The following is a 72,089-nucleotide window of genomic DNA, read 5'->3' as shown; positions in this document are numbered from 1 at the left end:
ATTATTAGGAACATCATGAAGTAGAATAATCCTGAACATGAAGTAGAATAATGAACATGAACCTTAATAATACATGAACATAAAGCTTAATAATACATAAACATAAAGCTTAATAATACATGAACAGCAATTTTCTACTCTAAATGTCAAAGTGAAGAGGTTCGTCCAAGCGCGGGTAAACGGAGGGAGTAACTATGACTCTCTTAACAGCGATATATTTTTTGGAAAAGTGATTTAATTAATTATATATCTCAATGAAATAAAAAGATGATTTTTATGATTTTATTAACACAATACATTACAATACATTTTATTGATTATGAGTAGTTTTCTCAGTGTACCCAAAGCTATGAGTAACCCACTTTCCATCCTCCTGCTACTTCATCATAATCTTATCAGTGTAAGCACACAGAGCACGTTTCTTTATAGTTACAGTATACATTCTATGTGATTCACAAGCTATTTTTGGGATAGTCAAACGTTCGCATGTGTTGGGTGATTGTAGTGTTTGAAGGTAATTCTCATGTTTGAGTTGTTTTTCTTTCACACATCTAGAGAATTCCCTTTGCAGTACATTTGTTGAGGGTGTCCTGAACATTTATCAATGAGTACACCTTGGAACGTAGAAAGACACCATCACTGAAGGGTGAACCTGCCCCCTCATCCTTGAACTTACCAGGGATCAGATGATTATTCTTTGAGTAGTTTGGGTGATTAGGGGGGTAGTTTGAAAAATTAAACCACATTTCTTCAGGATCTAATTCTTTGAACCTCTTGTAGATGTTGGTAGGAGATGGAAGTTGATAAAGAAATGAATCTGTGTCAGTAAACCCCAACTTGGCACCTAAAATAAATAAAAAATTAATGCACCTAAGTCCATAAAATGAAGGTTTCCTTTAAAACTAACCTGGAAAGTTGGGTAGGATGAATGAATAATGGAAGTTATACATAACTTCCTGGCTAATGCTGAGAATGGCTAATCCAACAAATCTTGGTTTGTTCAATGTAACTTTTTTCCTCATCATCATAACAGCAGCTGATGTTGAACTGTACAACTTTACATGATCAAATAATGGAGAATTGACCATTTTCTGCATCTTCTTCACACTATCTTCTCCCATGAGGAACTTCACAGTCTTGTATTTGCGTACATCCTCGCATGATTTCCCGAAAAAGGAATTGTTCATCAATTTAGGCAACTCCTACAAAAATTAATAATAAATTAAGAGATATGTAGCATGAAAAAAAAATTTCCTACCTCATCACCTTTACATGTAGCTTGCTGTCTAAGGCTAATGTTGAGGTCAATGTACTCCTTCACCCATGGTGACTGATGAAACTGTAACACTCTGTGAACCTTTTTCAGTACCATTCTGAGGTTGAGGTACTGACGAAGGTTACGGTAATGACATTTATACTTGATCTTTGTCAACAATGTTAAACAAAGTTTCTTCTTTCCTCCTTCAATTTTAAGATCAAGCTTCTGTAGTCTCAGCTTTACATTTTAATTTCTTAACAAGGCCAGCTAATGAACCAACTAAGAAATTCAAGCTATCTTTGAAATCAAGTTTGAAATTAGACTCAAAAATTTTAACTTAAAAGTTAACAAACTTTTCCAGAGTTTTAGCAGTTACTTCAATATCTTCTGTCTCAGGAATGTTATGTAGCTCTTGCATAATGAAGTGAGCATCATAGTTTGAGAGATTGTGAAAAAACACAGGGATTGATTTTCTTACACTTAGTTGAAGATTACATGTAGAATGAGCAGGTCCTCTTTATTCTCCAGTCCAATGACAATGGTCATAAACTTTGGGTCCCTTCAGCTGTAATTCCTCCTCTTTAGATCGTGCTGTCTTGGTATCCCCCTCTATAACATAATCATCTTCTACATCTTCTTCAGGTCTACCCCTAGTCAAGAATTCCTTCAGACTCATTGTGTTGGTTATTTCCTCTTCACATATGTGACAGTGTGTAGCACACTTGTATTGGTTATACTCCATAGACTTCTTATCCAGCATTTGTTTCTTCATTCCCTCTTCCTGATAAAGAATATCCATTTGTTCAACTATTGTAATAAGCGCTGAAAAAATTTGTTCACTGCGTCTGGACCAGTGTAGTGGATTTCCTTTGAAATGATTGAACCAGTCTTTGTTTTTTTCCAGTCCATATTTGAGAATTGGGTGTATGCAATACCCCGACACAATATGTTCAGACATATGAGTTATGTTTCCTTCAGTTTTGTTTTCTGGTTTCAAATAGCTCTCAAAGTCGCAATATAGAGCTGTTGCATTCTCCATTAATGCACTAATTTTCGTAAATTTTATATTTTGTTTGTTGATGGTAGGGTCCGCGATTTTGGTTGGTTTATTTTTACTACAATGTTGGATATGTTCCTTCATACGTTCATCCCCATTATGATCAACCCTGAATCCAGTTAAACATCTTGGACTTTAAGTGTGTGTGTGTCCAGGTTGGTTGAGGAGTCTTGACATGGATGTGATACAAGTATAGTGGGTGTTGTCTGTTTCCCCATCATAAATCAACAACAAGTTGATTGGTTGTGTCTGGTCCCGTTGGCTTATGTAGAGGGGACGAATTGTAGATTCATTTACACCCATTGTGTAGACATTAATACACAAGGAATTTAAAACTTCAAATTTTGGTACTTGCTTGATAGGAACAGGATATGTGAGTCCTTCACATTTTAGAGTTGATATGATTGCATCATACTGCTTTGGTCCTTCCTTATGATCATTCCCATTTTTCCGTGCATCAGTTGTTCTTGTTGTATTGTATAGCATGTGTGATGCTATTGCGTGCAGGAAGCATCGGTGATCAGAGTTTTTCACTATGATAACGGCTTTCTTACCAACTATACCTTTAGGAGTAGGTAAATAACTAGCACCTGAAATTGATACATGAACTTTTAAGAGTAAGGCATTTATATAGTATATTTGGATTGATACATGAAATTTTAAGAGTAAGGCATTTATATTTGAAAATATTAAAAAATTTTATTATGAAAATCTGGATTGATACATGAACTTTTAAGAGTAAGGCATTTTTATTTTCTAATTTCTTGAAACTAAGAATTATATTTAGTACCTGTTGGATTGTAGTTACTTAATAGTACTCCACATTCTCCAATATGAGACAGAAAATTTCCTGATCCTCTCTCATTGAAGTCTTCTACTCTTTTACAAAGAGTGGCTTGTAATTCTTGAAACTGTGTATCAAAGTCTTCAATCATAAGTAGAGTTTGATTTGGAAGTTTGAATTGGGTATAAATTGATGACTTGTCAGTACGGGTAAAACCAACTTATACATTGACACCGTATTTACAACTATTATGCATCCTCATGTATTGCTTAATAGTCTCAAATAAGATTGGTTTAAACCCTGACATGAAGTTGAGAATATCTTCAACCCCATTGTATTTCCAGCAACAGATCTAAAAAATGTGTAATATATTTAAACATGTATGATTTTACACACACACACACACACTCACACACACACCCCCACACACACACACACACACGAGTGAACTTTTAAGAGTAGGGGATTGTATGATTTCACACAGTTTAAGATTTATACCTTATTACTCCATCAAATGCATTACATATTTCCACCCTTTCAAAATCACTAGTTTCAACTGAGCCACGGCCACTTTGATTTCTTAAATCACTTGAACTAGTTTCTTCTGAGCCAAGACCACTTTGATTTCTTAAATCACTTGAACTAGTTTCAACAGAGTCGGCACCACTTTGACTTAAATCACTAGAACTAGTTTCAACTAAGCCGCCACCACTTTGACTTAAATCATTTGAACTAGTTTCAACTAAGCCGCCACCACTTTGACTTAAATCATTTGAACTAGTTTCAACTGAGCAGCCACCACTTTGATTTCTTAAATCATTGTCAGACCTCACAATAACATCAGGTCTAAAAAGCAATTAAATATATTGTACACACCCAGACCTTTTAGCATAAATAAACTTAAATATTATTATTTTTTATACCTTTGTAAACAAGATCTCTTATTACTCTTCACAATAACAGAGACCCGTTTCCTTTTTTGAGGTGTAGAATCCATTATTTATAAAAACGACATCTGTAAGGGTCAAGTATTTCTAAGTAATTGAATCTTAAGGGCAAAAACCACAAATATATATTATAGAAGATTGGGAGGGGGGATGTTGCCTTCCTTGTTCTATACATTAACCTACGTCGCTTATCCAATAAAAAATTTTTTTGCGGAATATGTCTTGTATTCTAAAAAAAAAATTTGTTTTTTGATGAATTCTCGAAAAAAATTTGCAAATGTTTTTAAAAATTTCGTATTTTTTTGCTAAATTTTTGCATTATTTGTACATACAATTTTCGCATTTTTTCATGAAAAATGCAAAGTTTTCGCGAAACAATTTTTACTCTTTTGCTGGAAACCCTAGTATGCATCCTTAAATTTCCACAACCCCTTGCTTTATTCACAATTGTTATACAAATTTTGTAGTTTCATTGGTGATGATGGAAAAATTTTTAATATTTATCAATATGCATATTTATTTTGACAGGGTTGCAACGCTTAATAATTATATCGAAATGCTTATCAACATTTTCTTATTGGTAAATTGACAATTTTTACACAGTTTGGAGTGAAAATTACATAAATTTCATCATATTATCAGATTACTACTTTTAAAATCTTTTTTTTAATATCTAAATATTTATTTTAGTAAAGCNAGGGGGGGGGGGGGTCCAAAAATCGTATACTAGGACAGACCCTGAAAATTTTGAAAAAAACACAAATTTTTTCTTTATAATCCCCAAAATTTTTGTTTGCTTTTTACAATGTCACAAAGAGAACATGTTCACAAAGTATGGTACTGAAAGATCATTCAGAAAAGACCAGGCCCTTAACCAGGATTTTTCCAGGGGGGGTGCAAAGTAGCGCGCAGAAGGGGAACATTTTTTTTTGTTTTTATTTAAAAGCAATGCTTGGTTTGTTTTTATGGTTTTATGGTTTTCTTAAATTGTCAATGTACGCTATAAAGACTAACCTTTTATTTAAGCTTTTAAGGGTTACATTTTAGTGTCTGAAGTTTCAGTTTACATATACAATATCCATAAAAAATAAATGAATGGTACTTTAGCTTAAGGAAAAAATTCAGTATTTAAAATAAAAGCTTCTTGTCCCTCGGCCTCATCATGATATTATGAAGATGAATAAAAAATAAAATTTCTAATATTTTGTTTAAAAGAGTTTATTTATTGACATTGAGACATTGAGACATTCTTAGTGAATTTTTGAGTACTCAAAAAAACCCTTCTACTTTGACTAAAAATGAAAAATATCCTCGCTTAAAATAATGTTTTTGAAACTCCCAAAAATGACTATTATATTCCAAAATAAATGGATGAATTTTTTCCTTTTAACCAACTGTTCAAGTTTAAAGGATGTTTTATTTTGTATAAGTTCTTGATTTCAGAGATGTCAAGTTTGACATCTCTAGATTTTAGAAAATTATGAGAAACAATTTCTTTTATATGGGACTAGGGGGGGGGTGCAAATTCGTCATTGCACCCCCCTTTCAGAAGAAAGGGGGGTGCACTTGCACCCTTGCACCCCCTCCCCTGGTTACGGGCCTGGAAAAGACATTTGTTCATTAAAATTGTTTGTTCAGTAAAATCATTCTTTCAGCAAAAAAAAATATAGTTTTATCAAAAATTCGTTCAAAATAATTGTTCTTTAGTGAAAAACTCTAGTTTTTTTAAAAAGTTTGTTTAAAAATATTGTTTGGTTTATCTTTTGAAAAATTTGTTCACTCAGTAAAAACAGTATAGTTTTATTCAAGTTCTTTAAAACAATTTCAAATTGCTCATTTCCATTCATTAAAATAAAACAATTATTATTTCATTTCTTTTAACAATCAATTTTATTTGTTTTTATGAAAAATTTCATTCGTCCTCAAAAATTTATTTTGTTCAAAAACATAAGGCCCATCTCTATCGTTAAGCTGGAATTTTTCCATAATAGGTTGGATATGATTATGGTGACCTTGGGGTTTGCAGCATTTCCATCACACAACAAAGGTAAACTTATTAACTGCAACTGCAAGGTACCAAGCTGTAAGCTGGTGATGGTTTCTAAAAATCTTCTGTTGTAAAATTTGAATTTGAACAATTTCATGGCTTTTATGTTAATAATTTGAAAAGATTGTGGCTTTCTAAATAAATGCCAATTCCAGTCCAGATTAAAACAGTTAAGTATAAAGTGAGAAAATTTAAAGAAACTGCAAATCAGGTTTGCACAAAAAGGAGTAACATAAACTCTATTTTGTAGAGCAAACTTCCTTTCTTTTACCCAACCAGTTTGGAGAATAGGTGGTGAGGGTTGGATTACCAAGGTAAACACATTTTGAACTGCAAAACAATGCTATCACCTTCCAGTTACAATTACAGTTAGGTATAGTGCAAGCTCAATGCGATATAAATATAGCTGCTGTAGATATATTGTAAAACGTGTTACATTGAAAGAAACAACATTCATTATGCAGCTGTCATTTAACCCTACAGTGTGTCTGCTATTTCTAGCTGTATTTTTTCCGTTGAATGTTCAAGGGGACACCTAGGCCCCTGTTGCCTTGAAAAAATCCTCCAAATTCGCAAAAAAAACATATAGAATTTCAGTAACATGAAAAAATAACATTAAAATATTTATGAATTCTGCATGGCTTCCGGCCCCCTGTACCTTCTACAGCCTGTTTCCCATGGCTACTTGATGGAAGGCTTCCTCAAGCCTATCCTTAGTTTTACCATGCCATGTTAGGGAGCAATGAGTGTGATGTTTCTTATCAGTTTGGCACCCCGGCCTCATTCTTGTATATCAGAAGAATTCCTGCACTCTATTATTCTCAGGCCTAAGAAGCTCTTAGGTAGCTGGAATGTTGTCAACCCTCTTCTCAGTATGAATGAAGCGTGGATGGATGAATGTCCTGCCAGATTACAACCCCTGTTAGATTAATATAAACCCGGACAACACCAAACTTTCGCATTAGAAAAAATTTTGAGATTTGATCTTAACAACCGCCCGATTATGTCCTGGAGACAAAAAAATCTCTTATGTAATTTTTTTTTTTAAATTTCAAGACTTCCAGCATCTAAAAATTACTTTATTGAGGGTTAACTTGACATGCCTTTGCATTACCATAAAATGCTAATGTTAAGTGTATGTTCCTCTGTAATGTTAATGAGAGGGCCCAGAACCTATAAAAGCCTAAAACTCAACTGAAATCTGTAAATTTTACTGGTCCAGGGGGTACTTCCACAACTACATCTCCTGGATACATCTCTTGTGCCGCCAGATATTAATCTGACAACCTGGCATGTCTTTAATGTAATTTACTGCACTAAATTTTTCAATTGAAACATTCTGAGATTTAATCTACGCAACAGTCACCTAAATTATGCCCTGGGTTCAACTAGTATATTTTAAAAAAGTTCTTCTCAAATACATTTTTTTAGTTTCCAGGAAAAGACCTTCAATAGATAAAATTCTGCAGGTACCATAATCAGCAGAGCTTAACCATATCTAAAAATTAAAATGTGACATTTTGTATTTTGATACTACATGATGTCCTCCCCTAACCAAGATCAAGTCAAAGTGATGGAAAATATAATTTTTCTTAATTCTTCAGTAACTTCTTTTTGTTGTGTGAAATATGTTTGCTATATATTTTTTTTTTGCCAGTCGGCAGTAATTCAATCTGATCACGAAAAAGGAATAGGGAACATTGCATTTCATGAATCACAATCACAGGTATTTACAAATAAATCTTGATTTTAACCATTTTGCACTTCTAGTTACATTCTTTAAACAAACAGCAGTTTTTAGAATCCATTCAAACATTTTGTAAATAACTGATGAAAAAAACATTCATATCTATTATCTAAATTGCTAACTGGAAAACAAACCAAAAGAGCCAAAAAACAATAATTTTCTTCCATTTGAGAAGCTTTTAGCTTTCTAGAGCCCATTCATCATAAGAAAACGAATTTAAAAGTAAAAGTATGCAGAAAGTTTCATTAATGTCCTTATCTTTCAGGAGCTCTCAACATGACTAAAAGTATCAAACAAACTAACCATACTGATACTGTTATTAGAAAAATGATATTTTACTTTATAAAATGAATTAAGGGGATTTATATATATATATATATATATATATATCTTTGGACCGTGCATATGCATGAAAGATCTTAATATTTTTGAAGCAACCTGTATTGCATTCTTGGTTAGGCTAAACAAGGTTTTCAGATATATACCTGCCAGGCAAGGGTAAAAATTCTTCCCAAGTACAGTAGAATGTATCCATGGTACAAGAAGAATTATGTTTATGTAGAGATTTTTTTTCCTACGCATATAGCATTCCTTTTAAAGTAAAGATTTATTTCAGTTGCTTTTTAAGCTTTAGTCCTGGCAGAACTCGCTTTGTAGTAACTCGTATAATCTGAATTATTAGGTCTAAGAGTTGATAAACTATTGATTATAATATAAAAAAATAACTATTGAGTTTATTGACGTTAACAACAAATGGTTATTTAGTATTTACTGTATTTATCAACTTGTTTTTATATAGTACGTTCCGAAGCTGAATATGTGGATAGAGAGAGTGTACATAAATCCAACAACTCTATATCATTCATTTACATACAGTGAGCTTTTTAGAGTGTTGCTGACTCTAACAATATATATATATATTATATATTCAAAGAACTAACTAAATGGAAATATTTAGTTCTGCTAGAAGAAATTCCCTTGCATTCAAATTGAGCTTCGGTTTGACTAAACCAAATATCTGCATCTTCTGGCCAAAATGTTGGTATCTTGAGTGAGATTGCTCCTAGGTTAGAGACACCTGAGTCTGAAGGAGGAATATCTCCGGTATTCATTGTTTAAACTTGAAAAATATCACTGAGATGAGACGGCTGTGTGTTTATTTTTCACCACAGTTGTTTCTTGAATTTATAGGATAAATTCTCTCGTCGGGGTCACCAGTATAGAAGTCTCAATAACTCAGAATGATAACATATTTTCACAAGTTTATTTATTCATATGTTACTCGTTTAACATACTAAGAATGACTATTGTAAAATCCGAGATTGAACAAGTTTTCGAAATATCAATGAAACTGTTTGCGCATTTATGCAAACTCAATTCTAATTTTAACATTTAGGACAAAATCATATTTTCTAATAACTAAAAGTCAGGCTTCTACAATATCAGAGTTTTTCAATAATTTATAAGTACTGTAGTGATAATTTTTGTAGCAAGTACATAATTTGGCTTTATGACTCCCTAATTACACAAAACTAGACTTTATTTTGCATAATGCTTATGCATCAGATAAAGAATTTGATAGGCCTACTTAAGTGTTATTTCAAGTTACAAAGTTTCAACTGAAACCATCTATCTCCATATTTCAACAAATACTATTTTTTATATTTTTATGCATGTACATTGTACAGAGTAAAAAGCTGTAAAAAACTGTTTAGGCATTAAAAAGAATTTATATTTGTTTATAAACATTATTCGTTTTAAGGACTTGTTTAAACATCTTTCAACAGAATCTTCAAACATTGCTTTTTATCGCAGTAAGGTATGCTGACTATAAGAGAAGTGCCATTTAAATAATTTTTCAGTTATTATTGTTAAATAGTAAAATTTTAAAGGCCTTTTAAAAATATTAATCTTTTGAACTTTTTGCACTTACAGAATTAATTATATTTTATTTAGGAAAAAACAGACTCTTATTATAATTTTTGGATTCTTCAAAAAAAATTCTTTATGGAGAGAAACTATAGATTATCATATATTATTATGTTTGCAGGTTATGCCATAAATCAAAGAAATTTAAAATAATTTTCATATCTTGATCACATATGAATTTCAGGCTGGGTTTAGGGAATTTATTGATAGGATGGTTATTGATGATAAAACATTAAATGGAGATTTAAAGTTGGTATGAATATATCTATTATAATTGATAACTAGGATGTCACGTTTGTGACATTTACACTGATTTTGAAAAAGACCATATTTTTTCAAATAATAGTATTAAATGTAAATATCAATTTTGTTCAAACAATTTAAATATAAATTTAACAAAAAATAAAAAAGCTGCAATACATGAAAATTTTATTCATTGAAGTTGAAAAGGAGGGGGGAACTTTTATCAAAAAATCACTTTATTCTTAGGAAAAATTGAATTTTGAACATGTTCCTGCTGCTTTCATTTTACTGGGTATTGGAGTTGGAATTGCTCTTTTAGGAATAATGATTATATTTTCCTCTAAATTCAGAAATTTTAATATCTGATAAACATACTTTAAAAAAACATAAATCATTATTTATTTTTAGTTTTTTGCATGGAATATTTGTCCAATAGGCAGATATAGATAATGTATGAATCTTATTATGTAAAATAAATGATTCATTAAACTATGTTGATGCTGTTTTTAAATTTATACCTATTAGAATTCATTAACTATCAATTTGAAATTACAATTTCGTTCCATGCAACACATTTTTTTTTTTTTGATTTTTCCTTTCATTTCATATTTCAAAGATAAACTGTTAATATTTCTTTTTATCAATTATCAGAGAAATTTAGCTAATTATCTTCTGGGTAATGTAATTAAAATATATTCAGTCTGTTTCATTGATTTACCTGAACCCATTCTTTGTACCTATAACACTTAGGGTTGTTAATTTTTTTGTTAAACGCTTGTTTTTTTTTGTTTCATTTTAAATCGTTTTCAAAAACGATTTTTTTGTTTTCGGGAAAAAACTATCCTTTTTTAAATCAACCCACTCATTTTGAACTTTTAGAAAACAAATAATGATTGTTTTTTAAAAAAACAATCATTTTTGAAATCACTATTGACAATTATGTTAACGTTCGTTAACAAAGGGTCATCATTAAACAATTATTTTTCAAAATAAATACATGCATCTCAATTAAATGTTGCCTTACATGAAGTTAAACAGTTGTAGGGGAGCTAAAACTTCTTGATAATTTCTTAAAAACTACTTAATGATAAGTAAAGATGCCCTTCAGGTCCGTTTCCTCTCTTCCTTAAGGATTGTTAACAAAGGTTTGTCATTAAACATGGTTAACAAAGGGTCGTTGTTAACAATTGTTAACAAAAGATCTTTGTTAATGATCGTTAACGAAATGACAAGTTTTATAAAAATGATCATTTTCAAAAACGAATATTTCAAAAAACAACCATTTTTCAAAAACCAATTTTTTAAAAAAACGATCATTTCGTTTTTGATTTTTCAATGTCATTTTCATAACGAAACAATTGTTTAAATAAAAAAATGAAAAGGTTAACATCCCTGATTACAGTTTTATAAATTAATAACCAACATGAAAATTACCCATCACCTAATATAAGCTTTGAAGAAAAAAATTGAGACAAAATGTCTGTCACTTAGTTACATTCATCATTTAAAAAAAATACCAGATATTTTTAAATAGTTTTGTTTAACCACATTTAACAATTAAGACCATATGATTCAAATCAAAGAATCATAAAGAAAATAAAATTGCAAAAAGGATAGCAGTAGCTAGCTCTGGATAACATAAAAAAATATCAAGTTGAGAAAAAAGCAGGAATATGTATGAAAATGCATTCTATTCCCTTGTCTATAAGGAGTTAGAATTTAAAGATCTTCAAGAGAGGCACAGTAAACAAATGTATTATCAGCTAATAAAGATTAAAAAACATTTAATTTTAAGTTCACATTTCAGAAAATTCTAAGAAAAATTTATAAAACACAAGATTAATTGAAAATCAAATGTTATGAAGAAAAGGATTTAATAAATGTTTTTTTTAAAATGTAAAATATTAAGCAGAGAAAAAAGCAGGAACATGTATTAAATGCATTTTTCCTTGTCTACAAGGAATTAGAATGTATAGGTCTGCAAGAGAAGAACAGAAAACAGATATATTATCAGCCTTTAAGTTATTAACAAAAATAGGTCAGATCAAAGACAAATACTGCTGTACAAAACAAACAATAATTTTCAGAAAAATTGTGCAAACCTTAATCAATTTGCTGATATCCATTATAATAGAGAAATTGGAAGTTTTTATTTATATAATATCAATTTTGGCAGATAACATTAAACAAAGTGCAGAAATCATTTAATTTAAATTTCATGTATAAGGAAAATCTAAGCATAATTTATAAAACACAAAATTAATTGAAAACCATTTCCAAATACAATTCCACATCAAATGTTAACAAAGAAAAGGATTTTCAAATGTAAAAAATAAAAATGATGCATTTAAATATCATGAAAAACATTTTCATCCGCAGAACATTTATAAAGCATATTATATTTTGTTTAAAGGGACAATTATTGGTTGGTAATTTTATCATACAAATTATGAATAATATACATATTAAGGTGAGACGAGAGTCAAACAATCTAACTATTTTATTCAAGTAAATATATGTTTATAAGGTTCCAACTAGAAACAGGATCACATAAAATATATTATCTGGCTACGTGGAAGAAGCTGTGTTTAACATTAACATTAACATTGACTTTAAACAATTCAATAAAGTATATAAAGTTAACATTAACATTAACATTAGCAGTGACGAGACAAATAATTCTCTCTGATCTTGCTAATTAACTCATTATTATACCGTCCATAGAGTAGATCTAAAGTTTCAATTTTTTTCAATGAAGGGTTGTGGAGATACAAAACCCGGCCAATTTTGTCCGTCTCGGCATTGGTCAATTTTGTCCGTCTCGGCTCAGACAAAATTGACCGGGCGGTCAATTTTGACCAATGCCCAGCCGGACAAAGTTGACCGGGTCCTTATCTCTACTACCCTTCATTGAGTTTTGATAAAGTTCGTCGTTTCGTTAACGATCGTTAACGACAACCCTTCGTTAACGATCGTTAACGATCGTTAACGACGACCTTTCGTTAACGATCTTTAACAACGACCCTGCGTTAACGATCGTTAACGACGACCCTTCGTTAACGATCGTTAACATAATTTTCAATAAAATTTATTTTCAAAAACGATCGTTTTTTCAAAAACGATCGTTTTTTTAAAAAACAATTGTATAAAAAACGGTCGCAAATCATTTTAATAAAAACGATCGTTTACAAAAACGATCGCTATTCGTTTTCTAAAAGTTCAAAACGAGTGGATCGTTTTTAAAAACGATCGTTTTTTTCCGAAAACGAAACGATCGTTTTTGAAAACGAAACAAAAAAACGATCGTTTAACGATCGTTTTCAAAAACGATTAACATCCCTATATGTACTATACAAAGGGGGTGTATATATGCTACACAGGGGGGGGTGTATATACTTTAGAGGGAGGGGGGGGTATACTGTATATATACTATACAGGGGGGGGTGAATTTGATATGATACAAAGTGGGTGTATATATATACCATACAGGGGGTGGGGTGTATATATATACTTTACAGGAGGGTGTGCGTATAAATATACTATATTGGGGGGCTGTATACTGCACAGTGTGTGCCTAAAAACTGGCATTTCGACCAGGTGGTCAAAATTGATCGTATTGGTGTAAAATGACCCAAAATCAAAATTTGGGTTAAATGTCAATATTTCCGTGCGCCTGTGCGTTTTCATTCCAATCTTTCAACTTTGTTGAAAACTTTGATTTTATTTCATAAATATGATTTTATTTAGCAAAATCATGTTCCATTATCTTCCAACAGGTCGTTTCTAAAAGTGAACAAAATTTTACATCAATGTTAAGATTTTATTCTGTTAGTAATGTTGTGAATTAATGTTGGAATGTAAATAGTTTAGGGACCATGTACCCATGCTATGCGGAGTCATGGGTACACGGTCCTTTAATCAGAAAGACAGACAGAGAGATTAGAGGAATGAAGCCAAAGCTACAAGATGCCAAGTTGATATGACGATTTCCTGCTCCAGCAGCATGATGTCATGATGTATGATGAGTCTTCATCAAACAGGAGGTGGAGGAGGTTTCATGCACAGTACATTTGCTGTTGGAGGTGGATGTAAGATTGACATGTTTTAATGGCTGTAAGTTTGCCATAAGTATCCTTTTTGTTATGTTTAAACTGTAAATATATTGTGTGTGCAATAATGTGTTACAGTCATGTTTTTATTTAAAGTCTTTACTAACCTAGTTGTACTTAGCATTTACTATTTTAATTAAAACTTAAGCAATAAAAGACTAAATGTTTCCTAAAACATTCTTAGAAAAAGGGAAGGGTTGTACTGGACAAACTGTTTGATCTTTTGAAATCAAAAATACTTAAGTAAAAATGATGATATTGAAAAATAATAGTTTTTCCAAATGGTTTCTTAAGTAAATTTGAACTTAATAAGATTTAATCTCAAATGTGATCTTACGTATGGTTTGAACATTTAAAGAAGAACATCATCAATCCCAGGGACGTCCTTACATTTACTAGCCTCATTTTTTTCATTAACCTAAATATAAAATTTTTTTCTTTTGTTTAATTGATTAAAAAATTTGGAAGAAAATAATTTTTAAGACAAACAAAATTTGTGACAACTTTATATTCATAACTACATTAATAACTGTGATTGACTCTATGTTTTTAGAGTTGCATGTCCAATTTACAATAGAATCTTTTCTTTTATTTGTGAGAATCGTGAATCAAAATAAAATCACACTTGATAAAAATTTCAGGACTGCAGGACAAAAATGAAATTATTTAGCAAAATCATGTGTTTCTGTGCCGCACAAAAAAGCATGAAAATCACACTTGATTTCATTCCAATCTTTCAACTTTGTTAAAAACTTTGAATTCATTTTATAAATATGATTTTATTTAGCAAAATAATGCATTTCTGCACCCTGCAAAAAAGCATGAAAATCACACTTGATAAAAAATTCAGGACTGCATGTCTTTTCCTTCCGCTTGTGCATTTTCATTCCAATCTTTCAACTTTGCTAAAAACTTTGATTTCATTTCATAAATATGATTTTATTTACAAAAATCATGCATTTCTGCACCAATCAAAAAAGCAGGAAAATCACACTTGATAAAAAGTCAGGACTGCATGTCTTTCCGTGCGCCTGTGCGTTTTCATTCAAATCTTTCAACTTTGTTAAACTTTGATTTTTTTTCATAAATATGATATTACTTAGCAAAATCATGCGTTTCTGTGCTGTACAAAATAGCATGAAAATCACACTTGATAAAAAATTCAGGACTGAAAGCAAAAAGTTGCTAAAAAATCAGAAAACCAGAAGTTGAAAGCAAAAAAGTTGTTGAAAATCTGAAAACCAGCAGATGAAAGCAAAAAAGTGACTGAAAGATTTGAAAACAGTTGAAAGCAAAAAAGTTGTTAAAAATCTGTAAACCAGCAGTTAAAAGCAAAAACAGTTGCTTAAAAATCTGAAAACAGTTGAAAGCAAAAAAATTGTTGAAAAATCTGAAAACCAGCGGTTGAAAATAAAAAAGTTGCTGAAAAATCCTAAAACCATCGTGGAGTTTAAAGTAAAAAAGTTGCTGAAAAAAGGTGCATTTCTTATTTTTTCTAGGCTAAATCTCAACCGCTCGTTCAACCACTCCCGCTGAGTTTTTTTCTCCAAAGTATATATCATTCCTAATTTTCGGAAAAATGCATGGAAATAAATCTTAAGAACAATGCTATGGAACTGTCAGGTTTAGGTACTTATCAGAGCCTTTGCCACAAGCTTAAATTTTCTAATCTTTATAGCTTTACAACCTGAGTCTATAACTAAAGAATGCGCAAAAGTTCCGAATAAAAATGAGTTGAGACTTAAATTTAAACATCACATCACATTTCACAATTTCAATTTGATCATGTAACTGTACCACTAACAAAGTTCAAAATATATTTCGGATTACATGCTGAAGTTAGTTAGTTCAGATAACCGAGGAAAACATTTTAAAACTTTGGACGTCAGATTAAATCATTTTCATAAATGGAAATGTTGCATATTGCATGATTTCCAGGTTTAAATTTTTACTTGACAAAATCGATGGGTTAAATATTCAACCTCAGACTCTGATGGTGTGAACATCTGATATTTAAAATTTTATTTATTTGATTTTACAGAAATATAAAAGGTCTAAGACTTTTGGTTAAAATATAGAGATTAGATAATTAGAATTTGTGGCAAAGACTCAATTCCTTTGCAAAATTTTTGGTTCTATAACTATAAAATGGCATTATGCAAAAAATGATGATTTTTATTTCATGTAAATTTTTGAATAAACTGCATGAATTACATAAATTTTGCAATGTGTACCAAAATTGTAATGCAGTTACTAACAATTTGCTCCAAAAGTTTGGTTTTTCTCCTTAGTTATAAATATAAATTCTAGGTAACCTTTCCTCAAAGAAATTCAAAGATGAAAATAATAAGTATTAAGCACCCAACACCAGTTACAGAAACAATATACTGTAAAGGTGACCTGGATAGAGGTTTCATTTTCTGAAAATAAAAAACGAACTACATTAGAAATATATAAAATTATTTAACACAATTTTACTTTTATCCAATTTGCCATAAAATAATTTGATAAACCTTCAAACCTTTGATAAAGATTTCAGATCCTGTTTTTGGCCTAATAATTAATAGATTACAAAATTCATTGCATTATCATGTTTTTTGAAATTATTTCATGCTTTTAATAAGAAGAAAAAAAATAGTCTTAAATTAAATAAAAATCCTTTATCAGTATTTAAAGCCTGAAAGATAATTAATTTAGTTTTGTAAAAAAAATCTGAGCTTTGAACCTGTCCAAAAATGCAAGATCTCAGATAAAAGATTTTAAAATGTTTTTGAATAGATTCATTTAATAAAATTTTTATATAAATAAACTTGCCTGGTTGAGAGCTGATATACTTCTGACTATATTTGGAAAAATTGATAGATAGATGATAATGATTATTTGCCTGGCCCTGTCTAAAACCATCTGTAAAATTTGAGTTAAGATCCATTTAAAAGTATCTTATTATCTTAATTATGTTTGTTTAACAATTCTTTAAAAACTAAAAACACTTGTTATCTACAAACAATTCCATGTGTGTGGATTTAATTAAAAATAATTTAGCAGACCACCGAAACTAACTATTTTTTTTCTTGATTTCATCAACAGAAAAGTTTAAATCATAACAATTTTATCTTTGAACTTGCTTTTTTATTCATCTAATAAAAAATATTTTGATGGGAGGGGGGGGTTTGGTGTAAATTGGTGCATTTTAAAAGTAAGAAATGACAACATTTCTTTTCATCAATAATAAGTAAAAACTAGGACAGACAACAAAAAATATTTAGATATATTAGATATATTAAAAATATATGTAATATGTTATACCACCCACGCTTTTGGGGCGTTTTGTGCCAATCTTCTATTTCAACTTAGAACATGTTTTCTTTGTGTATAGATAAAAAAATATAAAATAAAAAAGTTTGCGGATTTTCAATTTAAAAAATTGCATATTTTCAAAATTTTAAAAAAATTTCAAAAATAAAAACTTTTATACACAATTTGTAATTTTTTTTTATTCATAAACCTTCCCTTGGATCACCTGTGGTTCCACAAAAAAATTGGGCCCTATTGCTTTTGCCGTTTGGACATTTATTGGATACAAACTGACAGACAGACAGACAAACACACAAGCAAAGAATATCTATATAGAATTTAAATATTTTAGTTAATAATATGTTTAATAATGTTTCAAACTAATTTACATGTTAAATGTTGACAGTTTATGCTCCAGAGAACAAAACGTTTCGTGATAAAATGCGAAAATTTTCAGTTGCATTTAGCAAACTTTTTCGGAATTTTCTTATTTTTTCACGAAAAGAAATGAAGCAAAAAGAAAGTGAAATTTTGCGAGAAAAATGCGAAATGGGATATTTCATGAATTGCAAATTATTTTTTGGTAAAGTGCAAAGATTTTGTGAAAACCATGAGTTTTATAGTTGTAATAATTAATTGCTCAAAAGAACTTGTGCTCTGCTGATAGCTCAATATTAAAGGTTTTATAATGTCATATAAATAGTTTGCTTCCTTTACTTTAATATAAAATTCAACCATTAATTTTACCCAAAATTTTTCTTATCTACGAATATGTATCCCTGGATTCCTCAGTCTCATCAAGAACTTTGTATCCTTTAGTTTCTGGCACTGGACCCACTGCTCTCGTACTAGCCAATCCAAACTACCCCTAAGGATACAGAGGATAACTAGGAGATCCAAGATACATTCAATCTCATCAAGAGATTTGTATCCATTAGTTTCTGGGACCGAACCAACAGCTTTTGTACCAGCCCGTCTAATCTACCCCTATTGATACAGGGGAGAACTAGGAGATCCAAGTTCTGGGACTAGACTAATTGCTCTCGTAACAACCCATCTAAAATAAAGAGAATTAGGAGATCCAAGATATGCACAGTCTCATATCAAGAGATTCATCTAGTTTAGTTTTAGTTTCCTACCAGCCCATCTAAATTACCCACTAGGATATCCTAGATAAAGAGAGGATCTAGGATATTCAAGATATAAGATGCTGCCTCATCGTTTTATTGTAGATGCTGCAGACAACACTTTATATATCTGGAGAAGATAGAAGATTTGGTCAAGACCTAGGACTCCAAGAGTAGAATTTAACCTAATATTGGAGACATTGCTCTTTAAAGACAGATAAAGATATTCTGGATACAATGCTGCTCATTACAGACAGCTCTTCATGAATCTGTTGTCAATCTAGGAGAAGAAACAGCTGATAGGAAGAACAGCTAACATAACAGATACTCTAGGAGCAGCTCTGACAGTAGAGGAAGCAGCAGGGAATGTAGTTGAAGCATTTCAGATTTTAGGAGCAGCTGAAGTAGTGGAGACTCTAAAAGCAGCTAAAGTAGCAGCTAAGATTGCAATAGAAAGATGCTAAACTGGAGCAGCTAAACAGGATAACAAGTTGAAGAAACGCCTACATAAATACTGAACTGGAGCACCTAAACAAGATATCAAGTTGAGGAAGCTGCCTAGATTGAAATGGAACTGGAGTAGCGAAACAAGATATTGAGGTTGAGGAATTTTTGCATACAGACACTGAACTGAAACAGCTCAACTACCGTTTCTCAGATACCATAGAGAGCCAATTCCTCAAGAATAACCTTAAACAGGATGGGCGGATTATTGGTAACTGATAATTTGGTAACTAACATTTTGGTAACTAACAATTTGGTAACTAATAATTTGGTAACTTGACAATTTGGTAACTAACGATTTGGTAACCTAACAATTTGGTAACTTGACAATTTGGTACCTGACAATTTGGTATACTATACAATTCTAAAATGAAATAAGCAGGACTTTTTAAAGATTTATGATTCACCAGGTTTATTAAACTTTCATATATCATTTACCTAAATTAGCGCATTAACTGAATCCAGGTACTCCTCTACAGTTGATTCATCCCATTTGGAGCAAATGTAATGGATCAGGGTTTGCAGCCGCATTTTTGAGAACATCTTTGATCATGGTTTTAGTGATGTCTGCTACATTATTATGATTATGAATACCAGTTTGTTCAAAGGAACAAGGAACCATTAAGTGATGAACTATAGGAGGACATCCTTCGTCCTCCTTTTCATATCTCTTACAAACAAAAAGACTATAGTCCAGTGTATTTATTTTTTATGTAATACTAAAATTGTTTAGAATCCTGCATCATTACACCTCCCCTTGATGTTCTCAGAAACTCATACCCTGCCATTTTTAGATGAGAGATTGTGAAGATTTCAAACAGTTTTAGCGGATTTGTCATACTAAACTTTTAAGAAATCCTGTATCTTGTTTTTTCTCTCTATGTATTCAACAAATAAATATGCAAACAATGATTATAAAACATTAGTTTCAATTATACAAATTGTTAGTTAAGAAATTGACAAGTTAAGAAATTGTCAAGTTACCAAATTGTCAGGTTACCAAATTGTCAAGTTACCAAATTGTCAGGTTACCAAATTGTTGGTTACCAAATTGTTGGTTACCAAATTGTCCAGTTACCAAATTGTTAGTTTACCAAATTTTTAGTTACTAAAATATTAGTTACCAAATTGTTAGTTACCAAACTGTTAGTTACCAAATTATTAGTTACCAATAATAATGTATTTAGACAAATAAACTGAAATGCTGATGAATTCATTTATACTCTAAGAGATATAAATAGAGAAAACATTAACCATAGTCAATGCAAACAACTTATTATTTTTGTTCAAAATATGTCTTAATGTTTATGAAAAGATCAGTCTTTGAACACAGAATTCAGAAACACTTAAATGTTAAAAAGTGTTTAACATAAAGAGCCAAATGGTACTCATCAATATTTAAAATTGGAGTTAAATGTAAATTTGAAATAAAAATAGACAAAGTATGAAATGATTATTGATAATGATATGTTACAAACACATATTATATTAGTAATGATTACCTTTCTTTTTTATTGACTCAATTTTTTTGTGGATTTTAAAAACTCAAAATTTTTTAAAGATTTTTTTCTGAATCTTGCATGAGGTCAAATTTTCAATAATTGAACATTTTTGTAGCTCTGGATACCACATTTTCATGATATTTGTTTGCATTATTGTGTAAAACTTTAGTTAAGAGTTTAATGAATAGTCAAAATTATTCTTCTATACTTAAACATCACAAGTCTTTAGCATCTGTTCTTCTAATAATAATTGCAAATTAAGAATGTTTTAATGACTTAGAGTCAGAAGCCTGAATGATATCAGTCTAGAAGGTTTCAAGCTAGAATATTAAAGCTAAAGCTCGGGACAACTTTTATCTAAGAAACCTTTTTGATGCGTACAAAAATAGTAGTGTTATAAATTAATAATCTAGCATCACCAATACTAAAAAGTACACTTGTACAAAGTTTTGACTGAAAATTACAGAGTGGCATATAGGGATGGGCATGTCCTGACTTTTTGTCCAAGACAAAAGTATTTCAATAATATTAAAAAGATTTATAAATATATTGTAGAAAACAATTTCTTACAACCTAAATCTCACCTCCCTCAGGGGAGAGGGAGGCCTGGAAATGGGGGGCAGGTTTAGAGTAAAGGGGGGGGAGGTCAGGTGAGTAATTGAAAAAAATCTTTTGATTATTTCTAGATGATTTAGAACTCATTCCTGATTTAAAATGCATTCCTGACTTAGAACTCCTGAATTTAATCGTTCGTTCAAGCAATTTTTGTTCCATTCATTTACTAACCTTTCCAATATTTTTAAGAATGCTTCTATGTGTTTCGTTCTTTTTACCGAACAATGAGATTGTTCTTGATAGTTCTGTTTGGCATATACAACCTACACTCCTGTACTTTTAATCTTGGTAGGATCATGAATGAATAAGATATCCTTTGCATAAACAGCTATTACTGTAGGTTAACAATTTCAAAGTTAATGGATTTTAATGATTCTTTTCTTCCCTCAACTTTGGTATAAATTTCAGAAAATGATGCGTTTAACAAGAGCACCTGCTAGATTAATAGCTTATGGACTTGTTGTTTTAAGTTTGTTACTTCTAGCTTATTCACAGAAGTTTGTTGAGGAAGGGTTACCTACCTGTATTTTATTTATTTAGGGCAAAACTTAAAATTTGATTCATATTTCATGAGCAACTGTAATCATACAGTAACCCAAAACTTTCCTGTAATTAAGTTTTAATTCAATAATCTTTACAATTGAGTTAAAAACAAAAACACTCAAGCTGCCATAAGCAACAATATCATTAAATTTGAAAATTAGGAAATTATTGGAAAATATTTTCATATTAATGTTTGCAAGCTTAAAGGAAAAAAATCAATCTAGTAGCCTTTGAAGATACCTATGTCAAGAATTGATTACTTTTTCCTCAATGAGGTAATTCTTATTTATCTTCCACTTTTTTATAACTGTGATACAAATCTATAACATTTTATACATTTTTGTAAATCCCTTTCTCTAATTATTTGCACAAAAATATCAAAATTCTATATATTTGATGCGAAAATACAGTCAATTAGCAAAAATGTAAGGAAATAAAATATGCTTGAATATAAAACTCCAAATACATTTTTTTAAACAATTGACCAAGTTAATTTAAATTTTGCAAAAAATGTTAATACCAAAGGATATATTTTCAAAAAACCAAAATGCAAATACCTTTACAAGCATCCGTGCAAAAGAATGTGCCAAATTTCTTTGAAAACTTGTGAAATTTTTTTTTCAAAGACTTATTAAAGAGTTAAACATTTTTGAAATCCAATGACTGAAATTGGGTCTAGAAATAGATTTTTTCATTTATAGGTAAAACAAGAGATTAAAGCATTATAACCTCAGGACTAAAGTTAGTTAAAACGTTAAAAGAATTGAGCAGTCTGAGACCAGATAAAAGCAGATTGCACAAGATTTTCAAATATATTTGCACTTTTTTAAAACTAAATAACTTTTTATGTCTTAAAACTGGATGTTATAACCAAAAATATCTTTAATTTTTAATGTCTAGGGTTGGGTGACTTCTCAATACATTTATTAACATATTTATATATTTTAACAAAGATAACGTTTTATAAGGTTAAACCTGAGTCCTCAAGAACTGAAGAGCTGAATTTGATCTGTATTCTTTGCCAAAGTTCAAAGTAATGTTCTCAAACATTGTAAACCTAATTTTGGATTTTTTACTTAGAAAGAAGAGCCATAAACTCCTAACAGGCATAGATCTATCACAGTAATAAACAACATGGTTAAAACCAGACAGATAAGGGTTTTTGAGCCTTTTTGTTTATGTTTAGAAGGTCAAAATTTTAGCTATAGCAAACAATATTATTTTTCACATTTAATATATATTTATTTTACTAGAGAATATTCATAAATGTTAAACTACAATATTGATATATTTAGCATTGAGTTAGGCAGTGATCTTACAAGGCAGATACGACAAGCCTCTGTAATGCTAAAATCAGCTGTAATGTTTTCTCAGGAACAAAAAATCTTATATTTTTTAATTTATTTTTAAAATTTTGTTCTATCTAAAATTGTAAATTGTTTTGAAATTGTTTTTTAATTGATAGCGATTTTGAAAAGCCTGACAGCTTTAGATTTACTTTTTAATGTACATCTGTCATGCAAACAATTTTTTGTTTAAAGTTTAAATGTTTTATTTTGTCTAGAAACTGTTACATTTTCATATTCTTGCTGATAACAGTAACCTATACTCTAGGCAATACACTTAATATTTTATCCAGATTAGATTTGTAAGCAAACCAAGCAATTCAAATTTACTNGTAAACAAACCTAACAATTTAAAAATAAATCATATATTAGTAAACAAACTAAACAATTTAAAAATACTTTATATCCTAGTAAACAAACCAAACAACTTAAAAGCACTGCATATATTAGTAAACAAACCAAACATTAAATGTAAGTGTCCTGCAGATTGGTAAATATGACACTTGGATGGCCGGAGATCTACAAAAGAAAACTAAGGTTTTCAATGCATCCAGTTTGGTATCCTGAGGTAAGCTTTTAACACACTTTGATTGCAATTTAACCCTTTACAGGTTGGAGGGCCTGAATCTTAGTATAGCCTCCCATGGCTTTCCCTAGAAAACGGCCTTGGTGAATAGGTACAGGGTTGAAATGCATGTACTTCACACAATTTTTCTATGACAGCTTGTTGAAAAAAAGTTAGACCAATAACTTTAATAGTCTGGGGGAGGGTTGAAAAAAATGACAAAACAGGGTCAGAGAAATGATAAAAAAATTTAGTTTTAAATAACTCAAAGTTTGACACATGTTTTTAAATCTATGTTTTAAGGGCTTTTCAAAAATATAGTATAGGTGTATAGCTTTATTGACACAGAAGTAATGGGCTATTTTAGAATTTTCGAAAAAATTCATTAAATTTCTAGCCATTAAAAGTCACACAATTTCATGATGAAAGTGTCAAAAATGACAGTGTTGAATTGCACAGATAAAAATAATGGACTGTTAAAAAAGATGATTGACATCTCATGGAGTCCTGATCAGTCAAAGCTATGAAGACAGTTGTTAATCAGATTTGTAACTCTAAAAATGTAGTCTTTGGTCCCTTTCAATTGAATACGTAGTATAATTAGCTTAAATCATGGGATATGTAATGACGTATATCTTAATATTGTCGATTTCAACTCTGCTGTAACATGTAACATAATAACAATGCAGGAATTGTAATTACGTCTTTAACTTTACGTCTAATAAAATATAAACTGAAAATACACAAGTTGATATAGTATCTTTGTACTGCTTACTGCGAGAGAGTAATCTTTCCCTTTTCTAACAAATAGGTTGGGAATCGTCTCTTTAAATTTGGGATCTATTAATAGCTTGTTTGATAGCTACGCTTATGTCCCTGTGTAACATTTAAAGCTCAATTAATAGTTTGTTTGATAGCTACGCTTATGTCCCTGTGTAACATTTAAAGCTCTATTAATAGTTTGTTTGATAGCTACGCTTATGTCCCTGTTTGGCATTAGAGCTCTATTAATGGCTTGTTTTATAGCTATGCTACAGTTTCCTAGGGCCTAATATAAAGAATTTGAGTCGTGCCTTAATTTTGAGAGGTGGCTTAAACATGTTTGGTTCCACTTAAAATTGCTTTAAAATTTAAGCCGGCACTCAATTATAACCAGTTTTTGGTGGATTTGAAACGTAGATAAAATTCATTAAATTTGGACCCTGATCTATGCTGACCTCATGGAAGTAATTTTACCATTCTCAGTGCACAGTGTTTTAAAAATGTTCACCCAAAATGGGTTAGAAAAGAATTGTAAAATTTTTTCTAATTAATCACTTATCTTATTGTTCAATATTCATTTCTATACAAATTAGGGGAGAGATGATATGAGAGTTCTGTTCCGTGAGTGTGCTACTGAACGCCTTTTTGTTCCAGATATATTTCCAAACATTGAAAAGGAGATTAAGGATACTTTTTAGTAAAGTTTTCAGAGAATTGTTATACTTTACTTCAAATTTAATATCTGTTTATATCTAAAAATATCCCCAAATTTTTTTTAAGGCAATTTATCTTGATACAGATTTGATATTTTTGCGACCCGTTGAACATCTTTGGGATGAGTTCAACAACTTTAATCAAAACCAGGTTTGAAGAAATATTAGATGATTTTCAATTTACAACTTTTTTCTATATTTAACGCAAGAATTTGTGATGGGCAATTTTTAAATTGTTTTAAATTATTAAAACAATTAAGATTAAAAGAACACTCCACTGAGGCTAAAAACTCAAAGTCCTTCAATCCTTGATCCAATTGTTTGATGTTTGCATTTGTCATGGCTTGATTATCTTTTTTTGGTTTGACACATTATCATTAAAAAAAATTTAGTTTATTTTTATTAGATTTCTGCCATGTCCCCATGTTTGTATCATTATGGTTCAGAGAGAAATAAAATTCCATTTTTTGGTGAAACAGGTCTGAATGCAGGCATTATGCACATGCATTTGAAAAGGTTACTATTTTTTATAATACATTTTTTTTATTGTAAGAAAGGAGTAAATCTTTGATAAGTCAAACTTTGTTTACATAATGTAGGAAAATTTGCTCAGAAATGAAACACCAAAAGGAAGGGAATGGGGAAGATTTTGATATCTTGAACCATTGACCCACCCAACTCCTGTTTTAACTACCTATATTTTGTTTATACCTATTTCAATTTGAAAGTAATAATTGTTAGTGTAATTTAAATATGTTTCAACTGGTTAACAATGAATTATTGGAATTAATAGATGTTTGGCAGGAAATCAATATGTTATTGTAATTTATAGAGGTGTAACCAATGCCTAACTCCTACAATGTCTTTATCAGCATATTTACTGTAATATCAATCTAAATCTGTCCTTTCTGCCTATCCAGGTATACACGATCCATAAAAGACAAGAGTCTGTGTTGAACTGAATATATTTGGGTCTAATTACAGCATATAAAATAAGTTGACCAGCATTAGAGTCAGTCAGAGCAAAATCAACAGATATTTACAGAATACAAGGATATTGTTATATTATTCATTTATTACAAATAGAGAGGAAGTGTTGCAACATAGAGCTGAGTATCTCTATTATAAACATTATTACACGTCCTCATTAGACAGCAGTAAACTCAACCTCATGGCTTCAACTGATCGTGGCTTCTTGTGATTCTTCATTCTGCTCCAATCCAGGGTCATTCTGTTGATAAGGGCTGCATGCAATGAAAGGTGCGATGCTGTAGAAGATGATTGCTATGGCGCAAAAAATTAGCAGGGAAACATTTTCTATCATAAAACAAGTCATGCGGCAACTCCTTGCAACTGATGAACTCCAAAGGGTTAAACTAAATATAAAGGATATCATTACCACATGATTCTACTTCTTTGCCAATCTGATTCACGTCAAATACACAGCCAAACAAAGTGTGTGAACCCAGAGCACAGCTCTCAATAACACAAAATGAGTTCAGCACTTTCTGTAATTTGAGGTATGATGGAAAACTGGAGAAGTTCTTCCAGCTTCGAATTTGCCTGGCGTATATGAATTTGTCATGGTATCAGAGAGAACCTCAGTAACTTTCTCATGGATTTGAACTGGAGTCTCAAATTGGCAATCAGTGGGCAAACTAACACAATCATTCTTGCAGAGATAGCACCAGATATCCAAAATATAGAAGTGCACAGACAGACACTGATCTGGAATAGCTGCACCAAGGTTTCTTGGATACCATAGAGAGCTGATTCAACAAGACTAACCTTAAGCAGATGTATTAAGAGAAAAAAACTGAAAAGTTGATAAATATATACTCTGAGATATATACAGGCAGAGAACATTAAGGGGATTTATAAGAATAAAGTATGGTGGCTCAGAGAAAGACATTTGTACATGCCCTAAACCAATGGAGAAAATGGTTTATCTTGAAATCCCTCCGATTTATATCCGTAATTGTAATTGATAGAACCCTTTAATCATTACACTATTAAAACAATTTAACTGGTAAACAATATTTAAGTATTATTTATTCAGGTATTTACTGGTGAACAATATGTTAGTGTAATTTATAGAGGTTTTTAGTGGTAAACAATATGTTAGTATAATTTATTGATGTTTTAAATTGTAAACAATACATTAGTGTAATTTAAAGATGTTCAACTGGTAAACAATATTTTAGTGTAATTTATTATGTTTCAACTGGTAAACAATATTTTAGTGTAATTTATTCAGGTTTTAACTTGTAAAAAATATGTTAGTGCAATGCAAAGATGTTCAAATGGTAAAAAGTATGTTGGTGTAATTCATAAATGTTCAACTGGTTAACAAAATTTGGGCGCCATGACAAACTCCTGAAAGACAAACTCCTGAAAGACAAACTCCTGAAAAGACAAACTCCTGAAAGACAAACTCCTGACGATGTTTCACAATTTATATTTAATCTAGCCGCAGCGCTCAGCCCAGAAAGTGTCATAACTTAACCTAACCCATGGCCACGGCGCTCGGTCCCCTAGCCTGTCCTAGCCACAGCGCTTGGCCCAGAAAGTGTCTAACTAACCTAACCCATGGCCGCAGTGCTCGGCCCCCTAGCATGTCCTAGCCACAGCGCTTGGCCCCCTAGCCTGTCCTAGCTGCAGCGTTCGGCCCAGAAAGTGTCTTAACCTAACCTAACCCAAATTAATAAAAAATAAATAATAATAAATTTTCTGGTTATTCTGATCATTGTAATACTTCGCTGGTTGAAGCATATTCAAATTACTAAAGATTGAGAATTTTTTCTAGGATATTTGCAGATTTTTTCTCCTAAAGTTTATGAATTTTATGATATTTCATTCAGAGAAAAATTTCATAATTTCAGGAGTTTGTCTTTCAGGAGTTTGTCATGGCACCAAAATTTGTTAGACTTGTAAAATGGTGGTCTTTTAACAATAGATAAAATATCGGAAAATTAAAATTTGTGTCAAAAATCAGTTCCTTTGATAGCTAATATTGTAAAGACATTAGATTTGTTTTTAATGTGATTATATATTTATTAAAGAATGAGAAATATGGACGGTGGTTGGACAAATGCTAATCTAGCCATGTTTGAAAAATACAAGGTTTAATATTATTTTAATAATATTCAGCTATTTTAAAATCTATTTTTAAGCTTTAGGTCTTTTTCAATTTAACAATAATATATTATTAAGCTTGATAAAATATCTTTGTGAGGGAAGCAGAGGCATGAAAATCACTTTATAGCAGACTTTACTCTGTTGCTGCTTTTAGATATTGTAAATATGCATCAATCACTTTAATTTAAATGAACTAAGTTTTGTGTAGGATCAAATTAGTCTGGCAGATCAAGATATTTTAAATATTCTTTTTCACTTTCATCCAGAGAAAATTTATGAACTACCCTGCCATTGGAACTACAGAGTGTGGCAGTGCAGTCAGGTAATTCAAGATCGCCTGAAATGACCACTGTAAAATTCCATTGATAATCTACATGAATTAAAAAAAGATTTTGGTATTTCCATTCACTAATGAATGTAAATAACTATACATTTTTAAAAGAGCATTTTTTTGGTATGCGTCAATTTTCAATGCATCCCACTTTTTAAGTAGGTCCATGCTGAAATCAGCTCTTTACTCTCAGAGGAATTAATAAAAAAACTAATGCTTCATTTCTGGCTTTTAATGTTTTTTTTTGTTTTTTTTTGCAAAATTTTTCATTTTTTTGAAATGATGCAAAATTTGGAAAAATAAATTTGTATAAAAAGGCTTGTGGATTTTTTTTGCTCTAAGAGCTCAGCATTAGAAATTTTACTATTTCAAAATTCATAAATTCTCTTCCTTTACATTAATAAATGTTGGATCAAGAGAATTTGATATTTATAGCAATACAACATGACTCTCAAGTCTCAATATAAAGCACCACATGTTTAGTTCACAATGCTTCCCTTTCAACCTCTGAAAATGGCATTTTTTTTTGCGAAACAAATTAAAGCAAAAATTTGTGAAAAGAGCAAAATATTTTGCTGAAAACCCTTATTCTAACTGAAGTTTCTTTAATTTAAGAAAATTTAAGAAACCAGAAAACTGTGATTTGGTGAGGTTGAGTCTAAAACCTTCTGCAATGGTTCAGGAGGTTTTCTTGACATGACTCCATCCTCAACAGCAGGGTGTATTCAGAGGGGGCACTATTGGGGCTGAGCACCTTCCCCTGGACCACTTAAATCTATTGATTTAAGTTGGTTTTCTGACCCCAATGGGTGCTGAGCCCCCAACTGGAAGGATAAAAAATGTTAGGCCCCCCCTGGACAAATTCCTGACTACACCCCTGCCCAACAGGGTTTGATCCATTAAGTCAATCCACTAAGTCAACCATAAATTCTCCAGGGTGAGAACAAATGTACTTCAGCAACTGATCAGGGGGTTTCTATTCTTCATGGTAATGCTCTCACATTTGTCAAGGTATATTGTTGATTTCAGAAAACAATGCTTATTTTCAAAGCTTTGTTTTAAAATTTTTTTGAAGGTATTTTCCATTGTTTGAGGAGATACATTATTAATGTTGAATTCTTAAAAATGACGTTTCCTTCATGAGATTAAATTCAGAAAAAACAATTTTGATATGTCATTTTGAAATTTTAATTCTGTGAATATTTAAGATTTATTCTTAGACAAATAATATTTAATAGTTTAATAATAATAAATAATATTAAATTTATTTCAAACTAGATTGATTGTTACATTACATTTTATGGTCAATGTATATATATAAATTGTCAAAAAGTTGAAATCTGTTACATTATTTATGTACATAAATAGTCTTTCTCTAGTTTGAGGACTAAGAGAGTCTAGAGACTGTTTGAGTTAGCCCATTGATAAAGTATTTTTTTTGGGCTGATCCTTTCATGAAGCGATGAGAGCAAGATAGTTTTGAAGAATGGTTAGCGAATCCTTGAGTGCAGGATATAAAAATATTTATTAAATCACAGAATGAGTCTGAAGCAGCAGTCACAGTACAACAATTTACCCATTTTGGCAATCAGGACATATAATATTGTTACAAGAAATATTTTTATATGAATTCTAATATTCTGCATTTAGATGATTTTTCAGAGAATTTCTATTTTTTAAAGCTTTCAGATCTTGAGTTAATGAATTCCATTTACTAGGTAAAATGAAGGATGGAAGATTGCGCAGGGACGTTTTTTAGCAAATCTGTAAAGCAATGTTATCCGTTCTCAGAGAATTGGAATATTTAAACATGCTTTCAAAACAGGAGGGAAGTTTATTGTAAACAAAAGAATGCATAAACAACTTGCAATTATAGTCAATTTTTGCATTTGTTGATATTTCGTATACATTTTTTTGGCAATTAATTAACCCTTTAAGTTTTGATGGTTTAACACCTCCCCAGGCTCATAAACCAAACTCAATATGAGGTCTAAACCCATTATAAAGGTTTACCAAGGTTTTAGTTGGAAAAATGTTCTTTAATCTGTATATATGCAATGAGGCAAGACTGATTTTACTCTTAGCTTTGTTTTTATGGGTATTCCAAGAAAGATTTTCGTCAATATTCACCCCTACTTTCCTATTCTTTCTATTATTTCCCCACCTATTGATAGCAACAAATTATTATGGTTAATCTTTTTGTTATTTGGACCAAATACTATAAATTTAGATTTAGAAACATTAAGTATCAGTTTATTACAGTTAAACCAATCAGAGGCTTGTTCTAATTCATAATTTACTTTGTCAAAAAACTCTCTAATATTATTTCCACTAAGCTGAAATGTCAAATCATCTTCAAAGAGAAGGGTTAAGAATGAAACAGCATTTGGAAGACAGTTAATAAACATCAAAAAAGTATAGGACCAAGCACAGACCCTTGAGGGACTCCTATAGTTATTGCACATTTTTCTGCTTTCTGTTCACAGGGTTAACTCATTATACTGTCCATAGATTTGATCTAAAGTTTCAATTTTTTTCAATGAAGGGTTGTGGAGATACAAAACATGGCACATTTTGTCCGTCTCGGCATCAGTCAAAATTTACCCACCCGGTCAATTTTGACCATCTGCAGCAGGAAATGGTCAATTTTGGCCGGCTCAGCTCAAACAAAATTGACCGGGTGGTCAATTTTGACTGATGCCGAGACTGACAAAATTATACAGGAGGGTGTGTGTGTAAATATACTATATTGGGGTAGGGTGTATACTGCACAGTGTGTGCCTAAAAACCGGCATTTCGACCAGGCGGTCAAAATTGACCTGGTCTGAGACAGGCAATTTTGACCGGGCTCAAAAAAAAGGCTAAAAAGAGCAGTAAACATAAACTTTTTACACTGAACATAACATTAGCATAGAACTAACATCAAATGCAAACTTTTCATAGCAATAAAAAAATTTTAAAAACAATTTTTCACAGATTTATATCTGTTGGAGTTGGAGTTTCCTGAATTTGAATCTCTCGCAAACCTGTAACATGCCTGCAACCTATAGGCGATACTTGGCATATCTAAAGGAAGGGCGGGAATGAAACAGGACGACATTTGGTTTAAAAATGAAGGCGCTAAAAAATAAAAACCTTAACCAGTCTAAATTGACCGTCTCGTCACTAATGGATTAAATAATTTGCAAACTAAAGATTGGTAGTCCTCCTAAATCCATTAAATCCATAGTGTTTTAATTTATCAGTAAGAATTGTGTGACTAGTTGTATCAAAAGCCTTTTGCAATTGTGTATTCTGGGTTATCTTTGTTTAATGCATTGTAGATCTAGTCTAGAAAATGAATCAATGGTTGAGTCATATTATGGTCCTTTTTAAATCCAAACTGTAAATCGTACTTTATCTTATTTTTTTCAATAAACCCACACATTTGCTTTGCTACTATTTTCTCTAAAAGTTTACTTAAAGCTGGAAGAAGACTTATGGGCCTGTAATTGTTGAAAGAAAATTCAGAGTCAGATTTATAAATAGGGATAACATGAGCTGTTTTAAACTCATTTGAAATATAACCTGTTTGAATGAAGAGGTTGAACCCATGCAAAATTGGTTCAGCTAATAATGGCAAAACATCCTTGAGCTGTTTACTAGATAAACAATCTAATCCAACACTGTTCTTAGGCTTGAGGTATAATATTTCCATTATCAGAGAAATAGATAGGAATATCAGATTTATCTTTCACCGTGCCCAAAACCTCTCTTACAACCTCTCACAGAATCTTTACTGAGTTTTATGATTTTTGAAGAGCAATATTATCCTTTAGCTGCTCTACAGAGTGATTTAAAAGAGTTGGAATAGTTTTAAATTGCTGGATATTGTTTAAAGTTGGACGAATAAGTTTACGCATACAAGAATTCTTTTCTTTTCCGAGAGTTTAACAGTGCACTGCTAATCCACCGGTATATAGAAGAATTTTTAATTGTCTTAATTTTCTAGGTAAAAGAAAAAGATTCCTCATAGCACAGTGAAATTTTCTAAAAGAAATAGCAAAATGATTTTTCCGGTCAATTTTCATTTAAAATACCTGACCAGTTATTAGTAGCTAAAAGACTATTAAACTTTTCCTTTCTTTTTTTGTTTATGATTCTAGTTCGAACTTTCTTGGCTTTGTAATTATTAAATGCACTATTACCAAGTAAGGAGTAAATAGAACAATGATCAGATAAAGAATAAAGAAAAATTCCAGATTTTGAATTTGAGTTTAGATCTTGAACAAGAATTAGATCAATCAATGTGGATCTAGAATGAGAAATTCGAGTTGGTTTAGATATAACAGGGAAAAGACTATTTTCAAGTAATAGATCAAAGTATTTTGAAGTGTCAGCATGTGTTGACACTTTTAAATCAATATTAAAATCACCATAAATAATACATTGGCAGGCTTTAAGTGAAGGATCTGTGCTAATTTGATCAAGAATAGAGTTTAAATTCTAATTAAAACTTAAAATATTTGTCTGGGGAGATTTATAGATATTTCCAAAGCAGTATACTGTTATATTGTTCATTTCAATTTTAACAAATAATGATTCAAAAATTCTAGGAATGAAAAGGGAAACACTATCAATAATCTTGGATTTGTATTTATTATCTACAAATATACCAACTCCACCCCCTACACCTCCTCCACTCCCCCCCTAATCTCACCCTCTCTCATGTGCAATTTACTGTACAGGCGGGAATACCCTTTCAATGTAAAATTAAAGGCGGGGTTTAGTGACCAAATTTCTTGTAAGCATAATGCTGAAAATTTAAAATCAGAGAAATCATTAACCATTTGTAAAAAATCATCCCATTTGTTAGACAAAGATCTGTCATTGTGGGAAAATACTGAAAATCTTTGTTCAATTTATTATGAGCTATAAAATCTGTAGGAGATATATAAATACAACTTTTTAGAATATCAATGTTTAAAGAAGTATCAAAAAGAGAATCATAAAGATTGCCAAACGGGGAAAATTCGTTCTGTACTTGCTGACCTTCATCATATGAATTCATAAAGACTTGAATAACCATAAATCCCCCTGCAACAAGGCCTAGGTCCTCCACAACACAACATCATCGCTCCCAAAGCTACAAAAAAGAATAAATCACAACTGCAAAACATTGACAAATAAACAATAGATATTAAAAAAGAATAGCTAAACTGAAGATATAAAAATTAAAGTATTACAAATATACCTTTTTACTAATCTACATATCAAAAATTTTGAAAAGTATTACAAAAATGCAAAATAATGAATTTTAACAATTAAAATTTAATATTTACTATGTGCAAGATAATGATTAAACCTATTTAGTAAGGCTTTGAACAAGATTGATAAGCTCCTCTTTATGGAGTGTTACTGTTACTCTCTAGTCCCAAGAGTGGGTTATACTATGCTTTTCCTTGTCATTGGCTCTTAATATGTCCGTTTTTGTCAGTAAAAAATGTTTATTCTCATTCTTTAATTTTCGAACTTCAAATAACAAATTGAACCTATGTTTGGTGAGCTGGATGTTAAAGAAAACATTTACATCTGGTCAGACTCCCTCCTTCAATCTCTGGATAATCGACTCCCACGTGGATACCTTCTTTCTGTTATGGATTCTTAGCACAACTCCTCCCTTTGGTAGATGGTGACATGCAGTATTGTCTTCTGCAGGGAGTACTGCTCTGAACTTATCCTTCACCAGTGAGATGATATGACAAGTTCTCCTCCTTCAACTGTGCAGGAGTCTTGCTGAGAAAGAACCTACCCTTGTTCTTGTTGGGCAAACTAGTCACAATAAGATTACCATTCATACCTCACCGGGATATCTCATCCATCTGGTACTACTGGGATCTGAATCTATTCTCCAGCATCTCCATCTTATTCTGCAATCCACTCAGGTTGTCGGTGAGATTTTGGACTGCAGAAATCAAGTTTTTAATGACTCCATTGACGTCCTTAGATGAACTGGAGTCAAAACTTATAGATATATTTTCTAGGGTACTCCTTAGCTGTTCTACAACATCTGCTCTATTTCCATTTGCTCTATGGTCATTTGCTCTAGTTCCATTTGCTCTATAGCTCATAGATCACAATGTTTGCTCTATATGTCATCTGCTCTATACGTCAATTGATCTATGACATAACACGTCATTTACTCTATAACCATTTTTATGACTGTGATGGTCCAATTGCTCTACTCAACATTTGCTCTATGAGTAAACACGTCATTTGCTCTATAAACATATTATATAAATATCTAATCATATTAAAACAATATTTTTACAATTTTACATTTTACATTTCTTCCTACAGTTTCATTATTCCGCCAACTTCCTGGAGATAGTTTAGTTTGTCTGCTATTTGTGCATATTGTGAGACCAAGTTAAATATTAACATTTCCTTGTTCTTTGAGTATTGTTTCCTAGCAGAACCAGTCTCGGTGTCATGATGGACTTTGAAGAACTGATGAAAACTGCTATTTGCGAATTTTCCAAAAAAAATTCCCGCATTTCATAGTCAAGTTACTCTCAGGAATTCCAATAAAAGCTATTTTATAGTGTATTTTTATGTTATAGAGCAAATGACATGTTCACTCAAGGAGTAGATTGAATATTGAGCAAATGACGTATAGATCAAATGACGTATAGAGTACAGAGCAAATGACTTGATAGAGCAAATGGAACTAGAGCAAATGACCATAGAGTAAATGGAAATAGAGCAAATGTTGTAGCGCCTGCTGTAATTTAGGAGAGCAATATCTACTCTAGAGTTAACTTGATTAGAGGAAGGTTCAGGTTCAACCTTTGACGAGTTTTTGGTATATCTGGGCGCCATTTTATACCAGCAAATTGTATTGGTATTTCACAGCAAGAGATACAAGTCCAGACAAATAAGAAATAGCTCTATATGTCTTTTTACAATAAAAAGTCTATGTCATTGTAGGGTTTGAAAAAATAAGATATTGTTTAATTTTCATCATATAATTATGATGCTTTTAGGTTAAACACTCATTGATATAGCAACCAATTTTATTTTAAGGGACATGAGATGAAAATCCAGAAGATATTTGAATCCTTCGAAAGGTTTGATTTAAAAAAAGATGAACTGGGACATCTTTATTCCCAGATCAAGTCTGGGCTAGCACAGGTTCTGTAAAAAATATATAAAACAAATTTTAATATTTTTTATTACTGAAATCCATGGGATTTTCAAGAAAAACAAAAATACTGTAAAGAAAAGAAACCTTGGGATTTTAACCTTGCACATGTATGAATGTCAAGAAATTAAAATTGAACAAAGTAAAAATAATGATAAAATGGAAGAATTAAGAAAACCAACTTGTTTTCAATTTTCTCCCTTATTTAAACTTTTTACAATTCCAATTTCAAATTGAATATATATAGGTTGATGATAAGGCTATGAAGAGTAAATGCAAAAAAGTTCCTGGAATAGATGCTATATTACTCAGACAACTAGAGAACTACATTGTTGGAGCTAAGCTCTAGATATAGTTGGAATGAAAAAAGGGCCACTAAAAGTAATTCTGGAGATTTCTATTAAAATATAAAAATGAATAACTTATCCTCTCAATTATAAAATCTTATTAACTTAGTTAATATGTGTCACTTCTGTAACAAACACTTTCCATGTCATTGCCCCAAACAAAATAACATAAATTTTCCATGATGTTGCCTTAAACATTCTATGATTACAAAAATTATCAAAAAATGAAAATAGATTAAAGAATCATGTTCAAATGCATATTAATCATTCTATTAACCAAAAAAAAATTGTAACAAATTTTGAGTGCATTATGTAAATATGCTTTTGTGCTGATTTTACACCATTTTTTTCAGATGAAATTAGGTTTTAAGCTTCTGATTGCATCATGTGTATTATCACTTTTCATTATTCTCACAACTTTTGAAACCGGTAAATTTTTTAGCATTTATTATTAAATTTTTACAAAAAATTTTAAAAAAGAGCATTTATTCTATAGCTGTTGTATCTTCTTTTTCGCTGATCATACAACTGTTTTTAGTTCATCTCTTTGTAGATTTTGGAAAATGAAATTTAACATGATCAGAAACTGGTAAATAATTTAGTTAAAATAGTGCTCTCTAACTCATAGGTATACTTTCTAGCAGCTACAGCAAATAGAATAAAAGCAAATAAAAATAGTAAAGAGCCAAACAAATTTTTTTCCATTTCTATCATGGAAAAGGTTCCGTTAATTCCTCATTCCCATTCAATTCAGGACTGACTTTATCTATCCATAAATTGGAAATTACTGGAAAAACTTGAAAAAATAAACACTAAATACTTAATTATAAAATTTGTGCCTGATTTAGCTGTAGTTAGAGTTGCTTCTGAGAAATATCATGAATTGTAAACTCTGGCTCTTCCAGTGTTAATTTTATTCATGTCTCAAAAAATTTCAAAAACAGAAAACTTTGGAAATGACTAGCAATCCTTAAATCTATTTGATATTGTTAAAAATCAAAAAGTTTAAATGATAACCAATAAAATTACTTATTAAATAAAATTGGTCTGTTTACAGTATGCATACCAAAATTGCCATGTCTCATGTTCAATAAACTATTTAGAGCCATAACTTTAGTCAGCCTCCTATTCCCGAGTTTTCTGGTTTCACTAAATTTACATACTTTGCTCAGCTGTTTTTTTTGTCTATGTATCCAATGAACATCAAAATTGCATAAACAGTTGAGCCCAACATTTGTGAGGCAACTCACATGACTCAAGGGAAGGTTTAGAACCAGTCGGAATTTAAAAATTTGTGCAGAAAAAATGTCCACATTTTTTTTCTTAAATTCACCAAGTCAAGCCAAGTTGTTATAAATTCTAATTTATTACAGTTTCCATTTAACTGCAATTTTCCTGGAATTCCACGTTAACAAAACAAATTTCCAGATCATTCCATTTCCAAAATGGAATTTTTTTCCCTAGAGTTATTAATAATTATTGATATTTGTTTTAAAGGAATGATGCAAACCCAAAACCACAATCTTAAGTTTCTGGCAGACTTAAATTCTCGTGTTTTTAATTTTCAAAGTTCTCGACATAATGGTAAGAAAAAATATTCTATATCATATGATTTATTTGAAAAACACAGTTGAAAACTGTAAAGTTATATAAGTAATATTAAAGTTATAGTTATTGAATGACCAAAAAATTTACATTTGATTGCAGATGAAATATCTACAAATGCAGAAGAATCTTCTCTACCAGTAGCTTTGAATAGTGAACATGTTAATGAAACCTCTACTCTACCAGCAGCTTTGAATACTAAACATGTTCATGAAACCTCTACTCTACCAGCAGCTTTAAATAGTGAACATGTTCATGAGAACCTACATCCTGATAACCTTACCCTAATAAATATCAACAATTTTAAAATCAATATCAACTATGATATTTGTAATGTTTCAGAAATAGGTAATTAAATACTTTTCTGCAAACTTTAGTTGAGCCCTAAAGGTTACTAAACTACTTCTTAACTACTGGATCAAATCTTTAATCATAAATTCAATGTTTGATTGAAAGTCAGCTGGTGCACATATATTTCCCGACTATTCCAAACAAATCAGAGGGCTGTCAATATTGGGTTTATTATTCTTTTGACTGAAAAAAACCTCACCTTTTGTTCACTAGAAGTTTAACAACTGCCTTTAAAGATACTGTCTCTGAACTGTCTCTATGTTCTACATTGCACAGTAAACACAGACTCAAGATAAAGTGGAGTTTAACACTACTTTTGCCATCCTTATGTTGAGGTTTTGTCTAGTTTCATTGTGAAAATGCAATAATGGTGTCATATTTGGGTTCCATCAACAACTGTTGAACCACTTTTGGAGTCCACTTACCAAACTGGGTGATATTTGAGGAAACTTAACTTAAACTCTACTTTTAGAATCTGAGTTTGTACTTTATTTTACAAAATAGCAATAGCAATACTGGTCTAAATCTTATGGCAAAACTTGAAAACAATATTTCAATCCCTGATTGCAACTTGGTTCAAAAAACGGTAATGGAACAACTATTTTACAATGTAGTTCCTCTTGAGAACCATATGTTCCATTCAGTCTTGTTTTGTCATGACCTATCACACTTCCTTAAAAAATCTGAATAAATAAAATAAATTTTTAAGATTTTCTTAATAAAAGTTAGGGAGTGTGATTTACACTTACCTCTATCAAAGTCAGGGATTAAGAATGCTCTTCTAAAATCTAACCTCATTCAGGTTTAGTAACAATTGTACACTCTGCAGTAGACAACTCTGTGGCTAGGACAGCAATCAGGAGTTGTATCAAATATAAACTAATAAAAGTTGAAGGAAGATGATTATCTTGAAAGTCAAAAGACCATAATGATTAATTAAGTTCAAATTTGTTTTTCAGTTTTTTTTTGTTTTTTTTTATAACATAAGCCAATGTTAGCTTTCTATTCAGAATTTAAAAGCCAAAGTTGGGATTCCCTTTTTATTGACAACACAAGTTCTTTTTACCTTGGTGTGAAAGATTAAAAACAAATCAACATTATTTGATAAGTTTAATCACAGAGAGACATGGGGCAACCCAAATATTCCTGGGGTTAATACAAGGTAAAACAACTAAAAACATCTAAAAAACACACTAGGGTTAAACCAGGGCTTTCGTAAAACTTGATAGAGTACAAATTTAGCAACACCTATTTTGCAAACACTAATTACGCTCAGCTTAATTTGAAATTTTGCTAATTTTTATTTCAAAGAACATATAAGAAATTCTAAAGTTATCATATTTAATTGTACAGAAACTAAAGATCCTCTCCCCAACTTCCTGTATTCACTATCACACTTTATTTTGAATTCTGATTAGATCCATTTAAAGAATAATTATGTCTACCACATCTTTATTTCAAAGATGTTTAAAAAGAAGGATTTCTTGCATTCTAAAATCAGCAAATATTTTAGATTGGTGTTTTTACTGGGAATGGTGAGCGATGTTGCAAAACAAAATTCTGTGAAAAAGGAGGCCATGCAGTATAAAGATATTGTACAAGGAGTGCAAAATTCATATACATATATATGCAATATTCATCGCTGTTACCAGAACTCCTGATTCTGTTATTGGGTGATTTCTCATACCATTACAACATAAATCTTAACATCGAATTTAATATTCTGAAAATTAAATATGAGTATTGGTTATTGCTAGGGCTGGGCAATGTTCTAGAAATTAACAAAAACGGAGGATTCTGTTAATAAACTGCAAAAAACTGTTTATTTGAATTAGTTGGTGTTAGTGAATGCCTTGAATAAAGTCCAATTAAGCCCAGCACAATCAAAACATTGAACTCCAAAATTGTTTATTATTCTTGAACTGAATTTAATACATTGAAGAGAGAAAATGTTCACTGGCTAAAGTTTTAAATCACCTATTCAAAGTTTAAGATATTGAACAAAATGTAAAGTCAGACAAATTTGCCCCTAATTCTAACTATGTTCAACTAATATTGGGTGCATCAATCTAATGAATGAAACAAAACTTAGCTCTTGTCACTTTAGAATAGTTCAAAACTTTCAAATCTGTCCTAAAAGATTTGCAGTTACATCTCTCTACAAAGATGAACTTCATACAGTTTATGAAGTACAGGTCTACCACTTGGAATTATTCACTATTTTATTGTGATATTCAAAATTATTGAGAAATGCTCTATTTGATATTAATTGTTTATTGGAAAAAGCATGGTGCAAAGCTGAAGATACATCAATATTTTTAATTTATTTTTAAAAAATAAATAATTTTTTATTAGTTCCCAAAATATTTTTTTTCAGAATATTGATCATTATTATTATTTTGATTTTATCTATTATTTATTTCGAAAAATCTACCCCTACAAAATTTCTTCCGGAAAGTTGTTTAGGTTTACAACCCTCAGCGCTCATGCTTTAATACACCATGTACATTGACTGCTCTGTAGATTATTATTATTTTTTGAATATAAATATTGCTTGGGACTAGGAGACTTCTTGGACACATACCGCAATCTCTCTTATAAGAATGTATTTGGTAAACTCTGGGTTTCAAACTTTTGTGAGCAAGCTGACTTTGTTGTGAAGACTGATGATGATATGTTTGTTGATCTGTATGCTACTTATTTCTTCACCAGGCATGAATATATGTATTTAGTAAAATATTTATAGAATGAGCTCATGAATTTTAGCAGTTCATTTACCCTTGTCAAAGCTTTTGCAATTGGACAGATAAATTAGTAAAAATGTTTATTTATTTATAAGCTTCACATTTACTCTTGGATACATACAGAAAATACAAACAACAATTAATTAGGTAACAATTACAATTGTTATCATAGATGAGTAAAATGTTTATTACCAAATTAAATGCAGGAATCTTTACATACTTAGAGTAATGTTAATCTTGATACATTGTTTATTGGTTATCTGGGCCATTCAGCTGTTCTTTGTTTCCTTGTAAGACTTTGAACAGTCCATTGCAAGAAGAGTCAGTACTCCATATTCTGTACTCTTCCCTATCTATATATAAATTTGGGTTATCTGTCTGTTTGTCTGTCTGTCTGTCTGTTTGTATCCAATAAACATCAAAATGGCTGAACCAATCAGCCCAAATTTTTTGTGGGACATCTTGGGACCCCAGGGAAGGTTTATGAATGATCAAAATTTCAATTATTTGTCTCCATCAAATTCGATCTCCATTAAATTTTTTAAAATTTTGAAAATCCACGAAATTTTTGGTGAAAATCCGCGAATTATTTTTGTTTTGTTTTACGATGTACATGAAGAGAACAGGTTCACAATTAATTTAGAAGATGGGCAAGGCTAGTTGTACAAATTTTACTGTTTTTGGTTTTAAGTTGCAGATTTTGGGTAAAAAGCTAAAGGTCAAAATATACAGATGGTCTGGTTATTATAAATAAATCATATGTTCACAACCAAATTCTGTTGACAATATCTTGTAAGCCCAGAATATAATGATAACAGCTTTCTTCTTTGTCCCATGTGGCCACCTACAAGAATTCTGAGAGATAAGAAAAGAAAGGTACCTTTGATCATTGACTGACAACATCTCAATTAATATATCATGACATTTTTAGTGGTATGTGAGCTATGATGAAATTTCAAAAAAAGAAGGAGGTATTTTTTATTTTTAAACATATATAACAGGTTAGTTCTGTATTATTGGAGTTGGAATAAAGAAAAATATTTTAAGGTGATTTGTATCCACCGTATTGCTCTGGATACTTCTATATCTTGAATCCCGGAACTTCTGCAAGGTGGGTGCAATAAATTTGATACTTAAAAATGTATTTAAATGTATTAAAATATTATTGTAAAAAATGTTGTATATGAGAATTATGACATGATAAGGCTAAAACAATTTCTAAGGTTAGAAAGTAAAAAATGTTTTTTTCTTCTCCAGATTCAAACTTATATGCAAGGCCTTTTCCCATATCAAAAAGGGTTAAGTTCTGATGCTGTATTACTGTACTCAGATTAGTAGTTGCAGCTCAGACAACAAAATTTTTATGGATAGACGATGCCTGGGTAACTGGTTACATAGGCAAGTAAAACAATTTCTGAATATAAAAAGTATCCATATTCTGTGTCTAATCAAACTAACTGAATAATAGGAATCTAAATAATTTATAACATTAACCTTTTTTAACTAATTGTTAAAAAACAGGAAGTTTTGAACAGTCTTTAATTTTCATAAAATTTATTAACTTTTCCTTCAGCAAAGAAGTTGAAAATCAAACAGCTGGATATAAAACTATTATTGAAGAGAAAGATGAAAGACGGTTTAATGATCAAATCAATTCAAACTCCAGAAATCTATCATAAGGAATTGCAATGTATATTAAATGACAATAGTAACTTAATGATTGCTGCTTTAAAGTTTAATGAGGCTTTTTTAACTAAGTTAATTTTTCTTAAAATTTGTTTGAATTGATATACATGCAACTGAATGATGCAGGACATCTTAGCTACACCAAATGGTAGAAATTTGGAGGTAAACTGTTGTTGAATGGTTCAAAACTCACTGATTTATTTAAGCCTGATTATAATTACATATGGAGTTAAAATTTGTGTCAAACAAGGTTTTAGTTTCAAAGACATAATTATTGATCTCTAAGTGATTGTAGTCTGGTCAAAACTGTTTTCATCTGACAATTTTTTTCAGCAAAGACCAGGTTCTCTCAGTCTTCTAATTCTACAGAGAGGGCCTGTTCTTTGCAGGTTATAAGTAACTCCCTTGGGAAGTTGACATCCAGTGTTTTATCTATTATTCTGAACAATATATGATTTTTGGAGTGGGGTTGGAGTATTCTATTGAGAGGCTTGTACAAAGTTTAATATTTAGGGAAAGACCTGAATTATAATAATGAGAACTTCCATCTAAGAAAAAAGTATTTTTTAAGAAGGCTCATTATTTACAGGACTGAGATTACAGGGTGGTTTGAATCTTCAGTTTCTTTTACTACAAGTTACAATTTATTGCTACAACCTTCAATTAGTTGTGAAAGCTATTTTTCAGTTCCTATGAATAAAGAATTGAGTCATAACCTCAAACTCAAATCTTATAATTTTCATTTTTATGCAACTTGATGTTGTAGGTCTTTGATATTTCAAACTCAGATCATTTACAGAATTCATTGTTTTAAATAACTAAGATCTTTGCCATTGGGTTACACAGATATAGGGATTAGAAAATCAGAGTTTGAAGGAAAGACTTTGAAAAATGGTTTAAAATAGTTTTAAACAAATGGGACAGACACATGAGGATTTAATGGTTCTCTTAATATTTTTGAAAGCTTTGACCTGTTAAAAACAAATTTTTAGCCTTATTTCTTAAATCCTTTGTTGACAGCATATACATTTTGAATGCACAAGTATAGAATAAACCAATTGGAAAAGTTAAAGATTGATAAATTATAGCCCAACACATGTTTGATTTCAAATATAATAAACAGAATGCTTAGATCTCTCTGGTTAGTCTGGGGTGAGCAGAATCTAACAGTTCTGCTATTGTAATCCTACAGGACTCACATCTTGCATATGATTGGGCACATTTAGTATGCTTTTAAAATCAAATAATATATTTTAACTATGAAACATTTCAAAATTCAAATCTATTTAGATTTCACAAACACTGAACAAGCATGCTTATTGGTGTTACATTCATCAGGTAAGTTAAAGTTAAAAAGGCTTCTATTTCATTTTTAATTTTAATTTTGTGTTTAAGTGCTTTAACAATATCTATCATCCATCAACCAACATATCTAATACTAAAGATGTCATAGAGGATGGTGTTTTATCAAAATGAAAATTGATGAAAAAATGGCAGCTTTTGGCATCCCCAAAAAAAAGTGAACCAGAAATGTAGAATTTGCCTAATCATTGCAAACATAATCTAAAAATGTTTATTTTTAAAAATTCAACAAAAAAATAAATCAATAAATAAAATGTTGGAAACTACAAATCTTCGATCAACAATGAACGAGTAGAAACATACAAAGTAGCATCAAATATTTAAAGTTCCATAATTTTTACTTCAAGAATGGGAAAAAAGGGGGGTGTGGATTAAAATGCAAATGAAAGACCAATACAGTATGTATCATCTTTTATATATAATTGAAGGCCTTCTAAATGTTGTAACTTTAAATTAGCCTCAGACCAATACTTTTTGAGTTATGTAGAAAAAACTACAGGGGGGGTCAAATTGACCCCCCTCCCAGCGGGAATAGGGTTAAATAAATATATTCTTTGTTCTGATTTTTTTTCTTGTGCTTTAACCATTAGTTGAAGATATCAAAGAGGAATTAAAGGAGATTTAAAATTCGGCGATGGTGATGGACCAAACCTCTGTAGAGAGAGAAAACAAAGTAGATGTTAGTTCCACATTTATTGAAAATATATTTCAGTCTAGGTTGCCCCATTGTCAGTTCTAACAGTGTAATAACCATCAAAATTAATGTTAATAACCACAAGAAAATAAACTAACAAAAAAAGATAATTTCAAAAAAATTTAAAATGGGCTGTCAAATGGACAAAAGGGAAATAAACTCAGATCATGAGATGGAAAAAAGGTAATTTGCAAATATTCACTTTTTAAAGAATGTTTTAAGATAATTATTATTCCTTGAGATTGTTTCTGTCATGAAGATTATAAACAAATTGTTTAGTTTATATGTATAGTGTATAAAGTGGTGGGGGTCGATCTAATTAACGCACTTCTAAGTAAATCAGGAGGGGCTTGTCTAAGGTGGGGTATTAAACCTTTTAAAGAATTGGAAATAAACAATACTCTTTTTTTAATAAGTAATTTGTTCTAGGTCTGCATAATTTGGAGAACAATGCTTGATCAAGATATATATAACACAAAAGTTATGACTTCTTTTTAGCATTTTATTGTATGCTTTCTAAACCCAGGAGTGTTCATAATGACTCATCATGTATAGTAGCAGTGGTTATATGTTTTTCATAATAAGAGATGGTAAATTATCATTAATGTCTGATAGTGTGAAATTAATTATTTTCAGTGCTTGAGACTGCATATAATGCTACCAATGCAAGGTAAAGATCAGCAAAATGAAAGTTTTTAGATTTAACTGATAATAACAAGGATTCAAAGAGATCTAGACTGCTTTAAGAAAAGTTGCATACATTGGTATAAAAGGGTTGATTTTAGAACTATACAGCGCTTGTTTTCAGGTTTAGTTTTTAAGAAGTACCAATTTTATTGTGAGAGCTTGCACCCCTTAGATTATTCTGACTTTGAACTAAGAGTTTGCTGAAACAAATGATTTTTTAAGACATTACTTTTTATATTCCAATGTTGTCATCTTTATATTTTAAACACAACATATTCAGAATGTACTGGAAGTCTCTGAACAATGATGAGGATGAGGATGATGATTACAACAACAAGAAAATATATTGCAACCCTACCTGGAGTCATTCATTCTCACTGCATGGAGCCTCAGTTTCTGCAGGACCTGGAGAATACTCTGGATCCTTCCCAACCTTCCAGACATTCCCAATTGGTATCCAGAGACTACCTCCACCCAACCTAACCCATCTCAATATTCCCCATAGTCTTACCTATAGATAATTTCATCCAGCAATGTGGAGATATTTCTACACCATCCACTGGAGACATTTTTTGAGACAATTTTTTTATTGTCCGAGAGGAAGAAAAATGTTTGGTCCAATTATAGCATCTCGCAGCATTGAGTACAAAATTATTGACAAAGATAACATCCAGTTTAAAAATAACGATATCCAGTTAAAATATCCAGAAGAAGGTTTTGACTTTGTGTTAGGGATACCACCGGGTTTGTAAAGTTGTCGTTGCGATTAAAAAATATTCCATATTTTATTGAATTAACTTAAATAAAACAAAATACTTTATTTAAATCTCTTAATTTTTTAAGAAAAGGAACATCAAAATGTTTCAGGTCTGGAAGAATAATATGTTGTGAATTGTATTTCAACAGGAAATAAACTAATATGATATAAACAAATTATAAAAAAATTTTTTTACTATAACAGAGGTGAAAAAAAAACTTTAGCACAATAATAAGATCACAATTAATCCTCTTGACAAGGGTTCTTTATTCATATTTGATTTGAAAACAGTTCTAAACAAAACAAAACATATTTAATTTTTACAAATCGACATGAAAATATATATGGACTTTAATTGGGGTGTAAAGAGAGGGTCCTTATTTTTGAATACCCATTCTATAACAGTTTTATATTTTCCAGTCAGGTTTTCTTGGTTCCCCGGGTAGAACAGTAATGTTTGTATACAAGGGTTCATTTTCTATACTCTGTATTTTGTAATGTACACTGTTTATACCGTCAGTCTTATACCTATAAACATAACCATCATTATATCTCATTATTTTTATTCTTATGATCATTATTGTTATTTTTGTTATTGTATTTATAATTGTTATTTTATTATTATTATCATTATTACTATTATTATTGATATTATTTATTACTGTCCTCTTTATTATTATTATTGTTATCATTATGCAACAAAAGTCTTAGATTATGAAATTTTTAAATTACCAAACAAGAACTAAATCATCATAATCATTGAATTCCGATAATATCTACACTAATTACATTGATTACGTAAGTCTCTTCCCAATTTCCTACTACCTGCTTTGTCCAGTTCTGAGAGCTTTAAACCTTCCTTCGCTTTTGGTTTCTTGTTTATGCTTCACCATAGTGTACCTAAGTGATCAAAATATTTTTAGAAACAAATATTTTTTACCAAATTGTCAAGTTTACCAAATTGTCAAGTTTACTATATTGACAAGCTTACCAAATTGCCAAGCTTACCAAATTTTCAGGTTTAACATATTGTCAAGTTTACCAATTTGTCAAGCTTACCTAATTGTTAGGTCTACCAAATTGTCAAGTTTACCAAACTGTCAGGTTTTTAAATTATCAGGTTTACCAAACTGGCAGCTTTACCGAACTGTCATGTTTACCAAACTGTCAGGTTTACCAAATTGTCAAGTTNTCTAGTTCTTGTCTCTTGTCTCTTGTCTATATGCCACACCTGATTTATAATATATATCCCGTATTCTAGTTCTTGTCTCTTGTCTCTTGTCTATATGCCACACCTGATTTATAATATATATCCCGTATTCTAGTTCTTGTCTCTTGTCTCTTGTCTATATGCCACACCTGATTTATAATATATATCCCGTATTCTAGTTCTTGTCTCTTGTCTCTTGTCTATATGCCACACCTGATTTATAATATATATCCCGTATTCTAGTTCTTGTCTCTTGTCTCTTGTCTATATGCCACACCTGATTTATAATATATATCCCGTATTCTAGTTCTTGTCTCTTGTCTCTTGTCTATATGCCACACCTGATTTATAATATATATCCCGTATTCTAGTTCTTGTCTCTTGTCTCTTGTCTATATGCCACACCTGATTTATAATATATATCCCGTATTCTAGTTCTTGTCTCTTGTCTCTTGTCTATATGCCACACCTGATTTATAATATATATCCCGTATTCTAGTTCTTGTCTCTTGTCTCTTGTCTATATGCCACACCTGATTTATAATATATATCCCGTATTCTAGTTCTTGTCTCTTGTCTCTTGTCTATATGCCACACCTGATTTATAATATATATCCCGTATTCTAGTTCTTGTCTCTGGAGGAAAGGATGCAATTGTCGCAGGAAGACTTTAAGTTGATCATCACGTGATCTGAAAATCATTGAGTTTAAATAATTTACAAAAACAGTCAGAGTTAAGAACATAGTTTGGCTATCTAAGGTTGATTAACTACTGTTAAAAGTTATGATAAACAGAAAGGTCAAAAACAGTAGTTAAACCAGCTGTATTTAGTTCAACTATCCTCCACTATTCTCAGTATAAAAAAATAAACTTATAAAGGGAGAGTGAAAACTAATTTAGAACTCTTGATTTAAATGTAAGTTACCTGTATGGAACTATGATCGCTACTTTTGATCTGGATTCACAGTTCTCTGGTTTATATTTCCCCCCAACCTAGCAAACAAATATTATCAAAGGGACTATATCACATACATTTTACTAGCAGGGGATCATTCATTTGACGTACTGTCCCTGTTTGCCTGACATGGTCTGTAAGTGTACTGTACAGTTTGCCCTAGCTGCCTAAACGTAGGTACTTAAACTGAAACAGAGCTTCCAAAAGAAATTGAGTTTTTGCAAAAACTCAAATGTTCTAATTCCTATCTTTGCAATCTGAATGTGTAAACCTTTGATATTTCAGTTATCTAATTATCAAGGGTCTACGACATCTGGTTGCAAAGATACAGGAATGAGAAAATCATAGGTTGTGGCAAATTTCGGTTCCTTTAGATAGCTTTGCTCAAAATGAAAATAGGATATAATTCCAAATATCTTAGTAATTTTTTAATTTTCAAAATAGACAGACTGTGGAAGACGAGACCCAGCGTATCCGGGAACGAGCTTAAGAATCCTACGGAGCATTCTAGATCTTTCTATGTGATTCTAGAACCTAGGGTAGTGATATATATATACGAGTTGATCAATCTGTTATTAGTATCTTGTTAAATATATTCTGAAGAGAAACTCCTCACGTTATTTTGGATCCGACACGACATCTTCCAGAAGACAACATTTTGGAAATCCTAGAATTAAGAGAATACGGTGTTATTTGTTATGAATATGTTTAAAATATAATTTGATTTGCAATATAAAAATATAGATAAATGTCAAAACTCACAGTTCTTACAGCGGATTTTAGACGAGGCTCAACTTCATTAAATTCGGACTCAGGGTATCAAAAAAAAGTAGACACTTAAGAAACTCGACTATATCAAATTTCTCACTTTTTTAAATTTTAATTTTGTAACAGTAATAACCAGAAAACTCTGGACTATTAATGATTTAAAAGTTACTGTTTATCTTTTTTAAAACATCAAATACATTTAATTATTACTATAATGTCGTCTTCTTTTCCACAGCTTTCTCTATAAATTGATTCATAAATACTAAAATTACTGATCAATAATATGAGGTAAGTTACAAAGTAAGTTGAATACAGTTGAAATATATCATTTTTAGAAAATCTATAAAAATTGCTGATTTTGGTATAATTTTGAAATTAAACAATATAATAGTTTAAATAAATCTTCTTGAATTCAAGATTTTGTAAACTATACAACGGAATGAAACCGACAAAATCTCTCTTAAATAATCAAAATTAAAAACTTTAAAACAGAAAAACTATAGAATTGAGTTTTTACAACAAACTCTATTTTCCTTATCCCTATATCTTTGCAACCCGATGTTGTAGACCTAGGCAGTAGGCAGTGAGGCATTTTAGGCCTGGTCAAAGAGGTGGGTTTTTATCTTCTGCTTCAAATGCATAACGCTTATGCCTTATGCATCTGCTAAAAGTTTGAAATATATTTGAATGAAAAAATGTTCCTTCTTATTATTTTCTATAAAAGTAAATCTTAATTATTGTTACCTTTATTTTCAAGTTTTCCTGGGCTATTTTCTCCAAATCCACAACCTAAAAAAAAATCTGCCAGCTTTTTTGTCTTCACACATGCGGGAAACTTTTAATTTTACCGTCATGTTTATTTGAAGCCTCCCCACCAGACCAGCTGGAATTTCGTTGCACAAGCTTAAAGCTCCAAAACTTAAACCAAATTAAATTTTCCTTTCATAGAAATATATAGTATTACAATTGGACTTTTAATGTTTGAAAAATGTGTCTATTATTCTATTGATGAACTTCCGGGGCNTCAGCTGTTTGGACGTTTATTGGATACAAACGGACAAACAAACAGACGAGCAAAGTATATAAATAGAGTGAGAACCAGAAAACTCTGGAATAGGAGGACGACTTTTAGACTTAAATTATGACTCTAAATAGTTCAATGAACATGAGACACGGCAGTTATGTAGTATATGCTATGCTGTATACAGACCAATTTAAAAGTGATTTTATGAGTTACTAATTAACCTATTTGCTTTGTAACAACATCAATTAGACTCAAGGATTGCTATACATGTCTTCCTTTCCACATTTTTGTGTAGATGAAATTATTTTTAGAAATGTCAGTCACAGTCAGGATTTATATTTTTCATGATAATTCACTTTAAATACAGCTACATCAGGCGCACATTCTATTATTCTGTAGATAGTATTACCTTCTGGTTTTATCTTTTACATAAGTTTAAGATGTCTTCATCATTTTCCGGAAATTTCCGGTTTATGGAAAAAAATCGTTCCAGAATTCAGGAACCTTTTCCATAATGGAAATGGAAAAAATTTCCGGATCATTTCCATACGTAAAATGTAACCCGGAATTCTGGAGGAAACCCTAGCTAAAACTTATTGATATTTTCTTAAAACTACTCAAGTACAGATGCCCTTCAGGTCAGTTTCCTCTCTTTGTTAACAATCGTTACCAAAGGTTCATCATTAATGATAGTTAACAAAGCTTTGTTGTTAACGATTTTTAACGAAGGGTTGTCGTTAACGATTGTTTTTTAAAACAACCATTTTTAAAAAACGAACTTTTTGAAAAACAATCCTTTTTAAAATGATCGTTTCATTTTCGATTTTACATCGTTGTTTTAACAACGAAACGATCGTTTTTCAAATACACGAAAACGTTATCATCCCAATTTTATGTAATCTGTTTAACAGGACTGTAAGTGTAATTTCAAGTGACCCTCTGTTCAAAGCTGGCAATTCCCTTTTTTCAGTAGTTTCATTAAAACCTTAATTTTTTTCAAAACATTGAAAGATAATGTAGATTTTCTTACCCAAAAAGTGTTTATTTCTGATTTCTGTGAGAACATTGATATCTAATTTATAATTGATCAGATAAAGTTCTTAAAGGTACTGTTGTAAATCATATATTGCCATATTTGCCTAGAGGGTCACTTGGAATTACGCTTACGTCACTTAAAAGTCAATATTTCCTCCATAAACTTTGTAAAGGGTGCAACAAAAAGTAAAAACATATAAATTACCTTTCCCTCCTTCCCTCCCTCCCATATTAATATAATTGATGATTCATAAATTAGAAATACATTAAACTGACCCATAATATAAGATTGATTTCTTTCTGAAAATAGATCACCACTTGTCCTAATCTTTCGGCCTAAAATTTGTAAATAGCAACATATCGGTTTTAAGTTTTTAAAATTGAAAAATTTTGTTTGGTTTCCTTGGGTTTTCTGTTTCGTTTTTAGTGGAGAACATAGTACTAATATTAGGTTGTTTACCGGCTGTACTAGCTTTAGCTTGTGTAATAGCTGAACATGAAGATAAATAAAATGATTACCTTCCAAATGGAATATTGTTTTGATCTGACTGTAGAGCTATAAAGGTTTTGTAGCACTACCCCCCCCCCATCACTTACAACAGAGCCTGCAATTTAAAAAATGGTTTTTTATTATATTTGGTGGACCCAGGGGCGTATTCAGGAATTTTTCCAGGGGGGCTCTGCACCTGTTGGGGCCTGAAAACCCCCTGAAATCAATAGATTTCACTGGTACAGGGGGGGCTTAGTCCCCATAGCCCCCCCTGAATACGCCTCTGGTGGCTTGTCAGATTCACAGCCTCTTTCCGAGCAACAATGAGGAAGATATCATCGTTTTTATATCTACTCATTTACATTTATTTTCTCTGTACCATAAATCTGCATTTCCAAACATCATTGAAAATAATCCAAATACGTTTTCTTCATTCATCTTTGATCAGATAACGGTTTAAAAGGTAAGGTCGTGAATCTGACGTGCTATAATTGATCATAATTCAAATTTACGTCTACAGGTACAGTCCCTTTAAACTTGAAATGCATAAAGTAAAAAGATATTAATCCTATTAATCACGAAAAGGCGTGTCTAAAAGAGAAAATATAATGTAGAAGCAATAGGCGAAATGGTATCCTAGGATTAAACATGCGTGACATTAAATATAATGGTGATTATATATTCTTAATGTTTGCTGTCATTATCAAATATATTCCTGCTATATTTATTATTGGTGTATAATCATTATATATACATTCCTTACACTATAATTTCCTTATTTACATTAACAATACCCCCCCCCCCCCCATCTCTTATATTCCTTGTATATGCATCCTAGCCTAGCCAATTTTTATTCGGAATCTTAAAATAGTTTCATAAAAAGTTTTCCCAACTCTTTTATACTTCAATACCTGTAAACTTGTAAAGCTATAAAGTTTAAAATAGGTTGAGTATCAGAGGTTTAAAGGGACTGTTCTCATTTTCAAACATCCATGTTATTTACTAAGTTTAGTTGGGAACACAAATCAAACCTAATTCGTAAGGTTACCCACAAAGGATGTGACTGTAAAGACCCCGAGCTTATATTAAGTCTTCTCTTTGAAATACCGTATTTCAATGGCTTCGCAAAGAAAGAAACAAGTTTATAGTTGCAGAGAATCCTATAAATAAGATTGAATACAGTAAAAACTCCGTACAGTCGTCTCATGATCTCTAATATTTTGTGGGTAACCCAGTACGTTCAAATATGCCTGGTTCTAACTAATTTTCCTAGATACAGGGTGTCCCAAAAAACATGGGAATTCAGTGACGAATGCGATATCGTCTTTTCAAATAATTCTTTGATTTAGTATATTGATACCTACTGAGAAAGCTGTAATCTGTAAGAGTTTCGTCTGCTATGTTTACATTTTGTTTGTTTATGTTTTGACTGCAACCGGTTGTACTTAGTAAAACAAGAAAATTACAGTATACAAATAGAGTAAACTTGTCCGTAGTCACTGTTCATCTTGCGGGGACATTATAGACACATCTTTTGCAGTCTTTTACCCTTTTCATTAAATAAACTCTAGCAGACATAATAATATTATGGCTTTTGAAATTAGGTATTACAATGCTAATTCATAACAAAGACGATATCGAATTCGTCACTGAATTCCCATGTTTTTTGGGACACCCTGTACATGTTAGAAGTGGGAGGGAACCACTGGCCGCCATAAGCCTCCCAGATTTGATGTGCAGCAGCGAGCATCAGCTATGTAGTATACAGGGTGTCCCACGAAACATGACAGTTGGTGAATAGTTTAGAATGTCTTTATCCCTAATTTGTTAAGTTGTGTGATACCAAAGATCAATAAAAATATTATATGGGAGTCATATTATATCAAAATTGATTTCAAAGTAAAATATGATTAAGCAAAAGATTTGTTTAACTAAAAATAGCTATTTATTAAATGTCATGTTTCGCGGGACACCCTGTAGTTTACCCCAGAGAATTTGAGATATCGAAAAAATGTATGAAATGTCGTCTCGAGGTTATACACTATTTTACGTAAATCTCAGTAACTGCAAAAATGAATAAATAGCCAAGGATATGCGGGATCGAATAATTTGATTGAGCTCCATGTAATCATTTAATTAAATACGAAATATCTGCAGCATTAAATTATCAGAAAGTTGAGAATACGACATTTTTAAAATTCTTCCGATGTCATAGCTTTAAATTTGAACTTAAGGATACTTTTTATTTAAAAAATTTAAATTGTCCAAACTGGCAAAAAAAGATTTCACTCTTACAGGTAGGAAAACTTGGGTTTGGAAATTAATTTCGATTTATTTCATATCCTCATCAGTCCTTAAAGAATGGTGGTATTGTCAAAAATTTAAAATTTAAAAATTTAAAAATTTAAAAAATTGTTTATGTTTAAATAAGTCTTTTAATGTAAAATTGTTGATTCAAAGAATTCTCTAAATTTGAACAAAAAATCATCAAAAGAGGTATTTCTTAAATCAAAGATTTTTACTAATCAAATACAATTCTTTTTAGAATTTGCTTTCCTAATATCTTCCTTTTCAACTTATTTCTTGTTAAACTCCATGAATTAAAGCTTGATGCATATCTTCAATAGAAATTATCTGTATACAGAAAATAAGTGTGAAGACGGGAGGGTTCTTTTATTTAAGATCTTAGAAATTTGCGCAGTGAGAAATACCGTCTTAAATACAGGGTTACGATTGTACGGAATTTGATCCGTCCGTTTTCTTGCATTCAGGGTTCCTTGTTGGCTAAAATTGGCATATTTGTATGTGCTTAAACCACCACCAGTTCTCAATTGATTGCAGAAATCTAAAATCAAGCTTTAAATCGCCAGATTTGAGTTTTAGAACAGTCTTTATGCAGTCTCATCCTTTGTGGGTAACCCTGTATCTTACATTAAGAAAGAGAGTGCATGATACATATATATATCATAATGTACAATTCGTACAATAAGCTTCTTTACAAAATATTGGTACAACACAAATTAGGCGCATATTCTTTTTATTTGATGGTAATTCTGGTAATTTCTACTTTGTTTCTTTACCATTTTTTTCATAAACCATTTTACAATTACGATTTTTTATTCATACGCCAAATTTTACGTTTACAAATTTTTTTATAAACCATTTTACATTAACGATTTTATTATTCATAAACCATTTACATTTACGATTTTTTATTCATAAACCATGTTTTATCCATAAACCATTTTACAATGATTTGTTTATTTATAAACCATTTTACATTTACGATTTTTTATTCATAAACCATTTTACATTTACGATTTTTATTCATAAACTATTTTACATTTACGATTTTAAATTCATTAACCATGTTACATTTACGATTTTTTACATTTATTTCTTATAACATCTATATTCCGCTAAACTAATAACGAGATCCAAAAAATGACAATCTTAGGTGTAAATGAAGACAATTTCTCATATTAAGGAATGTGTAAACATAATTTAACGTGGCAAGGTCAATTCACAAGAGTACTTTATTAACCCTTTGGAGATTTTACACTTAAGAAATGTAAGATTACTTTATTTCATTCGCGGAAACTAAATATGTACATTCAGGGGCGTACGAGTGGGGGAGCTGGCCCCCCAGGGGGGAGCACACATGATCCATTGGGGGGGGGGGAGGGCTCTTTTAATATTACATCTGCTTGCATTTCTCTACAAGGCTTTGCAACCTGGCCAGTTTAATTCTTCTTTCTGCTATACTTCTACATTTTAAACAAAAAAATATTAGAAAGATTTGTTGAACAAAAGCGTTTTATCATCTTTTAAAACATCATATTGAGTGAATTTCTTTACAGTTCAAACCTACAAAGCAGTTTAACTAATATAGAATCAATAAATTTGATTTACAACAGAACCCTTCAAAGGTTTGTCTGATCAAGTTTTGCATTAAATATCCTTGTTTTCCATTTTGAAAACTCATTATCATAAGTAGTTTCGCTACAAAAGTGACTCGACATGCATTTCTTGCTTCAGAAACGATGGAGAAATGAAGGTTTCAAAGGTACATCGGACATGCCACTCCATAAATGGAGGATCACTTAAAATTTGCACGTTTTCCATTTATGTATAATTACATCGTAAAATAAAAAATACTTAAAAATCTCACTTTTAAAGTTATTAAACAGCTTTAATCAATAAATATATATTTGCTATCATTATCTATAGTACAATTATGTATAGATCCTTTGAAAACACAAGATAATTTCCCCCTTAAAGCTTACAACCACAGTATTAAGAGGGAGTTTCTGACGATTTATATTTATAGAGATTTATAATTATTAGTTCACTGGTAAAATAGAAGTGTGTATATGAAGAAATAGTTTACTTAGTTGTATTTTAAAAAGAAAATATGTTTTTTATCCTAGGAGGAGGCTAAGTGTATCCCCACCCCACACAAATGCTCTCGTACGCATTCGATTTTTTTAAACTAGCTAATCGGGATTATACGAAATGACACCTCCTTAAGTTAAAATCATTATGCGCTAAGGTGCACTCCAGTTTACGGCATTATAAGCCCTACGAGATAAAGACAGGATGAACTCTGCCTCCCAATGAACAGTCAAAAATTTGATTTGCAACTTATGTAGATCTAACGTTCACCTCTTTGCATTAAACCTAAAATTGCGTATTTGATGAGCCCCACTTTCAGTGAAAAAATTTTAGAATCTTAAGAATTATGACCTTAATCAATTCAGCGTGCACTGTGCACTGGTTTAAAGAAGTAAAAGGTAAATCATTCATCCTTGATTGACCCAGACAGATAAAACAACTTTAGAAAAAGAACAAATTTTTATTCACAATATTTATTAGAAAATAACAAGTCAAAAGTCCATATTAGGACTAGGTCAAATAATAATTTAATAAGACATAAGAAATAAAATTCTCCAGATCTAGAAGCAGCTTTTTTGAGTCACCCTTGTAGCTCCATCCCAGCTCACGGTAGTTCTACAGTAGGACCGATCATCTGGAGTCGTAGGATCAGAGTACCTGGAGTATCGAGGGGTAGGTTCAGAGTACCTGGAGTAACGATGGATAGGTTCAGTGTACCTAGAGTAATTTACTCCAGACATCCTAGGTTCAGCTCCGCTAGATCTGTACTCGTTATATCCAGTATACCTTAGGGGCTCTTCGTTTCTAAATAAAGGTTTATCAAACCAAAATAGCTTTGAAGACATTACAAAGAGAGTTAGAAAAAGCAACTTAATTTTAGACAGCTCATCAAGGATAATAAAGTTTCTTAAATTAAAATTATGAGCTTTTAGCTCCAATATTAGCCCCAATTCAATTTTCAACCCAAAAAAGGAAACCTTGGCATCGAAAACTAGATCCAATATTAATTAACCCGAATTCGTATAATGTTCCTCTAAATTAAACAGCTAAAATCCAAAACTTTACCTGTATTCTGAATCAGAGGACCTTTTACTCCTAGATTGTTCTTCGAACATTCTAGAATTAACAAAATTAATTAAAAGGGAGATTATAATCTATACTATGGCGCTTTTGAGTATTGAGTTGACAAGACCCTTTAGTATGAAAGTAATCCCAAACAATATCCACCATAAACCCTCAATAGAATTTAAATGCCAAATTTTCTTATTTGTTTACTCCCTAAGCTGCGTTGGATTATACAAGATTGCAAAAGCACACTACATAACAGAATTAATTAAGATTTCTTTCAATTGTGTATTCTTTCCCGAAGAAAGATAGTTTAACAAATATCGGAATAGAAGTCCATGGTTTTCGTCTATGTAAATTCTGAACAATAAAGATGAAAATTCCTCCAGAAAAAAGGAATTGCCTCACCCCCTCCCTGCAAGATTAGAATAAGGTAGAAATAATGCTAGTTTGCTGTAAGAGAGATGATAAATCCCTGTGCGCTCCCCCCCCCCCGCCTTCCCCTTCCGGAATTCAGGCATGGTATGATATGATATGTACTCTCCGGTACAGGTATATCCTACCTGTTCTGATATGTACCCTCTGGTACAGGTATATCCTACCTGTTCTGATTTGTACCCTCTGGGACAGGTATATCCTACCTGCTCTGATTTGTACCCTCTGGTAAAGGTATATCCAACCTGTTCCGATATGTGCCCTCAGGTAAAGGTATATCCTACCTGTTCTCATATGCACCCTCTGGTACAGGTATATCCTACCTGTTCTGATATGCACCCTCTGGTAAAGGTATATCCTACCTGTTCTGATATGTTCCCTCTGGTAAAGGTATATCCTACCTGTTCTGATATGCACCCTCTGGTAAAGGTATATCCTACCTGTTCTGATATGTTCCCTCTGCTACAGGTATATCCTGCCTGTTCTGATTTGCACCCTCTGGTACAGGTATATCCTACCTGTTCTGATATGCACCCTCTGGTATAGGTATATCCTACCTGTTCTGATATGTGCCCTCTGGTATAGGTATATCCTACCTGTTCTGATATGTGCCCTCTGGTACAGGTATATCCTTGTAGATCTTCTTCTTCGTAATCTCATAATCATTGTCAGCCAGGAACTTGAGAACCTTGAACAGGGTTTCATCATCTAGATCCCCCCAGGTATCATCCTTCTCCTAGATATAATTAGAACCTAGAACAGGGTTTCATCATCTAGATCCCCGCAGGTATCATCCTTCTAGATATAATTAGAACCTAGAACAGGGTTTCATCATCTAGATCCCCCCAGGAATCATCCTTCTCCTAAATTATAAAATTAGAACCTTGAACATTAAATTAAATTAAAACAAAGTACCTGGAAAAAATTAGCACTAGGTTTTGGTTCAGGAGTTTCTGTTTTGGGATCTTCAGTTTTCGCGTCAAATCTAGTTGGGAGAAAGTCGTCGTTGGTTTTTTCAGACATGTCGTCTTCGTGATTAAGATGATCAAACTTGTATAGTTCATCGTACTCAGATTTCTTCTCTTCGTTGCTTAGGATAGAATATGCTTCACTTAATTCCTTGAATATGTCCTGAAACGACAAAATTGAAGAAATCGCACAAAATCAAAACAGATAACATTCAAACACCGGCAAAAAAACCTCATAATTGATGTCCCATCATTGAATAGTTTATAGCTTTAATTTACAAATTTTCGTGACTGATCAGAAAATTTCAAAATAATAATCATTTTAAAAAAATTGCACAAGGGCTAATATAAAAATTTGCATTTAGAACATACTAAGCTTTTTTAGTATTATGTGCGTTAATTGCATAGGGCACACCATAAACCTTACCACTCGAACTTAAGAAACGCATTCGATGAATTTGAGCCTCGTCAAAAATCCGCCAAAAACCGGTTTCAATTGAGCGTCGGCTTGAATCTTTAAATATCGAATACAATTTTAAGTGAAACAAGCTACGGCTCAAATTCTTTAAATTCGACCTCTGTGCAATCAAACCTCTAACGGGCAAATTACACATCACAAGTCAATCAAACCTTTCAAGCGTTAGCAGAGTCAATCAAGCCATGAAAATATTAACCTGAGCCAATCATGCTTACATGGGCCAATCTAACCTTAAAGGGAGTGACCGGCAAAGTAGGGTAATTTAACTGATATTACAGTATTTTAGAATTTTTTTGGATTCATTTGAGACCTATCAGACGTTTTTTGGTGCATATTTGTTCAGCAAGAGCGCAAATTCAAAATTTAAATTCCTCAGATTGTTTATCTCTGTTCATCTGTTTCTGTTTATCTGTTTCTGTTTATCTGTGGAAGGATTAGGATTGAAAATCAATTTTATAAAAATTATTTAAAAACAAGATTTAACAAATTTCTACAGTAAACCAATAAAATGTTTTATGAACATATTTCACATTAGAAATTTGCCAATAAATCAATAGAAAAATTTTCTCTCTCTTCATATGAATTTCTTTAAATTTGCTCGCAGATTTCTTCAAATTCTGTTAATTAAAAATTCCAGGAAATCTTCAGAAACACAACACAATAAAAAACCCAATATGCAATAACTGAATAGGATTACTTATGTTCGATTCTCAACCTGTTACTACACATTTTTCGTGGTCTTAATTAATAATTTAAATAAAACAGATTCTCAAAATCATCCCTCCAAAATGGACAATCAACGAGGGTTTTAAATATCGCATTTGCGTTCTTACTGAAACCGTAAAAACGTCAGAGGTCTCAAATTAACCATGAACTGCATTCTCAGTTCCAACTACCACACATTGCCAGTCACTCCCTTTAGAGCCAACCAAACCCTGATAAACCTAATAATAAACTAACCTGAGCCACCTCATCCTTATTTTTATCCGGATGAAACTGCATCGCAAGCTTTCGGAAACTCTTCTTGATCTCTTTCAAACTTGCAGTGTGACTAACCTTAAACAATTAAAAGTGCGACTAACCTTAATTAATTACAGAGTTATGTCTATTATACAAAGATCTAATAAATAATTAAATAATTTTCTAATCTTTAAATCCTAACAGGTTAACGTTAAAGATAATCAATTTTCCTCTTTAGTCTTCAGCTAAAAAAAATAATTAATATAAAAGAAATTAGCTTCTGTAAACATCTTGAAATTGGACAAATCAGACAACCTTCAAATAAGCCCTGGGTGGGGAGGGATATTTAAAGAGACGGTAAGCCTATTCTCAAGTGCACCTCATGCAAAGATTGCAATGACCGATAAACGACGGTACCATTAAAGCCATTCTGATTAAAAATGTCAAAGTTACGTCATTTATTTCCGAGTTTTAATTGTTTAATTCTGATAATGTCTTTACTTCCTAGAGTAGAACTGCGCAAGTCAGTTTTAGAGAAGCCGTAAAGTTGTAAAATTGTTAACATTGATATATCTAACCCATACTTAACTGCAGACAAAGTTTATGTTTGGGAATCATGATTACCATCTTTACATAGAAATGTTATTTTAAAGTACACAAAAACAATCGTGAATTGAATGGGGGTAATTAATTTAAAGCAAGGAAAGATAAACTAAAAAAGCTGCCGAAGCACAAAAAACAATGCCAATCGCCTACAATACAAAAAGTTTTTCACTTAACTAAAAAGGGGTGTGGTGTGGGGTGGAGAGTATGATAAAAAATCATAACTCAAAACAATACCTTCAGAATAGCGTAATAGTCAGGAAGTGGTTCATCATCAACCAGGTTCTTCTGGTGTTCAGAACAATTGGAGATATAAACTAGAACGGAGATAATGACGAGGATAATCTGAGTCATGTTGCTAATGTAAATTTTAATCCTAAATAAGGGTTAGGTCAGATAGCTTTGAGAGAAATGAGTATACTAACTTGATGTTAACTAGCTGAGTATTATATCAACGTTGGTAAACAGAATAAATTACTGGTTTGTTAGCAGTACACATTCTGGAAACAGTACACTGTACAGTTGTACAATCTAAAGTACACTTAAAGGGACTGTCAGCGTAATTTCAAGTGACCATCCATAAAAAGAAAGTAATGCCTGAATTACAATGATACCCTTAACTATAAATTCAGGGCCGTACGAGAGCATTTGTGAAGCAGGGGGCCACGCGTAGAGGGGGGCCTGGGCCCCCCCTCATGTGCCCCTTTATGAATTATATATAAAATGTTTTTGCTTCTTTAAACTGATTATGCTGGCCGGCCGGCATTGTGAAAATGTAATGATGTAATGTAATGTTGTAATGTAATGAAAATATAATGTAAACATCGATGTTGGCCGTTGGCTAATATATATAAAAAATATATGCACAATGGTTGAAATAAATCCAGTTTTTTTATAAAATAAATGTAGTCAATATAATTAGTGAATATATCATATTATGGTGTTCACTGTAAATTGAGACTTTAGAAAAAACGCTATTACTTTTTTCCAGTAAGGCCCTTAACTTTCAGGGGAAAATATGAATTATAATTGGCATGGCAGTTTTTGCTGTAGAACCTACTAAAAAGCAGTTTCATCAACTCCTCTTTCATTTCCTTAATCTTCTTTATGATAAATATTCTTCAAAACACTCTAATTTGTTGCCATAGCACAGGTGGCTGCTAAGCGTGGAATTTTGGTGGATTTGCTATTTTATGAGCTTGTTAAAAAGTCTCAATCTATAGTGGACAACCTTTGATTTGATTTGATTTGATTCGATTTAGGGTATATACAGTAAAAAAGGTGAAAGCTGAAAGGTGATAAAGAAAGCCTTTTATTTGATAGAGTTTGTTAATCCCAGAAATGATTGGGAAATGGAAATGAAACCCAGCTAAACCCCATAATTTGATATACATCATGAATGTGGTTGTACAATATACATGTCTAGGGGGAGGGTTGAAAAAAAGGCGCACTTCGCACTCAAAACGTTAAAATTTACCCCCCTTAGAAAATCCTTATGACAAAAGAAAAGAAACGAAAATTTATTAATTTACATTATTTTATTTAGGACTTCACTTCGGTCAGCATCAACCTGAATATACATCAATCAACTGCCGGCCTATCCCCATGAACTACAGAATTCTACCGGGATGTATATTTTTAAGAAAATCCAACCCTCGCTTTATTGGGGGTAAATAAACAAATTTTGTGTAAAGAAGTTTGTGAAAGGATGAAAAATCTGGCCTTTTCAGATATAATTCTTATAAAAAACATGTCCCAGGAGGGTGTGGGTTAAATCTTAAAATATACATCCCAGTTTATAATCGTTCAATTAACTGTTCATTCAACTGGTCATATTTTTTAAAAATAAATATTTTTTCTATAATTATTTTATTTTAAATTTAAAAATTGTTTTTTTGTTGACTTTTTGTCAACTTTTATAGCCCACCAAAAAGGCTAGCTTTTAATTAACCAAATAGAGACCAAATAAGATAGCTTTTTAAATTAAAAAAGCTAGCTTTTATCAACCTAAAAGAGCCTAAATAAGTTAGCTTTTTAATTTAAAAAAGCTAGCTTTTAACAAACCAAAAAGAGAATGAATTAGTTAGCAAACTGTCCAAGCTGTCATCTAGCAGCTGCAGCTACTAAAAATAAACACATGGCAACAAGATGATTTATGATGGGGGGGAATGCAAAGAGGTGGGGTTGAAACCTGATCATTTCCGTTTTGAGGAATAGCTAGATTGTTGGTTTTCGAGGCCCAAAAAGTCAGAAACACTACTATAGATTCATGTACTTATAGTCTACTAATTCCGCATGATAAAAGTTAACTTTTAGGCGGAAGAGGGTGACTTGGGGTTTACACGGGTATATACGCCCCTGGATGTTGGATTTTTCATATTTTGGTTTCAGCTATCACCTTTTTGTAATTTTTGTAAAACGATTTGATAAACAAAGAATAATTGTGAACACACCTTTTATTACAATTCTTAGAGAAAAGTTGGCTTTTAACAATGTTAACTAAATATTAACGAACAGCTTGAAAACGAACTGTACAATGGATGTATGAAATAAAAAGGTTTGCTTATTAGAGATTTTTCAAAATTGTGTTTGATCAGTAAAACAGGGATTTCAGCCCTAAATACAGCCAATCTCACATATACGAATACATAGCAAGAGCACATAAAATGTCGTCTTGAACATTTTCTAAATAATTTATATGCTTCTTCATTCGTCTGCACAAAAAGAAAGCTGCTGAGATGATTGCAGCTTCAAAGTGTTGAATACGATTTATGAAAATAGATCGAAATATCATGGTAGAATCATGTTTTTTGATAATTTTCAAGAAACATCTTTTCATTTTTAATTCAAGGTATAAATTAATAGCACTGAAATATGCAGGACAGCAATTGATATAAAATAGTACTCACATTTTTCCGCGGCATTTGATCATTATGTTGAAAATACGACATCATAACAAAAACTCTTGCTATGTACTTATATATATCTGGAATTCAATAGTAAATATCCTTTGGAAAGAATTGAAAATATATTACTACATTCAGTTTTTTTTGTTCGCTCAAGCTTCCATTCGGTGTAAAATGATGTCTACTATTATACATGCAAATCTAATGTATGAATTTTACATTCCACAATCCAACTAAAATTTTTTTAATTAAATGATTAAATATGATAACAAATGTTAATTACTTTTATTGATATTTGCAAGAGGTACATTAATTAATGAACATATTATATTAATTATATCAATCAATCTATTTTAAAAAGTGAAAGCAACTTTTAATCTATTTTGTACAAAAGGATTTAAGATTAAGTTTCTTTAACAGTTGTCTCACTGTAGTTCTCATGGTTTCCTTCCTCGTTAACCTAAACATAATTGTAAAAATAAAAAATAATTAGTGTCAATAATTAGTGACTGTAGTTTAATTAATTTTACGTAATCCTCCTTTTAGAGAGTATTATTCTAAATTCATAACTCTGCAGTTTTTATTTAAGCCACAATTATAGCAGATATCTTTGTTCTTCTATTTTAATTTAACAATCACATTCCGTGACCGTACCTCTACTGTGTAAAATTAGACCGTCAGTTTTGTAGAGAAACCGTTATTAAAACTGATAAATTTTCAGATAGAAAACAAGGATAGCTCCGTCAGTTTTGTAGAAAACCCGTCATTAAAACTGATAAATTTTCAGATAGAAAACAAGGATAGCTCTGTCAGTTTTGTAGAGAAGCTGTTATTAAAACTGATAAATTTTCAGATAGAAAACAAGGGTAGCTAAATCAATTTTATAGAGAAACCGTCATTAAAACTGATACATTTTCAGTTAGAAAACAATGATAGCTCCATCAGTTTCGGAAAGAAACCGTCATTAAAACTGATAAATTTTCAGATAGAAAACAAGGGTAGCTCCATCAGTTTTATAGAGAAACCGTTATTAAAACTGATAAATTTTCAGATAGAAAACAAGGATAGCTCCATCATGTTTAGACAGACAAAGGTTTAAAGGATACCGTCATAAATAAGGGTCACATAAAATTACGTTAATGGGCCCTTTAAACACTTGAAAATTACACACAAAAATACAATGTAAATCTAGTTTGCATTTAAATTAGAATAAAACTTTTCATCGAAACCTTTTTTTCCACTTTTTTAACAAAACTTCTATTTATCGTCTTGAGTTTTCTTGGTTTCTTAATATTTTCACGATAAAAGTAGAATTTAATTTTGAAATATATCAATAATTAGTAAAGAGAACATGTAGGTTCAGATTTAACCTGGAAATGAGTTGGGTCTGAACCAGCAATAAAATCTCCGATTTCGCCAAATTTACTAAATAAATATGTCACTTGTAAAAGATCATATTTTACTATGTAAGTTAATATATAAGAACATCTTATAATTTTTTTCTTAAAGTTTGTGAAGTTGAAGCAAAAACAAGATGAGTTAAATGCCGCGAACTATTTTGAGATTATGCATCAATCAGACAATTATTTAAATATCATGAAGACGACCTTCTATTCCCTACTTGAAAAGAATTGATTATGTTTATTGGCACACACTGTATACTTTTCTAACGTTAAGCAAGATTCAGAATTGCTAGTTCATGCGACGAATAAAAAAATTGAGCCTTTTCCACAACCTCATATTTACTAATCCCATACATATCTTTGCAATCTGGTGGTGTAAACTTTTGATATTTCAAACTTAGATTATTCATAATTGAAATATCTAAGTTCTACGACATTTTGGGTTGCAAAGATATAGGGATTAGAAGATCAGAGTTTGTGGCAAAGACTTAATTCCTTTAACATAATGAAATAGAAAACATGAGATGATGAGACCTGGCACATATTGCAGTTGAGATTATTCCAATAAAAAGACCTAGAATCAGACTCAACCCTCCACACAAACCTACAGTCAAAGAGAATAGAATATATATTAGAGTGGAATTTACTAGAAAAAAGTGTAAAACGGCCATTTTGTTGTACTGTTTCCATACTGCAGGTGTACTTCACATATTTATGCTATATAACCTTTTGGGCCCTGGAACAACATTTTATAGAAAATCTAAAATTAATATTAAAAGAAAACCAAATTATGAAATAGGCTGGTTTCATAATTGACCAATGATCATTTCACATAGACTGAATGCCTTTCACTTTACAAGCGATGATTTTCCGTTATAACTATAAATCAAATGATGTTTTTTATTCACCTAATTCATTTTATAAAGTTTATTTAACAGCTTTAAAAAATTCGAAATTTAAATGGATAGTCTAGGGAACTGTATTAATGTACTCTACTGCATATAATTTGTGAACATTTCCATGATTTGAACTCCCATTCAGGCTGAAAAGGACTGACAAAATTCATACCGAGGGATTGCCTAAATTCCACTCTAATATATATTCTATTCTCTTTGCCTACAGTTATATTTAAATAGACTAAATTTCAATTGATCCCACATTTGGTGTGTCGGGTTCACAATGGTACCCTTTCATCCATTCACGGAATAATGATGTCTGAGCACGTGTTACTTATTTTGTATTTTCTTAGTATTTATGTTTTTTTTTCGGGAGTCAAAGAAAAAAATATCTTCATTCGAATGTTTAAAAACCATTTTAATTGAACATATAATTAGAATGTTTTGGATTTTCTGATATGTGCAAAGTCATTTTCATGGAGATTTTACTTAGTCGACTGTAAAGGATCGCAATGCTTTAGTCTTTGACATTATCCTTTTTTAACTTAATTGCAATTTTATATACATGTACACATCTTATAAATATTTAACGCGTGTAGCTTTAGCATTTACTCTTCAGGTATTTAAGAAGTAATTGGCAAGATTCCAATGATTTTTTCGTGAAAGCTTGCAATCTTTGGATCGCGGTGCGGTATACCTAATGTTTCAAGTGTATAGCTTGTCTTGATAATAACATCCTTTTCCCCGACTTTATCCTGTAGCATCTCAACCTGCACAAACAAATACAGAGTTAAAGGGACTGTAAAAGAAAAATGAAAGGGGGTATAGGCGACCCATGAAAGTTTTATCTGATGTTCCTGTCTCGAGAAATTGGTATAAAACTGTGTTAAAATTATACGAAAGTTCATATATGTAAAATTTGGAAAATCTTAAACTTAAATCACTTGACCAGAACTATCACCAATGGCAGAACAGTATACTGGGCACGTGTCTCTGCCTGTATCACATGACCGCTTTACTGCACTGCCATTGGTGGAATTTCTGGTGAAGTAATACGGACGTATAAATAATATTATGAATTAAATCTACAAAAAATAGAAATAACAAATATAAAATTAGAATTGTAGTAAACCCAAGAATGTAAGGCAAGGAAAGTCAATTGCGGTTGTGTATACTCTGTGTACATATTGAAACCAGTTCTCTCTGGGCGGAATTGGTAAACAATAATAGATGCATCAGTGTTCGTTTTAGTATCCGAGGAGGTTAAAAGCATTAAATTTTGATAATTTTGATAATTCACATAATAGTTTCCTATGACCAGAATATTTCATTGATTTTTTAAATTTTTATGTGAATGATGGATCCCATGTCAGGCTTCGACATCCGTCTTGTGTTTACATTAGCGCCCAGAGACAGTACACTGCAGTACTAAAGATGTGTACACTTCTGAAATGACTTTCCTTGCCTTTTTATAATCAGTGACGTCATATGAGAATTCTATCTATATATGCTAAGGATACGTCAACTCAGGAGTGAAAACTAGAGCTGTTAAATTTAAAATTTGTCACAGTGAATATAAAGATCGAAAGCGTTGTAAATTAACGCTATCCCTCACAAAAGTTGGACCTCCGGTAGCAAAGATATAAAAATTTCAAATTAAAGTATGAAACGGCTGATTCAGTTCCTTAACGGAGTTTGCTTGATTTCTCTAAATAACCAAGTTCTTTTTGATACTGTTTGGTTAGTTTTTACAAGATGGATGGATTCAAATCTGCAAAATTTAAGAATAATTAGAATAATAAAGTACTAGCTTTGGAACCCATCTAGTTAAATATTCTTATACCAAACTATTGACATTCAAGTGGTTTTATAATTAATTTTCTACTCAAATTTTTAGGCGATCGGACATACGAACTAACATGCAAACAAATAGAACACTACTATATATATATATATAGATGCAAAAAATCACGAATGCTGTTTATAAAGTTTATTTTCTTCAACTTTAATCTAATTCATATGAACTTCATCAATCAAATTAAGCAAATTAAATATGGCACTATCTGTTTAAATTGCCTAAAATTAAAGACTAAACCCCAAATGTTTATAGAACACTTTTTTTTCGGCCAAAAATAATTTTTGAAAAACAAACAAAATGTAACTGAAATAAAACAGACCTCCATTTGTGTTAGGGTGAGATTCAGTTCCTGTGCTGCCTTCAATGCCTAAATATTTGAATTAGAATGCCTAAAAAATGCTGTGATCAGCCAAACTGAAAAACTTGAATATTATCTAATTTGTTTCATATTTAAATATTTGTATCATTTTTACGCTCTTGAAGTTTTTAATTCCAATTCGTATACATTGAATATCATTTCGTAACCAAATAAAATCTCTTTATTATTAAAATCAATCATAAATGTAACCCTCACGGCGCTAAGACATTTTTGCAAGCATCAGCGCTAGGACCCAAGCTAACCCTAGCCACAGCGCTTGGCCCCTAGCTTCCAAAAGCGACAGTGTTCAGCCCCTTGTGTTTATATTTTACTATGACGTATTAGAACAGCTTAGAAACCATTTTAGATAAAATAATAAAAAGATCCTAGAGGATTGTATTTCTGGGCGGGGCTCGTCGGGGCCATCCTTGTTAGACACTCCACTATAAAGAACAAAATATGACATTACTGGGACGACTTTGTGACCTCATAGCTCAACTTGTTTTGATTTTAAGTATGGGATTCAAGCTAGTTTTTTTTTGTTACATATAAGAAATTCAAAACATTTTTGTTCTGTTTGCTAGCTCCTCAATTTATGAGGAGTTTCGATTGAAAACATTTAAAACTTTAAATCATACGTAAAATTTACATTAGTTTGTAGTTTAATAAGTTTGCTTATCTACAAAAAAGACAAGTTCTTGCGATTCCCAATACATCACAATAGAAAGTTAACGACACTCCCCCCCCCCCCTTGATTCATAGTAATTTATTCTCTTAGCTAAAAAAAACATCTAAAAACAAGACATGCTAAACCCAATTTAAACATTGTTATCATTTCGATTCAAGACTAGAAGCTATATTTTGAATCTATAATCAGTATGCTATTACACACTTAGTTTTATAGATGATTCTCTTTAGAATCTTAGTGTAACGCTTCTCGTTTCTTTACCTCATTATTTTCATTTAGCCATTTACCATTTACCATTTACCATTTACCATTTACCATTTACCATTTACCATTTACCATTTAACCAAATAATAATAGACAAAGTTAATAATAGAATCTCATTGTTGTACGTTCTTAAAATAACGAAAATTAATATTTTTAGTTTTGGTTTTGTTTATTTTTAATTTTATACTTATTTTAAAGAAAGAATTATTGATAACAATAATAATAATAATAACAATAATATTTATCATCGCATAAATATTTTACCGTCAGATTATGTAAAGATTGCTCCATCAAAGCTCGCTCGTTCAATAAAACCTTAAAATATGTTTATAAAAAAAAGTTGTTAAAATATAAAAATGTTTGGCAAAAATTAAAAAAAGTAAAGTTAAGAAAAAAGAAAAATTAGGTAAAGTACTTTTGAATTGAAAACAGGGTTACCCATAAAGAGTGATACTTTATAGATGTTGTGCATATTTTAATCAGTCTTATTTCTAATATTAAATGTTTCCTGCCGCTTTAAATTGTTTCTTTTTTTCCATTTTCAGGCAGAAACTCATTTGCATGTTCAGAATCAGATTGTACACTTTGGTTTGAAAAAAGNGCTAAAGTTTGTGATAATTGTTTCATGTCTTCATTCTAGTTTTTATTTACAAAGCTGATCTAATTCCTTCAATAAATGTACCTCTATATCATTGCAAGTGTAAGGTGTGTTTTTCCTCGAATTCGCGAATTTCCAAAGTTTTTCAGCATTCTCCTCAAACTTGGCCCTCTATGGAAAAAGAAGCTATAGTTAGATATCTGAGAAATTTAAAACTATATATAATACTGAAGTCAAAACCTGTGTTATAAATATGGGGATCTCCAACTTATCTCTATTTTAATTATTAATTAATCCAAAATTAATCTAATTTCTCTTTGATATCCCTTGATGGTTTATTAGAAATTCGAAAAACTAAAAACTAAACTATATCACATATTCTATAATAAAAATGTTTAATAAATTTGAACAAATTCATTTGACGAAATTGTGGAAAAGTTTTAGCTGAAAACATCGATGTATCATATTTATCTTGAAAAAGGTGATTAAGAAATCCCAATTAAAACAAATTGTTACCTGAAAGGCATCCTCAGGAAAAACCGTATGAAAAGAATCTATAAAAACTGCCGGAAGCGTGAAATCTCCCCTAGGCCAATTTGATTTTAAAACCTAATTAAATCAATTCATAGCTTAAAAATTTCTTGAAATTTATGTTTTTATTATACACTTATATGAATGAACAAGATTTAAATTTCATATAAAAACTGCAGTTCTGAACTTCTGTCCTTTCATGGAACTTTAATACAATATTTACTTATGTGTACTATCGATTTGGAACTTTAAGTCTAATATGTTTTAGCATAAATGAAATTATCAATGGAAATTTTTGTTCTAAAATATTTCCTAAGTTTGAATTCTCTTGAAAAGAATGTGTTGAACCTCTGGGCCCAGGATTTCTCTGTTCGATTATTTTCTGCTCGTATCTCCATCTAAACATAAATTTAGATCAAAGATGGCGGCGGTTCTGCTTTCTCTTTTTCACGAGACCTCAAAATTATACCTCCATCTTATATTCATATTCTGTCATCCTTGATACATATACATATATATATATCTTCTCTGTTCGTATCTCCGTCTCATAATCCATTTACTATTATTATTATTATCATTTTTATTATTATTAATATTATTATCTTCAAATATATAAAGTTGGAGTCTCTGTTTGATTGTCCGATCTAGTATTTATTTTTCTCTGGATTTTTACTGATTTGGATTTAATGGAATTTATAGTTTGACATATTAATGTCTATAGGGACATCAGGTTCCATCGATATAAGAATTAGGAAAATAAAATCTAAAGCGAGTAAATTGCAGTTAATGAATTTGATAAAAGATACTTTAAAAACCTGTTTCTTCTCATAGCTCCAGTGTGTTGCCTCTAGTATAGCATAATTCCATATATTTGAACCAAATACTTCAATTAAGTATTCTAGCATATACTTCATCTCCTAAAAATACTTCAATTAAGTATTCTACCATATACTTCATCTCCTAAAACACTTCAATTAAGTATTCTAGCATATACTTCATCTCCTAAAAATACTTCAATTAAGTATTCTAGCATATATTTCATCTCCTAAAAATACTTCAATTAATTTGCACCTAATAGAAGCACATTTTAACACAAGACAATGATGTTTAGTAGGCTTTAAGGCCTAAAAACACTTTTTTCAGAGATACCTTGCATGTATATGCATCCATAGACACAGTGTTTGGTCCTAATTGGACTCGCCAGTTTGGCTCAATTCATCAGTTTTTGATTTAAAAGTTTGCTGGGCTTGAACCATGAGTCCTTGGATTGCGTATCATACTCGCTAACCACTGCTCCATCAAACCCTGATAATTGGGTTATGAAACAGGGACCAGAGACCTCAACCAACTCATTATGCATATATATATATATATAAATAAATACCTGCGTTGCTCTGTGATCGTTCTCCTTGTAAGCCAGGATAAAAACATGAACATGTTTTAAATCCTTCAGTAGTTTCACTATACTTGACATTGTCGCAGCATCCATGCTGAAATCAATCATATTACATGATTTCCTCGCATAAAAATATAAAAAGAAAAATCAAAGTATATATGAATTAGGACAAATGCAATATTTAAAATGGGTGTATAGACCTTATTTTAAGTGACCCTGTCCCTCCATTTAATAAGTGACATGTCTGGCCAAGAAGGAATGATATATGTTAAGTTTTAATTTCTATATTTTTTATTTGTGGTAAGTTCCTTGCGCATTCACAACTAAATACTTATCCAGTAAAACGACGATATCTTCCAGTTGATTGATCAGATAAATACTTAAAGGGTACCGTGCACTGAATCATTTAGGCCCCACTTTAAATGGGGGGTCACTTGAAATTAGAACACCAGTCCCTTTAAGAAATTGATTTTTTAAACAGTTTTTTTTCATATCACCTGGCATTCAACCCAAGACCTGGAGTATCGATCAGAGTAACCATTCCTATTTTTATTTTTATTTTTAATTTTTATTTCTATTTTTTAAGGGATTCTTATTTTTTGAAAATACATTATATATTTAGATTTTCGAAATTAGGAACATAGGGAGTAGAGATGGACATCATTTTTAAGAATGAACAAAATTTTCCATGAACGATGGTGTCGTTTAGAAAAAAAATCGAACGTATGGACGTTTAAAGACTTAAAAAATCTGTATGTTATTTTTAAAGGAACGAAAAAGAAACTATAGTTTTTTTCACGCAACGAATGATATTTTCGAGCAAACCT

The 72,089-nt window shown here is 31.1% G+C and overlaps 4 protein-coding genes and 2 long non-coding RNA genes across 15 annotated transcripts in view; 2 read left to right on the top strand and 4 right to left on the bottom strand.

The window, feature by feature from the left end:
• The first annotated feature begins 21,551 nt into the window (after positions 1–21,551).
• LOC111706176 (LARGE xylosyl- and glucuronyltransferase 2) lies at positions 21,552–44,287 on the top strand. The gene is made up of 23 exons (XM_023478971.1): positions 21,552–21,670; positions 21,943–21,981; positions 22,675–22,739; positions 23,002–23,080; positions 23,271–23,320; positions 23,539–23,620; positions 24,973–25,056; positions 25,160–25,243; positions 25,499–25,608; positions 28,155–28,215; positions 28,439–28,552; positions 29,498–29,572; positions 39,157–39,209; positions 39,561–39,649; positions 40,612–40,758; positions 41,573–41,667; positions 41,723–41,762; positions 41,839–41,902; positions 42,122–42,189; positions 42,365–42,471; positions 42,604–42,639; positions 43,768–43,815; positions 43,873–44,287. The coding sequence occupies exons 1-23, from the start codon at positions 21,575–21,577 to the stop codon at positions 43,951–43,953; spliced, it is 1,767 nt and encodes a 588-aa protein (XP_023334739.1). The 5' UTR covers positions 21,552–21,574; the 3' UTR covers positions 43,954–44,287.
• A 504-nt stretch (positions 44,288–44,791) lies between these two features.
• On the top strand, positions 44,792–45,551 carry LOC111706178 (uncharacterized). Its single transcript, XR_002766178.1, has 3 exons — positions 44,792–44,892; positions 44,963–45,203; positions 45,501–45,551. It is a non-coding gene; the product is annotated as an uncharacterized LOC111706178 (long non-coding RNA).
• Positions 45,552–46,439: 888 nt separating this feature from the next.
• LOC111706177 (uncharacterized) lies at positions 46,440–47,085 on the bottom strand. The gene is made up of 2 exons (XR_002766177.1): positions 46,803–47,085; positions 46,440–46,505 (listed from the first exon to the last, which is right to left on the bottom strand). It is a non-coding gene; the product is annotated as an uncharacterized LOC111706177 (long non-coding RNA).
• Positions 47,086–47,187: 102 nt separating this feature from the next.
• LOC111706179 (beta-1,4-galactosyltransferase 1) lies at positions 47,188–51,541 on the bottom strand. Its single transcript, XM_023478972.1, has 5 exons — positions 51,373–51,541; positions 49,760–49,829; positions 49,656–49,700; positions 48,114–48,181; positions 47,188–47,878 (listed from the first exon to the last, which is right to left on the bottom strand). Exons 1-5 carry the CDS (start codon positions 51,405–51,407, stop codon positions 47,683–47,685), a joined length of 414 nt encoding a protein of 137 aa, XP_023334740.1. The 5' UTR covers positions 51,408–51,541; the 3' UTR covers positions 47,188–47,682.
• Positions 51,542–56,299: 4,758 nt separating this feature from the next.
• LOC111706182 (chaperone protein dnaJ 49) lies at positions 56,300–60,794 on the bottom strand. Of its 2 annotated transcripts, none has more exons than XM_023478973.1 (6): positions 60,602–60,794; positions 59,762–59,857; positions 58,271–58,486; positions 57,952–58,091; positions 56,921–56,971; positions 56,300–56,659 (listed from the first exon to the last, which is right to left on the bottom strand). In XM_023478973.1, exons 1-6 carry the CDS (start codon positions 60,716–60,718, stop codon positions 56,416–56,418), a joined length of 864 nt encoding a protein of 287 aa, XP_023334741.1. In that variant the 5' UTR covers positions 60,719–60,794; the 3' UTR covers positions 56,300–56,415. The 2 variants fall into 2 exon arrangements, with proteins under 2 accessions (XP_023334741.1, XP_023334743.1); XM_023478975.1 differs by having other exon boundaries at positions 57,952–58,088.
• A 2,744-nt stretch (positions 60,795–63,538) lies between these two features.
• Positions 63,539–72,089, bottom strand: part of LOC111706183 (uncharacterized) — a 9,946-nt gene continuing 1,395 nt past the window's right edge. For 2 of the 9 annotated variants that reach the window (XM_023478977.1, XM_023478976.1), the window contains exons 3-14: positions 71,760–71,805; positions 71,251–71,356; positions 70,682–70,783; positions 70,179–70,264; positions 69,852–69,921; positions 69,420–69,506; positions 69,002–69,052; positions 67,747–67,794; positions 66,267–66,339; positions 65,208–65,277; positions 64,641–64,695; positions 63,539–63,730 (exon numbers count right to left, since the gene is read on the bottom strand). In XM_023478977.1, coding sequence (XP_023334745.1) covers positions 63,674–63,730; positions 64,641–64,695; positions 65,208–65,277; positions 66,267–66,339; positions 67,747–67,794; positions 69,002–69,052; positions 69,420–69,506; positions 69,852–69,921; positions 70,179–70,264; positions 70,682–70,783; positions 71,251–71,356; positions 71,760–71,805 — 851 coding nt within the window. In that variant the 3' untranslated portion in view covers positions 63,539–63,673. Of the gene's footprint in view, positions 63,731–64,640; positions 64,696–65,207; positions 65,278–66,266; positions 66,340–67,746; positions 67,795–69,001; positions 69,053–69,419; positions 69,507–69,851; positions 69,928–70,178; positions 70,265–70,681; positions 70,784–71,250; positions 71,357–71,759; positions 71,806–71,880 lie in introns of all 9 variants that reach the window. The other 7 variants (XM_023478979.1, XM_023478978.1, XM_023478980.1 and 4 more) reach the window with 7 other exon arrangements.

Source organism: Eurytemora carolleeae, unplaced genomic scaffold, assembly GCF_000591075.1.
Source record: "Eurytemora carolleeae unplaced genomic scaffold, Eaff_2.0 scaffold699, whole genome shotgun sequence".
Lineage (NCBI taxonomy): Eukaryota > Metazoa > Arthropoda > Copepoda > Calanoida > Temoridae > Eurytemora > Eurytemora carolleeae.
Note: the sequence above shows the minus strand (reverse complement) of the source record. Positions and strands in the feature narration are given on the sequence as shown.

Coding starts and splice junctions, on each gene's coding strand:
- LOC111706176 (XM_023478971.1), top strand. CDS start 21,575: ATGATGCGTTTAACAAGAGCACCTGCTAGATTAATAGCTTATGGACTT. Junction 21,671..21,942: donor ATTCACAGAAGTTTGTTGAG/GAAGGGTTACCT, acceptor TAGCCTTTGAAG/ATACCTATGTCAAGAATTGA. Junction 28,553..29,497: donor GAGTGTGGCAGTGCAGTCAG/GTAATTCAAGAT, acceptor TAAATTCTCCAG/GGTGAGAACAAATGTACTTC.
- LOC111706182 (XM_023478973.1), bottom strand. CDS start 60,718: ATGACTCAGATTATCCTCGTCATTATCTCCGTTCTAGTTTATATCTCC. Junction 59,858..60,601: donor ACTATTACGCTATTCTGAAG/GTATTGTTTTGA, acceptor TAATTGTTTAAG/GTTAGTCACACTGCAAGTTT. Junction 58,092..58,270: donor CTAGTGCTAATTTTTTCCAG/GTACTTTGTTTT, acceptor AATTATATCTAG/GAGAAGGATGATACCTGGGG.
- LOC111706179 (XM_023478972.1), bottom strand. CDS start 51,407: ATGTTCTCCACTAAAAACGAAACAGAAAACCCAAG. Junction 49,701..49,759: donor GGCTTCAAATAAACATGACG/GTAAAATTAAAA, acceptor ATTTTTTTTTAG/GTTGTGGATTTGGAGAAAAT. Junction 48,182..49,655: donor AGGAAAACTTGAAAATAAAG/GTAACAATAATT, acceptor TTTGTTTGCTAG/GTTGGGGGGAAATATAAACC.